Here is a 71005-nt window from a genome sequence, read left to right as displayed (position 1 = left end):
GCTTGGTGCAAAAATCCAGAATGGCCTCCAAAAATATGAAACCATTTTTGGCAGAGGTTTTAGCCAGGACCAAAGATGGTGAACATTTATGGAGGGCATTTCAGGTTCATTAAAAAGGATTTTAGTAAACCCTAGTTGTGTTCAGGGGGGGTGCTGGGGGTTTCTGGCATCCCCATTTCAAGTTTCTGTGAAAAGTAGACATGATACAACACTCTAATGCATGAACTAGCTAGGATGTGACAGACGTTGATTCTTAAATCCGGCGTTGGTGTTAGCCACAAAGTCTGACCCGTCGTCAAGGTATTTGCGCTTTCCACCGTTGACATGGTTATTCTGATTACCATTCTGAGCCGAGGCATGTTGCTGCTGGCCCTTGCCACTGTCGTTTTCTTGCCCTTACCAGATTTATCATCATCAGAACCCGGATCCTTTGTACCGCCAGAGTCAAAATACCTGGTTAGTACATCCATGAGCTTACCCATGTCCGTGCACTTGCGTTTGAGCCGCCCTAGTTTCTGCACCAAAGGCTGAAAGTGACAATTTTTCTCCAAAAGCAACACAGCTTGAGCCACCCCAATGATATATGAAGAATGAATGATAGCCGCAACCCGGCGGACCCAATGATGGGCCGACTCATCTTTGCGCTGCACACAGTGTTGTAGATCCACAATTGTCATCGGCTGCTTGCAAGTGCCTTGAAAATTCTGGATGAAGCGCTCCTTCAACTCTGTACAGGTATTTATGGAATTGGGGGCAGGCTCTTCAGCCATGTGCTAGCCGGCCCCTCCAACATCATAGTGAAATACTTAGCACATACTGCCTCACTGACATCCAACATCTCCATGGCTAGCTCGTAACTTTCAATCCAAGCCTCTAGAGGGAGATCTGCCATGTAATTGGGCACCTTGCGAGGGCCTTTAAAATCCTTTGGCAAGCGCTCGTTACGTAAAGCCGGCACTAGGCACGGTACTCCAATAGTTCTGGCACTCGACCCTGCTCCTACCGAGGCTGAAGGAATCACAGGGGGCGGCTGATAAGCCCCCTGGTTTACTGCCTCTGCCCCGCGACGGGCTCTTGTATCATCCACAATTGCTTGAGCATCAGTCCTCGGATTAAGGGGCGTGCTATCATGGGGCAGGTTATGACGTCGCTCATTGTTGGTGACCGTGGGCGACTCAACATGCCGGCTGTAACTACGTCTCGGGAGGGGAGTTGAGTACACACGATGACGACTGTATGAATACTTCTCTTGTTGTGCAATCGCCATTTGAATAAGTTCAATGGCATTCATCGCTTCCACCATGATGGGCGACTGACCAGTAAAAGGGAGCGCGTTGAGCCAGGTGGCCGCTGCTACTATGTTATTGAAGGAAATATGCCCTAGAGGCAATAATAAAGTATTATTTATTTCCTTATATCATGATAAATGTTTATTATTCATGCTAGAATTGTATTAACCGGAAACATAATACATGTGTGAATACATAGACAAACAGAGTGTCACTAGTATGCCTCTACTTGACTAGCTCGTTAATCAAAGATGGTTATGTTTCCTAGCCATAGACATGAGTTGTCATTTGATTAACGGGATCACCTCATTAGGAGAATGACGTGATTGACTTGACCCATTCCGTTAGCTTAGCACCCGATCGTTTAGTATGTTGCTATTGCTTTCTTCATGACTTATACATGTTCCTATGACTATGAGATTATGCAACTCCCGTTTACCGGAGGAACACTTTGTGTGCTACCAAACGTCACAACGTAAATGGGTGATTATAAAGGTGCTCTACAGGTGTCTCCAAAGGTACTTGTTGGGTTGGCGTATTTCGAGATTAGGATTTGTCACTCCGATTGTCGGAGAGGTATCTCTGGGCCCACTCAGTAATGCACATCACTATAAGCCTTGCAAGCATTGTGACTAATGAGTTAGTTGCGGGATCATGTATTACGGAACAAGTAAAGAGACTTGCCGGTAATGAGATTGAACTAGGTATCGAGATACCGACGATCGAATCTCGGGCAAGTAACATACCGATGACAAAAGGAACAACGTATGTTGTTATGCGGTCTGACCGATAAAGATCTTCGTAGAATATGTAGGAACCAATATGAGCATCCAGGTTCCGCTATTGGTTATTGACCGGAGAGGTCTCTCGGTCATGTCTACATAGATCTCGAACCCGTAGGGTCCGCACGCTTAAAGTTACGATGACAGTTATGGCCCACACCATCAGAAGACTACATGGATTACAAGCTCATTGACTTGTTCAACATGGGATTAGTCTGATAACCCCAGAATGAATGCGACAGTCTCTAATGCCACAGTCGATGGCGACCTCCCTCCTCTCCACCTCGGGCGACTACGATGGCGATTCTAGGGTTTAACCCTACGATCTCCTCCTGGCGATCCCAATGGATGGCCTCCTCCATTGGGACTTCTCCCCCGGCCTTAAGGTTGATGCACAGGTGCGTGCAAGGTTTGGATCTACGGTCCATTTCGTCCCCAACTCCGGCTCCAAGGAATTCTTCCTTGAAGTTTCCTTCTCCTCAGCCTCTTTTCCCCTCTCGGTGGATTCGGTTGGTTTGGCTCTTCAGTCTTGTATTGGAGGGCTTGGTGCGGGTTTCAATGTCATTCGCTTGGGTGATCGTCATTTCCGGTTCTCTGTGGCATCTAATCGAGTGGGACATTTTATATTTGGGCTACGGGACCGTATTTGGCTGGACTTTATTTGTCACTTTCATTTGCATCGTGGTATGAACACGCGCCCAAGGATTCAATCATGGCATACGGATACTGAGTTGACTGGTTTGGCTTCTTCACCTGGTCCGGCGATCAAATCTAAATGGTTATCATCTCAACAAAATATGAATATGGATCCTGCATCTATTCCAGTGTTTCAGAAATTGGGTTTGATCCCGCCGCCGACGGATTTGCATTCCGGCGAGCCCCCGACCGTGCTCTCTTTTGGTAGTTTTCGGGCTCCGGTTTCTCAGGATAATTTTCGGTTTGGATCCATATCCGTACCTATTTCCTCCGATATTCCGGCCAAGTTACCTTCTTTTCGAGGTGAGTTGTTTGTTCGGGGTTTATGGGATTCCATTCCGGATGATATTCTTTATTCCATATTGGATGGATGGCAGGCTGGTTATGATAATGACAGTGTTCAGCAAATGGTACAAATATCTTTAGTTCCCACCAAAGATTATATATATAAGCGACTTAAGCTTTGTTCTTTATGATCGGCTTGGTCATGTTGCTGATTGTTGCACTGAGATCTCTTATCAACCTTGTGGGGATGTTTCTGTGCATGGATCCTGTGTTTCTCCACGTAATAAGCTCAACTGTCATATGCCATGCAAAGTGGGCCCGGACCCTTTAGGCCATCCATGCAATGCGTGTTCTGCACTGGATCACATGACTAGCCTTTGTCCTGGGCTTCGTCGCTGCCCGTTTTGCCACCGCCTGGGTCATGTGGCCCGTAAGCCCAGCTATTGCCATGCTTTACCTCATTTGGTTTGGGCACAAAAATCTTTACCAGTAACAAAATCTGAGAGGATCCTGCCTCGGGGTGAGCTGGAGGCGTCTGTGTTTGGTAATTCTATGGTTGTTGGTATGGCCCGTGTGGCGCGGGATACGCGGGCCCGTTGGATTTGGAAACAGAAACAGAAAATCTCACGCTCCTCAGAAGTGGCCACCGCTCAACGCTTGACGATACGTCTCCCTGGTCAAGGTGTTGTCACTTCAGCCTGCCAAAAACCCCAATCGCGATAGCCGGCGTCCTCGAGCTCATCACCCCAACCTTCATTGCCCCCGCTCCCACCGATTTCTTGCTGTCCGTCATCGGCGATTCCTCTCTCGGCGGATTCCACATCTCCGACAGCTCCAGCTATGGCGAACTTTCCAGTGCGCCCGTTCGCCTTCGCCCCGGTCGGATCGACCTTCGACCGTGGCCCTGCTCATCGCGTTCAGCGCCATGTCATGGTGGTCGATGATCCGCCCCTCAACCATGACAGCTATGCCATTGTTACAGTCCATCCTCCAGTCCCTAATCATCAAAAGGAGCTCTGGTTAGCCGAGGTCTGTCGCACCATTACTGGGGATCTAGAGTATGATTTGGTGGATGATTTTATTTACCCATTAGGAATTGGCTGTGTGGTTTTTGCGGATATGGAGAGTCGGGATGCTGCAATTAGGGAGGGACCTCACGCTCTGTCTGAGGATTCTACTTTTTCTCTGGTACCTCATGATGAAGGTCTCAATATGCGCATGCCTGCTTTTGAATATGAGGTTTGGGTTATGTTACTAGCTTTCCCTATGGATTACCAGACTGAGCATTATATTCACAAGGCTGTTTCTAACTTTGGAAAGCTCCTGGTGTGGCCACGTCCGGGATTCAACAAAGCTTATGTTCTGGTTAAATGCCATATCAAAGATGTGGCTGAAGTGCCACATAGTTTGTTAGTTACCAGGGTTGGTTTGCTGCCAGGGCTTGCTCGATCCTGGTCTGTACCAGTGTATGTTCTGAATGGCAGGAATACTATTCCTAATTTGGTTGGCAATGAAGATGCTCCTCCGCTTCTGAATGCATCACCCCACCCTTATGAGCTTCCCTACTACACCCTCATGCAGCAAGCACGAATCGATGAGATGGCTGCACAAGAGGCTCTGAATGAAGCGGCATGGCACGCCCCAGAACCGGCCCAGGTGCAACTCCAGGATAATGGTTGGCCTTTGTGGCCTGTGGTTCCTCCGCCATACACAGGGTTCAGCTTCATAACGTTCTTCCAGTACGATGGACCGTCTCTGATGGATGGGGTGGATCCTGAAACCAATATCCAGGATAATCTGTCGGATGTTTGGTCTTCTGACTTAGAGTTTCAAGCGGTGGAAGCTCTGGCGGATGGTTTTGTGCTTGGGAATCCTACTGCACGCCTTGCGTTCGTCAGAGCTGGAGGAAACTCAGCTAGTTTCTTTGTGACTGTCGACCATGATTTGTTGCTCTGGATGGGAGAGATGCTTAAACGCATATACACGCCAGCCCTAGCCTTTCAGACTTCTGAGGCTGTTATGTTTCCCCTCAATCCTTTCAAGTTTCTTCAGAACCAGTTGAATGTTGTTGTGTCTACCTGGCTGGAAGGCATAGTCCCAGAGCGTGATGTTCTGACAGAGGTGTTCAGTTCAATCTTTCAGATGGGGGCTGCCATCATCCCATCGTCTTGGCTGCAGGAGGCCACTGAATGCAGATCTTCAGCGTTTGGCTCTGAGTGGGGGAGGGCGGCTTGTTCTCCTGGTCTTAAGGAGATTCCAAGACTTGCCCCTCACGAGGCAGCGTTACATCCAGTGACCTTGTCTGTTCAAGAGTCGGCTCTTCAGGTGATTGCTTCTACTTCTCTTTATAATGCACCTCAGTCCCGCAATGTGCTTGTGCCCCTTGACACTACTACTGTCAGAAGAAGTACTCGTTCTACTAAGTATGATGGTTTCAAGATCAACCACGTCTCTGACATCAAACGCTCTAAGTCATGGGTGAAACCACGTGAAACTTCTTTTATCACAGCTGTTTCTTTGGCTGCTGCCCCCGTGCAGGTTCGGTCTGATGATTGCCCCCCTCCTATGACGATAGAAGATCTACAACAGATGGGCAAACGCTGCGGGATTGCGCAGGAGGCTCTTTCCCCCGAGAAGCTGCTGGATGATCAGCGCTCGTCCACGGGAGCCGGAGACTGAACTTCTGCTGGCTCATGAATAAATCGTGGAATGTTTTGTCGTGGAACATCCGGGGCATCAACTCTGATGCTAAAACTTTGGCTCTCCGAAATACTATCGACACTAGTGGTTGCTTTGTGATATGTATCCAGGAAACTAAGCGTGAATCTTTTGATCTGGCGTTTATTAAAACTTTCTGCCCTAAGCGGTTTGATAAATTTGTGTTTGCTCCATCTGTGGGTGCCTCGGGTGGTCTTATTATTATCTGGAATAGCTCCGTGTTTGTGGGCACCCCTTGGTACGTTGATTCGTTTGCTATGGGTGTCTCCTTTGTTGCTACACAATCCAATGACTCGTGGAAATTGATCAATGTCTACGGTCCATGTTCTGGTCAGCGTCGGGTGGATTTTACTACTTGGTTATTCGACCTACATATACCTGATGATGAGAACTGGTTAATCCTCTGTGACTTCAACTTTATTCGTTCCACGACTAACAGAAACAAACCTGGGGGTGACGCTGCAGACATGTTGCTTTTTAATGAAATCATTAGAGTGCAATCTCTGATGGAGTTACCTGTGAAGGGTCGATCATATACCTGGAGTAATATGCAAGACGACCCCTTACTTGAACAGTTTGACTGGTTCTTCTCGTCCTCTTGCTGGACCACTTCGTTTCCAAATACAATGGTCTTGCCATTAGGAAAACCAGTGTCCGATCATACTCCCTGTGTGGTTACTATTGAGTCCTCTATCCCCAAGTCCAAACTCTTCCGTTTTGAGAACTTTTGGATTAACCATTCTGGGTTTATGGAGGTGGTGGCCGCCTCTTGGTCCAAGGCATGCCATGCACCGAACGCTGCCGCCCGCATTTGTAAAAAGCTGAAAACTCTGAGGTATGATCTCAAGAGATGGAGCAGGGATATCTCAAAGCTGAAAATCATCATTCAAAACTGTAATGAAGTTTTAGCTACGATGGATAATCTCGAGGACAAAAGACCTCTATTTATCCAGGAATCAAACTTCCGGAAAATTTTGAAATCTCACTTGCAGACATTGTTACAGTTTCAGAATGAATACTGGAGGAAAAGATGCACAATCAGATTCTTCAGATTTGCGGATGAAAATACCAAACTCTTTCAATCTCTGGCCACGGAGAGATACAGACATAACTCTATCGCCATGCTTCGTGATGGCGATGTGGAAATGCATGACCATGCTGGCAAGGAAGGGGTGTTGTTCAGAACCTATAAGGAACGGTTGGGTTCCTCTAAACCCACTCACATGCGCTTTGATCTTTCCAGAATCATCCGTCGGTTTGAGGGACTGGAGCACTTGTCGGCACCTTTTTCCAAAGAAGAGATTGACACTGTCATTAAGGAAATGCCAAGTGATCGGGCTCCAGGTCCTGATGGTTTTAATGGTTGCTTCCTTAAGAGCTGCTGGCCGATCATCAAGTCGGACTTATATGAGTTGTGTCATGCATTTCATGCCGGAGGGCTAGATATAACCAGTATTAGCGAGGGGTATATCACATTGATCCCAAAGAACTCCTCTCCAGAAACTGCAAATGATTATAGACCAATTACTTTATTGAATTGTTGTCTGAAAATCATCACTAAGTTATTGTCAAATCGGCTACAGAAAGTCATCCTCAAGATCATACACAGAAATCAGTACGGTTTTCTCAAAGGGAGGACTATTCAGGATTGCCTAGCGTGGTCGTTTGAATACATACATCAATGCCATACCTCAGCGAGGGAAAACATCCTCCTTAAGCTAGACTTTGCCAAGGCGTTTGACACTATTGAGCACGCCCCCATGATGGAAATTATGAAACACATGGGTTTTGATGACAAATGGCTTGGATGGATGAACACGATTTTTGGTTCGGGGGTTTCTTCTGTACTTCTTAATGGAGTCCCTGGTCGAAAATTCAACTGTAAATGTGGAGTGCGCCAGGGGGACCCTCTCTCACCATTGATCTTTGTCATTGCGGCTGATCTTCTCCAAGCAGCAGTTAACGATGCTTTTGCTCGTGGGCTGCTTGATCTTCCTCTCCCTCGTGACAGGGCGGGTGATTTCCCGGTTGTCCAATACGCTGACGACACGATTTTAGTTATGCAGGCATGTCCCGTGCAGGCTGCCCCTATGAAAGCTATCCTAGAAGATTATTCCACTTCCATTGGACTGAAGATCAATTTTCAGAAATCAACTCTCATACCCATTAACATTGATCACCGACGTGCTTGTGAACTGGCTGGGGTTTTTGGTTGCTCTGTTGGTTCCATGCCCTTCACATACCTCGGCCTGCCAATGGGCACAACGAGGCCCAGTGTCCTTGATCTTATGCCACTAGTTCATGCAGTTGAACGGAAGCCATCCACTGCTCTGTCACTAATGTCATCCGGAGCTAAACTAACCTTGGTCAATTCAGTTGTGACTTCGATGCTGATATACGCAATGTGCACGATCAAGATACACCCAAAGGTGATTGAACATCTGGATAAGCTGCGTAGACATTGCCTCTGGGCTAAAAACTCTGACGACGGGGTCAAAAATAACTCTCTTGCGGCTTGGGAGCTGGTCTGCCGCCCAAAACGCTGCGGAGGCCTTGGTGTGATTGACCTTAAAACACAGAATGCAGCCCTCCTCCTAAAGCATCTTTTCAAATTCTATAATCATGAAGATGTTCCCTGGGTGGAGCTTGTTTGGGATGCCTACTACAGAAACAAGATACCGCATGCATCTGAGGCAGTGGGTTCTTTCTGGTGGAGAGATGTGATGCAACTCAGTGGGATATTCCGAGGGATCACTAAAGTCACCCCGGGGGATGGCTCTAGTGCTCTGTTCTGGAAAGATGCTTGGTTTGATAATACTCAAGACTCCCCATTAATGGATATATACCCACGAGCCTTTTCATTTTGTCTGAATAAGGATGATTCCATTGCTAAGGTTCTTACTGCAACTGACCCATCCACGATTTTTAGTCTCCCTCTCTCGACCCAGGCGAGAGAAGAAATCAAAGAGATCCAGGAGGGGTTGCCGCAAAATCGGCTGGCCGCCGATAACAGTGATGTCTGGGAATGCTTGCTTGGGCGTTTTTCGTCCAAGAAGTTCTATAATCACTGCTACAAACAGGTTGTGGCAGACGAGGCGTTTGGATGGCTCTGGAAAGCTAAAAGCCCGATCAAATTCAAGATGTTTGGATGGCTACTCCTAGTTGATCGCCTGAATACCAGGAATATGCTCAAACGCAGACACTTTGTTGTCGTGGGGGGCAACTATGCATGCATGTTCTGTCAAAACCCTCCAGAGGAAACGGTGGAACATCTGTTCTTCAATTGCCCCTTTAGCCAACACTGCTGGGATGTAGTTGGAGTGACATGGCCGGCAGCTGATAACAGATTGACTCTTCTGCATGGAGGTAGGGGTAATTGGAGACAACCTCTCTTCATGGATATCTTTCTCCTGGCTGCTTGGAGTCTTTGGATGGAGAGAAACAATCAACACTTTAGAGGGATTCAGCACTCCCATGGAGCATGGCTAGCTAGATTCAAGCATCTCTTGGAGCTGCTAACACATAATTGCCGGGAGGATCTTCATCCTTTCCTGTCTAATTACATTGTAAACTTGGGCCACTAAGACCGTGGATAACTAGCATGGCCGGGGGGCCACAAAACCCTTTGTAACACATATGTAATTGTTCCTTTGTGAGTAATACAAAGTCAGTGGGAGCCTCTCCCACTGTCGTTCTCCCTCAAAAAAAAAAGACAGTTATATTATGAGTTTATATGTTTTGATGTACCGAAGGTTGTTCGGAGTCCCGGATGTAATCACGGACATGACGAGGAGTCTCGAAATGGTCGAGACATAAAGATTGATATATTGGACGACTATATTCGGACACCGGAAGTGTTCCGGAGAAGTTTCGGATTAAACCGGAGTGCCAGAGGGTTACCGGGACCCCCCGAGGAAGTATTGGGCCTTAGTGGGCCTAGAGGGGAGAGAGAGGGCAGCAGCCAGGAGGTGGCGTGCCCCCTCCCAGGAGGAATCCTAGTTGGACTAGGAGAAGGGGGCGCAGCCCCCTTTCCCTCTCCCTCTCCCTCTCTTTCCTTCCCCCCCTCTTTTCCTAGTTGGACTAGGACAGGGGAGTCCTACTCCTACTAGGAGGAGGACTCCCCCCCTCTCCTTGGCGCGCCTAGGGCAGCCGGCCTCCCCCTTGCTCCTTTATATACGGGGGCAGGGGGCACCTCTAAACACACTTGATATACGATATTTTAGCCGTGTGCGGTGCCCCCTCCACCATATTACACCTCGATAATACCGTTGCAGAGCTTAGGCGAAGCCCTGCGTCGGTAGAACATCAACATCGTCACCACGCCGTCGTGCTGACGAAACTCTCCCTCAACACTCGGCTGGATCGGAGTTCGAGGGACGTCATCGAGCTGAACGTGTGCTGAACTCGGAGGTGCCGTGCGTTCGGTACTTGATCGGTCGGATCGTGAAGACGTACGACTACATCAACCGCGTTGTGATAAATGCTTCCGCTGTCGGTCTACGAGGGTACGTGGACAACACTCTCCCCTCTCGTTGCTATGCATCACCATGATCTTGCGTGTGCGTAGGAAATTTTTTGAAATTACTACGTTCCCCAACAGTTATCCACCAGGATAGAAAAGTGACCCGGTGGTGTTGCGAAACGCTGAGGTGGGCTCTGGCCCTGAGGCGGGTTTAGCACTAGTTCACCCCTGCGGGCCGACTCTGGCTGATGAGGCTGAGCCGCCGCCCTATTCCTGGGCACCTCTTCAGCCGATGGGGGTATAACCGGTGCTCCTGAAGTACTTGGTCCTGCCCCTGGTGTGTTGAACAAATTCATGGGCTCATAATTTAAGGGCAAATGGGGCTGGTGCCTCCTTTGGAAGACTGCATTAGAAGTGTTTTGATCCAGACTTAAACGCCAAGTGTAACACCCCGGATGTAACTTTCCATATTTGTAACTCCAACTCTTGCCATTTTTGGCTATGTGTTATGATATTCCCTCTGTGGTTGGGTTTTTGTCTTTCGTTTTGCATTTTTTTCATGTCATGCATCTCATATCATGTCATCATGTGCATCTCATTTGCATACGTGTTCGTCTCATGCATCCGAGCATTTTCCCCGTTGTCCGTTTTGCAATCCGACACTCCCACATGCACCGGCACACCCCCTCTTGTCTCTTTTCGTGAGCGGGTGTTAAACATTCTCGGAATGGACCGAGGTTTGCCAAGTGGCCTTGGTATACCATCGGTAGACCACCTGTCAAGTTTCGTTCCATTTGGAGGTCGTTTGATGCTCCAACGGTTAACCGGGTAACCGCAAAGGCCTTTTGTGTGTTGCAGCCAAACCCCCCTCCAAACAGCCCAATAACCCATCTAAGTCACTTCCATGCTCTCCGGCGTCGGATCACGATCGTGTGGGCGAAAACCGCACTCCATTTGGAGTCTCCTAGTTCCCTCTAGCTATAAATATGTCCTCCTCGTCCAAATCCGGGTCCAAACCCTAGTCTTCCACTTCCTCCGCGCGCCGGACACGTCCGCCCGGCGCCGGACGAATCGCCGCCGCCACCCCGAGCCTATCGCCATGCGCCACGTGGCCCCGCCCGCGTCCCCGCCGCCGAAGCCCGCCGGGCCCGAGGCCGGCCCCCGAGCCCGGGCGCTCCCCGCCGCCCGCGCCCTCCTGCGGCTCCCCGCCGCCCGTCGCGCGCTTCCCCGCTGCCGCGCCCGCGACCGCCCCGCCTCCGTCGCGCCTCACCGCCGCCAGAGCAGCTCGCCAGCGCGCCGCCCGAGTCCTCGACGCCCGTGCCCGCGACCGCCGCCTCCGGCGACCGCGCCCCTCCCTCCGGCCTCCTCCATCGAAGATCCGGCGACCCCGCGCCCGGATCCAGCGCTTCCCCTCCTCCGGCGAGCTCCCCACGCCTCTCCGGCAAGTCCTCCGGCGAGCTCGCGCCGTGCCTCGACGTCCGTGCCCCGAACCCTAGATCTGTTTCGGGAGGTGATATTTCTGCCAAGTCCCGTAATTATCACATTATGTTGCTATGTTCATCACATTGTATCTCATTGCATACTACTTTGTTTCATGCACATGATATATCGTAATGTTCGTCATGAGATGCTCTTCATTTTGTTCCATTGTGCCATGCTCGTTTAAGACCATCTTGATGCCCAAATCTCTGGTGCAAGAGTGCTATATGATGTTTACTGCTGTTACTTATCAGAACTTGATGTTTTGTTATTTTTGTTGCATTTGATGTGTGCATCTTATGTGCATGAGCTCTACAGATGTTTTGATCTATGCCATGCCATCTTTATAGAGGTGTATGCCATGTATTTTTGTGATCTATGTGGTGACTAGCACAAGCATATAAACTAGGCTTCGTGATGTTTCTGTTTTCAGAGACTAGGTTTTTGCAAAGTCTTTTACCTACTGTTATTTTGTTGCCATGTATCCATGTGTCTACGGTGAGATCCATGCTTCTTTTGAGTATGTTCAGTAAGGATGTTTTGTAGATATGGTTATGCTCTATCCATCCATGCCTCTTTTTACAATTATGGAGTACCCTAGCATGTCTCAATCTTTCTCTACTTTTGCTATAAATATTCCTGACAGATTGTTAACATGATATTCAATTTTGCCAAGGTTGTTGTAATTGATCCATACATGCTATGAACTTGTTCTTGCCATGGTTAGCTTCATGAACACGCCATCTTGCTGTAGGTATGCTTTTTTTGTCATGAATTTCTCTATGATGAGTGAATCGAGCTCACAAAGATGCCTTCATAATTCTGTTAATGCCATGCTCTGTTTTCTGGCAAGTCTGAAACCTGTTAACGAAACTTGCTATGTTTACATGGGTGCCATCATATCTTCTGTGCCTTTTTGGCTCATGATCATTAAGGGACTTTTGTTCTATGCATTTATTAGATTCATGACGTGCCTTTTTTTTCTATGTTAAGTTCCTGTAGCATGTGTTTGGCTTGCTCTGAACATTGCTACCTGATGCTGTTTCAGCCATGTTCAGTATTTTCACCAAGTCTGTGAAACTGATATCTTTTGCACTTTTGCCATGCTTGTTTGAACCTGTTATGGTGTGATCTAGCCGTAGCTCAGTGTTCATCTTTTGTCAAGCATCTCCTGTAGATCACTGCCATATGATTTGTTGCTATGTTGGGGTGCTGTAGCATAGTTACTTGATGTATTATAAGTGCTATCATGCTGTTAATCACAGAATCGTGTCATTCTTATTTTGCTTGCCATTTGCAAACCGTGCATCCGTTTCCGGTGATCTTTATATCGATTTCGACCAAAATAATCTCATCTTTCCAGTGGCATATTTGGTTTGCCAAGTTGCTACCTTGTTCATCCTTTTTCTTCCGGAGCACGCATACGCATCGCATATCATATCTCCCATATCATGCATGTAGTGCATCATGTTGCTTGTGCATTTCCCGTGATTGATTGTGGTTCCTTTGCTTGTGTTCCTGCTGTGGGTAGAGCCGGGAGACGAGTTCGTGAACGAGGAACCTGTTGAGTACGCTTACGAGGATCAAGCTTTCGACAACTCTGAGAACCTTGCAGGCAAGATGACCATACCCTCGAAATCACTTCTATCTTTGCTTTGCTAGTTGTTCGTTCTATTGCTATGCTGCGCTACCTACCACTTGCTATATTATACCTCCCATGTTGCCATGTCAAGCCTCTAACCATCCTTTCCTAGCAAACCGTTGTTTGGCTAAGTTACCGCTTTTGCTCAGCCCTTCTTATAGCGTTGCTAGTTGCAGGTGAAGTTGAAGTTGGTTCCATGTTGGAACATGGATTTTTTGGCATATCACAATATCTCTTATTCAATTAATGCATCTATATATTTGGTAAAGGGTGGAAGGCTCGGCCTTATGCCTGGTGTTTTGTTCCACTCTTGCCGCCCTAGTTTCCGTCATACCGGTGTTATGTTCCTTGATTTTGCGTTCCTTACGCGGTTGGGTGATTTATGGGACCCCCTTGACAGTTCGCCTTGAATAAAACTCCTCCGGCAAGGCCCAACCTTGGTTTTACATTTGCCTACCTAAGCCTTTTTCCCTTGGGTTTTCGCAAGCCCGAGGCTCATCTTTATTTTAAACCCCCGGACCAGTGCTCCTTCGAGTGCTGGCCCAAACCGAGCGATGTCCGGCGCCCCCTGGGCAACCAGGGTCTTTGCCAACCCGATGTCTGGCTCATCCGGTGTGCCCCTGAGAACGAGATATGTGCAGCTCCTATCGGGATTTGTCGGCACATTCGGGCGGCTTTGCTGGTCTTGTTTTTACCATTGTCGAAATGTCTTGTAAACCGGGATTCCGAGACTGATCGGGTCTTTCCGGGAGAAGGTTTATCCTTCGTTGACCGTGAGAGCTTATAATGGGCTAAGTTGGGACACCCCTGCAGAGTATTATCTTTCGAAAGCCGTGCCCGCGGTTATGAGGCAGATGGGAATTTGTTAATGTCCGGTTGTAGAGAACTTGACACTTGACTTAATTAAAATACATCAACCGTGTGTGTAGCCGTGATGGTCTCTTTTCGGCGGAGTCCGGGAAGTGAACACGGTTGGAGTTATGCATGAACGTAAGTAGTTTCAGGATCACTTCTTGATCATTTCTAGCTTCGCGACCGTTGCGTTGCTTCTCTTCTTGCTCTCTTTTGCGTATGTTAGCCACAATATATGCTTAGTGCTTGCTGCAGCTCCACCTCATTACACCATCCTTTCCTATAAGCTTAAATAGTCTTGATCTTGCGGGTGTGAGATTGCTGAGTCCTCGTGACTCACAGATTCTACCAAAACAGTTGCAGGTACTGACGATACCAGTGCAGATGACGCAACCGAGCTCAAGTGGGAGTTCGACGAGAAACGTGGTCGTTACTATGTTTCGTTTCCTGATGATCAGTAGTGGAGCCCAGTTGGGACGATCGGGGATCTAGCATTTGGGGTTATCTTATTTTTCATTTGGATTTGACCGTAGTCGGTCTATGTGTGGATTTTGGATGATGTATGAATTAATTTATGTATTGTGTGAAGTGGTGATTGTAAGCCAACTCTCGTTATCCCATTCTTGTTCATTACATGGGATTGTGTGAAGATGACCCTTCTTGCGACAATACCTACAATGCGGTTATGCCTCTAAGTCGTGCCTCGACACGTGGGAGATATAGCCGCATCGTGGGCATTACACCAAGCCTCTGCCTTCAGGCGCTCCGATTCAGCATTAACCTGAGCCTGCAACGTGGCCATCCGGGCACGTTCAACATTGATATCCTCCCGGGCCTTGGTCATCTACTCCCGAAGTTTCGCAATTTCCGCATTACGCTCCGCTTGGTTTTCCGCCGTGACCTCAGTCCCCATTAAGGTTGTCAAAGCATCCATCAACTCAAATAAGACTTGAGCCGGAGGCCTGACTAAGACGAACCCTGAGGGGCCAGTTGCTGCGGTTGCTCCGGCCGTCATGTTGTTGAGAGCCGGTGTCGTGCCTGCCATGAAGATGGCGGCTCGGCACAGCGGCTCGCAGGGGTCCGGAATACTGTCACCATTGGAACAGCCCCCAAGCCCGCCGTTTGAAGCTGGTAGATTGATTCCGTCTCTCCGGTCGAGGACTCATCACCTGAGTAGATGAGAGTCTCTCCTCCAGATGCGGAATTTTCCGTAAGTTCCACACCTTGCGTGAAGCCCACGAAGATGTGTTTCCGACCGGCTTGGATCCGGGGCGGTTGCATGCGCCGAGCCGGCTCGACGAGTTCGGTGCAGATGTCTGCCTCAGGCTCAGATCCGCCGATCTTGCCGATGAAGACGTGGATTCCGCCAAAGGGGACCCGGTACCCGTACTCGATTGAGTCGGCCTCGGGGCCCCAACCAGCGTCGTCGATGTAGAGCTTGCCGCGGCGACTCTTAGCCAACCTGCCAATGGTGTATCCCTCGATCCCTGGGAAAGAGCCCTTCAAGAACTCGAAACCATCATGCACTGGCCCCACGGTAGGCGCCAACTGTCGTGGTTTTGTCACGGCAGATGTCCTAATCCGAGGACTTGGACGTGAGGCCATCGCAAACGGCGATTAGCTTGTTGGGGTTGAGCTGGTCGAAGGAGAGGAGTTTACCCAGGTTTGCCCCCTCACGGTGGAGATAAAAGCCTACTCCTGCTTTTCTGCTTATTGCTCGAGTATCGATTACAAGGGAGCAGATTCGCTTGACCTAGCTATCGATTGATTGTCACCTGCCCTATTCTGTGCCGGGGAGTTGCCTTTATATACAGGTCGAGGCCTCTAGCTTACAAGAGTCCGGGTCGGGTCATGACCCGTGACCGAGCCTAACTCTAAGTCGCCTTGCCTTTTATGACAAGACACCGTATGGCGGCTTACACCACCGGGCCGCCTGCCGCCTTCTGGCTCCGGGCCCTAAGTCGGCCCATCTTGTGAGCCGCCCTTCTGATCCTGCGTCTGGGTCGTTCTGGCCCATCCAAAGTCTAGCTCCAAGAGTCGCCAGCAATTTAACCCGGCCTTCACAGGGCGGGTTATACCGTGGGGTTATATCCCCAACACACACCGTCCATCGAAGCACGCTAGTGACCCCGCACCACTGCCAAATCCACCAACAAAGAGACTGAGGGGCCTCCACCAACTCTCGACGTCACACCCCACCCCTGCACCAAATCTACCCGGATTTGGCCAAAACCGACGCAAACACCGCCGCTCCATCTCCAGCAGTCGCTAGCCACCGGGGCACAGGCGACAGCGAGCAGCACCGAGCATCCATGCCCGAGCCCCCAGCCACCAAGGCCACCCACGCCGTCCCGCTCACGTCAAATCTAAAGGGGATTGACACCTCGCCAAACATGCCATCCGCCTTGTCCCGCGCCACCCAACAACTCTCCACGCTGCCTCCACCAGCCCCATCGTCGTTGAAGCCGTTGCCGGCGCCACACCTTGCAAAGCGCCACACATCCACCCAAGTTCGCTACCCCGCGCTACCCAGTTCCGAGGAAAGGGAGAACATGGCCCCGCTGCCGCTTGCACCGACCGGGCTTGGCTCGACGACGATGAGGGGGGGTGAAGGCAAGGATGGAGAAGGTGGGGACGCAAGAGGGTACCCTGGGAGCGGGAGCGGACCGGGTGAGGTGTTTTTCTTTTCCATGTGTCTCCTGGCAGCCAGGGTGCTTCGTACTTATGGTAAACTTTTTATAATAAATCCCGGTCTTTCTTTGAAAAAGGAAAAAGAAAACAAAATAATTGGACAACGCTCACGCCCACACGTGTGGTGGGAACCAAACCCTCCCACACGCCCTATAGCACACAGACTACGCCATGTCACCACATGCATGCATGTGGAAATCTTTTTGGATTTTTTGTTTTTAAAATGTTTTATCTCTTGAATGAAAAATCCGATCGAAGATCCGTTTTCACCATGAAATCCCTCACGACGAGATCTTCGAAACTAGATCTCATATCAATATATTTCGACGAATTTTTTTGGGTTAAAAGTTGCCATGTCTATTGCACATGAATTGCCATGATGTTTACACTGAAGTTGCCATGATATGTTTCAGCTATTTTCTTCTACATTTAGAAGTAAATTTTGACATATTATAAAACAGGGAATTAAGAAACTAGACTTGCCATGCATCATAAATTAAAATTACCATGATACATTCACTTGAAATTGCCATTGTTCATACAAAAAAATATTTTCATAGTCAAAGTACTTGAATTGCCATCATCGAAAAACTAAAATTGTCATGATCTACAAACTAAAATTGCCACATGGCAACTTTAGTTTAAGCACTATAGCAACTACAGTGTAAACAACATGGCAACTTTTGGGTAAAAAAAATTTGTCGAAACATATCAACATAGGGTCTAGTTTTGAAGATCTCGTCGAGACGAATTTAATGGTGAAAAATATTTTTAAGCCAAAAATTAAAAATATTTCTGCTGATGTTATCTGTCCATACGTAGCAAAATGAGCGGTGATGGAGACGTGTGGGCGATGTGCAAACTGATGAAAAAAAAGGGGCTCACGATCTCTCGGCCGCCACATTTTCGAATTGCCGCTCGGCAAGCCCCAATTTTCGAAATTCCAAGCCCCAAGCCCAGACCCCGCTCCTCACCCCGCATCTACGCACCACCACCGGATCCCCTCCTCGCGCTGCCGCGCCCATAGCGCCCCAGCCGATGGCGGCCACCTCCGTCGGCGGCGAGTGGGAGATCGAATACGATGAAGGCTTCGTCTTCAAGCGCCCCCGCGTCCTCTACCCGGATGGCGCCGAAGATACCGGCACGGCGGCGCCCTCTACGCCGGCCCCGGACCTCGAGTCCGCCCGCCTCCAGCGCCGCCGCCGCGCGCTCCTCCACCTCCGCGCCAAATACCAACCGGAGCTCTCCCGCTGGGAGTCCCTCTCCTCCGACATCCTCGCTCCGCCCACCGCCCCCACCGCAGCTACCTCTGGAGCTTCGTCCGCTTCCCCTCTTCCCCTCACCCCCTCGGCCGCCACAATCTCCTCGGACCACACTATCCTCGATGACTATCTTGCGGAGGTAAGATCCTAAACCACCTGCTTCGCTCCATCGGCTCACATAGTCCTCTCCCCGCTGCCTAGCTGCTAATGCGTTCTTTTGGGGGTGGTTGTGCAGGTGGAGGCGCAGGAGGAAATGCTCAAAAGAGCATCGCAGATGTGTGATGAGATTGTCGAGTTCTGCAATGAGTACGAGGCAGCCGTCGTGGATGCCGTTGCCGCGCTGCCGGTATGGGGGGATCCACGCGACCTTGTGAACTCCCTGTGCAGTGGAGATGAGCAGGCTGCCGGGCAGCCTGTCCCTGGTATTAATTAGGCACTGTGCAATTTAATTGGGGCCATTTGTATTTAACTAGATAGTTTGCTTTGTTGTGTTTGGTGAATTGCAGTTCGATTGGAGGCAGAAACTAGGCTCAATAGTTGTAGGATTGGCAGAGATTTCCTCCTGATGTACCTGAGGGGGTTGTGGACATTGCAACTGTGTAACTAATTTAGGGTATGTTGGGCTAAAATATTTTAGATTTATTTTTTATCAGGTGCTGTCTTAAGTATTGGAGTTGTACTTGTGTATGGAAGTCTTTTTGTGCCTGATTTGCACACGACTTAATATGTTTCTTGCCTTCCAAACCGGATGAATTGTGTTGGAGTTAAGCACATTTTGGCATAATTTTCGTTATTACTTTCTTATTTTGTACTTCTGAAGTACGACTTCGCTTTTTATGCCAAAATGTGTCTACTTGTAACAAACTGAACTTGTATTAAGAGGGTATTGAGCATTGACATAGGCACTGAGTGATGTCTCAGTTTGATGTATCTATGGTCTCTTTGCTTATGTACTGTATTAATGGCAGACCTGTATAGCAGCTTAAAACAGAGCTCATGCGCTCCAGATTACTGGTTGCCCAGAAGACCCTTTACACTGCAACTGCCTCAACTTAGTATTTGTTCCATCAAATCTTCTACTGGTCCTTGGAGAATGTGAAGATCTCAAACTGACCCTTTAACAACATAACACCATTGTATGCTTGGTTATCTTCAATACCAAGGTACGTGTCCTTTTTTAGTATAGTATCGGCCTTCTTTGTAAATGGCGCTCAGTTACTTGTGTTGTAACCAATGATTTTCTTGACTTATAGATAATTTCAACTTGATGACAACATATATTCCAAGCAACCATTTAATGTATGGTTAGCCTGTAATAACTCACGCCTCATGCAAATTTCATGATATCTTTTACTGCAATTTACAGTGACATTTGTGATATAGTTGTGGAATATACACTATCGGCTTAGTTATGTGATATGCCGAACTATGTTTTCTGCGTTATTTAAGAATGTTTGGTAGTGAAAGAGCATGAATTGTTTAGGTTGTCATATTGACAATTTTGAGAATGTTCTTTTTTGTGTAGTTGGAGCTTATAGGTGACAGCAATTTTGTTCATCTTAAATCACATAATTACATTACTGCGAAAAAGTTTTTATCGGTTGTAGTTGAAAAAGCATCCTTCCACCTTTTATTTCCCTAGACGATTCCTTGCCCAGAAAGGAAAAGTAGAAGGCAAAAATTGGATGCAAAAGAGGGCACGATAGTCAAAAATGAAAACTAATGACAGTTCAAAGGAAAAAAATGCTGGCAGAAAAATGGCGCAAAAAGTCAAAGGGAAACAGTGACAAAAGTGAGAAGTGACGAATTGGATTGAGTGCTCCTCGCTGTCCAATTTCTGGTGATGAAAATGATAGCCGCAGAGTCATTGCTTTTGGTGGTTGCGACTTGCTACATGCAAAGAAGGTGGAACTTTATTTGTCACACAACTATGATTTGCAATACTGGATTTCAACCAGATCAGAGCTACACTTACATAATGACATACCATGCTTTAATATGTGCAGTTGTGGTGTTTATTACGTACTAGATAATATATTTCACTGTCTTGCATCTCAAATTGTTAACTGATTTGTCATCATAGTCCCTTACAGTGATGGATCTCAAAGAGAGCAACGACACCATATTTAAGTTTGTGTTGAATAGGGCAATCAATATAAGTACATGAATTATGGCAAGCTATGACATTTGCCATACCTTAATCTAGCCACACATCATAGATGGAGTTTAGTCTGATAATCCTGATTCACCGGACATTGCTGTAACTGGATGCTTGTTAGTAAACAACGGAGTGTATTCCTTGTTACTACTTTTTTGGTCTATGGTGCTGACTTTGGCATACCAAAATTTCAATCCGTAGGCTGCCACTGCATGAATCATATTCGGCATTTGCTAGATGTTGGCCTGTGTATCAGGAAAGGTTTTAAGACTTGTGGTGTGCCAGAGTATTCATGTTCCCAAAGAAAGTCTATTCCCCATCTGTTTATGGACTGTACTATACCTTAACATTGCTCGTACTATTTTGTTGCATGTGCACTGCTGCTGATGAATTTGTTATCTCATGATTTTATCTTCATTTTTGTTGACATGTTTTTCCATGGTCAGTTTATTTGTTTATACTCTGTTTCATCAGTGAACTACATAGATGTTGTTTGGTCTCGATAGTACAAATTACTCATAAACTATTATTGTTGCTAAGCTAAGCACATCCCAATGATACCGGTTCTTGTAAATCAATTTCTGTAATAAATCTGCCATGCTAAGTGTATCTTCATATGTATGCCCAAATTGAGAGCCGTTATACACAGTGGCGCGTAATTCCCCTGCTGCTTTCATTATATTTCTTCTCTGTTTCCCAATGAAGAATCATAGTGTACCAATTTCTAAGTTGATACTTATTTCACTTCCTTTGCACCGAACATGCCTTTAATTCACCGTAGTCAGATGTTTCAGTTGCTATAAGCAAATATATGGTGCCAGCAGTTAAATGTTGAACTTGCTCTAGTCATATTTTTGCTCACTACAGTTAGATGTTTGGTTCTACCGACGGTCCCAACACAATCCAGTTTGCTCATGGATCAGTTCACCGCAAGTCCGAACCATGCTTCGCCAAGAGTGCACTCCGGAATAGATCAGGGGTGGTGGGTTTCTGCTACCAAACTCACACGGATGATAGTATTAACATAATGCCCGTGAAATGTAATTGAGGAAACATAGAATAGATTCCGCAATTCTAGCCCCGTCGATACATCATTTCTGGTACACAAGCAAGTACTTACAGAGGGAGCAGCAAACAACACACAGGCTGCTATGCTTGTTTGGAAACCACTGACATTCATTCAGGCATCCTCTGAAACGTACATGCCAAGTTAGATAGTCACTCGCTGATACCCCAGGGTCCGATTTGACCGTCCCCATCCTGGTCACGCTCTTGTAAAACACCACAATTGCCGCATGGTAACAGTAGAACTATTTTCCATTCTTCTTTCTAAGGAAATATTTTCCATTCTTATTGTCCTGGTCACGCTGTTGCCGCATGGTACGGTACACCAATATCAGCTCTCCGTCATTGTCCACCAGGTGCGCAGTGGACGACATCCGGCGGAAGAACGGTGGCTCCTTCTCAGTTCTCACTAGTCTCCGCCACCATGAGACCCCTTTTTTTTTTGCGGAGAGAGACCCTTGTTGTTAGTGCAATAGAAGCGGCCGACATAGACATATATATAGCTGGCCAGAGTGAATAAGTACCAACTCTGTCCGAAAATACTTGTCATCAAAATGAATAAAAAGAGATGTATCTAAAACTAAAATGTGTCTAGATACATCTCTTTTATCCATTTTGATGACAAAAATTTCCGGACGGAGAGAGTATTCATTATCGACCAGCGTCCTAACCCTTGTCGAGGTGTATTTCATCTATAGTGTGTTAAAAACAAACACTCGTCGGCAGGCTGCCCCAGAATATGGAACCCGTAGAAAAAGAAAAGGACGGCAAATGTGGAGTCACCCGGAGCATAATTCATTTGCGTGCGTGGAAGCTGCGGTCCATTTTTCCTTTGTGATTTTGCTTCCCGGCGCCGGCTCTTGTCTCGTGCCCATCAACTGCAAAGGAGGCCCCACGTATGAAAAATATCGAATGTGGTGGGCTGGGCATCCAGTCCAGCTCAATTTCCTCAGCAGCCCGCTCCGGCGCGAGGCCCCCCCCCCCCCCCCCCCCCCCCGCCCTCCTCCTCCGATTTACGTGGTTGCCGCCCCTCTCCAGACCCGCTCGCCGTCGCTGACATCCAACCCATGCCTGCCTGGCGAGGGCACGCTACCACAGCACGTCCGACGCCTTCAAGCTGTTCGACAAAATGCCGCAACCGTACGACAATCTGCCAAGTGCTTGTTGTCCGCTACTACCGGTGAGCTGTTGTACCGAGCGAGCCCATGGATCACGGTGCTTGCTCGAGAAAAGGGGCGCGTCTGCAAGGCGAGCTGGTGATCCACGGTACAGTACACATGTCTCACGCCTCGTGCTACTTCGGCATTGATAATTGCTGAATTGACATGACATGCTGTTTCCGTTTCTAGCCATTCCACAAGCATTGTTTATACGGTCCAACTGTATTGCCAAGTTTAGTAACAAAATATCATGTTAACTCCCAAATAATCACGTTTTACAATCACAACACACAACTAGACGATCAATAGGTGTAGGTGAGTCGATCATCAACGCTCAAGAACCTGCAGCCAAGTTTGGTAAAGGAATAGCCTTTGGTACTTCGTTCGTGGTCTTGTAGCAACTTCTATGGAAAGCGAATAATTTCTAGGCAGAGATATTATAAATCGCTCCCCCTGTAACTCTACTCTCTGTAATAACTTTGATTTTGGCAATATAAGTTCAGGCCGGCGTAAGCCCCCCGTTGACGCGTCAAAATAAATAAATACTATAAATTGCTTATTAGCAGTACAAATTATGGGGCCTAAGGAGCAAGTTCTTTGCTTGGCACAACTCGTTATTGTTTATGGGCCTGTCCTTTCTGTCCATTCAAATATGTATTAACTGACCAATATTGTAAGTCTTTTTGTTTGTGCACAATAGATACAAGCTCTACGATTTCATTCTATCAGTGTTAGCCTTATTCACCGTTATTAAAAATATTGCTTTGAATGCCATTTTTTGCCATCTAAGTTTTCTCTCTAATTAGTCGCCATGCAGCTGATGCATAGGAATGTTCCTTTTTGCATATCTAGCTGAGGGTCCACGACTGTTGACATGGGAAAATGAAAACTGTTCCCCCAAATTTCCAAATTAAGTTCTTGTTACTTGCATTTTTGTATGGCAAACTTCTGTGCAATTCTAGAGAGTACTAATTCTCTTAGAAGACTATATGGGGTAATGGCATTCATTTTGGCCTCGCTTACATGTCTAAAAAATCCGAGGAGTCAAGAATGTTTAAGTATTTTTTAAACTTTAACTGAAAGGAAATGCTTGATTTTTTGCAACAATATAAGAAGAATGGTATACATTAGTATGTAAAATAATATTCCATTATTATTATCTTTCGATATGGATTTCATGCATAGTTACACAAGCTTTATGCTTGTATGGAAAGTTAGGACATGCCCTATCAGAGTTACATAGATTCCTAGATGAGGGTTTATATCCAAAATATCGCATAATTCTATTCAAATGGTCCTGACGAGAACACAATATATTCCTTTGGCTTTGAAGGCAGGGATTAGAATTGATTTACGCAATTTCTAAATTAGGAAGCAAACACACTAGGATTTTACTCTATTATAATTTTTCTCAAGTCGAATCTGTTCACCAAATTTCTAAATTAGAAAGCAAACTTACTATGCTTGTACTCCTTTATGAAAATTTTAAAGTCTATCATCTTTACCTACTTATCACTTGAATTCCGGTTCCAACCCAAGATCAAGGAAACCGGTTGCGCAAATTTTGAATAGAACAATAAAGCCATCAGACGGCCAAACATCTAAACCTTGCCACTTGTTCCCCGGTCTTCCTTCCTCCAATTCCCACACCTCAGGTCAGATCCCTTAGATCCAGTTTGAAATCAAGCGAAGAAACTGCAAGAACTTGGCAAAAACAAAAAACTCCCTGAGATTCACTCATGCAACCTTGGCACTTGTCTGGTGACAGATCCCTCAAGCCCAGTTCCAGGTGCCTCATTGCTGTCTGGTGAAATCCCTCAGTCTTTCCGCCTTTAGCATTGTCCGCTTTGCCATGGCGTCATCAGGTACTTTTTTCTTCCTTCGCATATTCTTGTTGACACTAAATGCAAAAATTCTCGTCGTACGAAAAAAAAATGGTGCATCCATAGTTGTGCTTGGAGCAACTTTATCGTTTTATTCATATTGTCCTTGTATGGAAAATCAGGCATGTTCTTTGGAAAGAATAGTGTGTCTGTGTGAACTCTGCCCTTGATTAGGTGCTAGCCTGCTAGTCATATCAATATTTTGAATCTATTTCTTTGAGCTGATATGGGGAATTCTATCTGGAAAACATGTTTTCTTCAGAGAGAGTTGGAATTTTTTTGTGCTGGGGTGGATACCTATTGTGTTTATGCAGTCTTTGTTTTTGATAGAAACATGGTGTGGTAGCTGCTCTTAATCACCATTCATGTGTATCAGCAGCTTTTAAAAAAAGGCAGAGACCTGAAGCCAGCCTTGAAGCTGCATTTGATATGCAAAAGAGCGAGCTAATGGTCCGAGAAATGGAGGTTGAAAGGCTTGCTGATAATACAGTGAAGAAGGAACTGCTGCAAGTGTGTCAGCGTCCAACATGCAGAGGGCGAGAGGCAGTGAAACAGCTGCCATGGCAGCGAAAGGCAAAGGCACTGCCATGGCAGCCGATCGGGCCATGCTGGCAGACAAGTGGATGAATCAAGGCGAAGGACGCGTCATCGCCAGGCCAACAAGGATTCGCCACACCAACCGCAGGTTCGTGGGCCCGGAGGAGGGGCATCCGGGCTTGGATCACGGTAATGGCAACGGCAACGGCACGACACTTACTTTCTTCTTCCTTTTTCTTTTGGCAAGTTGTATCCAGAGAGTGAATCACTGCCCTCCTGTGGCTGTAATCGAATTGCGGGAGAAACTAGAATGGGTACCTAACATCGTGGTATCAGCTAGCCACCTACCACCCTTCCCCGCTGCCACCGCCCAGATCGCCGTCCTAGAAACCCGCCGCTAGAAGCAAGCGCGTGATCACCTCATCGCCACCATGGATCCCGCGCTCAAAGCTTACCTCGACAAGATGAGCGACGAGGCCACCGCCCGCGCCAACAAGCAAGACGGCGACAACAATGCCATCCTCCAGGCCTTGGCGACGCAAACGGCACGGATCGACTCTCTTGTCACCTGGAAGCCGGAGTTGGAGGCGCGGTTCGCGCAATTGGAGCTCTCGGTTGCGGCTCTCCAAGCCGCATCGTCTTCAACTGCACCATCCATCGGATCGCCGCCGCTTGCGACCCCTACCATGGTCGCGCGCGAGATCCAAGGGCAATCAGGCCACGGCGTGCCACTGCATCCTGGGGGATCCTTGTCGGTGACCCCCGAGTCACCGTCGACTTCCCCGGTCACGGGTATGACCCTGATTCCTTCCCCGATCTCGTCGCCACTGTCATCTCAAGTTCTTTCTGCTCTGGGCCAAACTCCGCCGCCGATGACGTTTCCCGTCTTCGCCGGCGAGAACCCACAGCTCTGGAAAACGCTCTCAGAACAATACTTCCAGATGTTCACGGTGCACGAATCCTACCGGGCTCCAATGGCGATCCTGAATTTCTCAGGACCAGCCGTGATTTGGTTGCAGTCAGTGCAGCGTAAAATTGCGGGGCTCAACTGGGAGTCATTCACAGCCTTGTTGTGCACCAGATTTGGTCGAGATAAACATCAGCTATTAATTCGCCAGTTCTATGCTATCCGTCAGACCAATTCTGTCGCAGATTTTATTGAGCGATTTGAAACTCTGATGAACCATATGATCTCATACTCTGAACTGACCCATCCTTATTTTTTCCTGACGCGGTTCATCGAGGGACTGCATGCTGACATTCGAGCATTGGTTCTCATCTAGCGACCGCCTGACTTAGACACAGCCTGCTCCTTGGCCCTGTTGCAAGAAGAAGTGGCAGATGGCGAGGCCGTCCTACGTGCCACCGTTCCTCGACCACCAGCGTCGCGCTTCGCATCGACCAGTACAACGCCAGCGCCAGTGGCATTCCCTCGACCCACTGCTCCTACTCTGACAGCTGAAGATAGGAGAGGCACTGACTCAACCAGAGCAGCGCCTGATAACAGCAAAATTGCAGCTCTCAGAACATTCCGCAGAGCTCGAGGTCTCTGTTTTAAGTGCGGTGAGCAATGGGGTAAAGAACATACTTGTCCCCCTAGAGTTCAGATGCATGTGGTTGAGGAACTGCTTGCCCTGTTCAGTACAGATGCAGATGTACTTGGTGATCGACAGGTCAGTTAACTGAACCTGAAGACGACAACCTCTGTTTTATATCCGTGCACGCAGTGGCAGGTTCAGAAGGTCCTGGTGTTATGCAGTTGCATGCCTGGGTTCAAGGCCGAGAGGTTCTTTTGCTGGTAGATTCTGGGAGTACATCATCCTTTGTGGACCAACGTCTAGCTGAGCAACTGAAGGGTGTCTCACCATTAACCAGTCCCTTCTAGGTCAAAGTAGCTGATGGTGCTCTGTTGTTGTGTAATAGTTACATTCCACAGTGCCAATGGATGTGTCAGGGTCAAGAATTCATCACCGATTTCAAAGTCATATCTCTGGGAGTGTATGATGCAATACTAGGTATGGACTGGCTCAAGAAACATAGCCTCATGTACATTGATTGGGAAGCACGTCACCTATCAGTCACAATAGGTACTGGTGTTGTTGAATTACAGGCCGTCACTCAAGATCTGCAACAATGTGCCACTATATCACCCCAGGAACTTCTGCATTCCTGCAAGCAACGGCCGTGGCTTATGTTGTCACCTCAATACTGTAGCAGATCAAGGGATTGTCGACAACACCATACCCACTTAAATTCTCAGAGTTCTCGAGCAGTACACAGATGTATTTGAGGAACCACACACCCTACCACCTCGGCGTGCTTGTGACCACCGTATACCACTGATGGAAGATGTTCAACCAGTCAATTTGCGTCCATATCTCCACAAACTTGAACTGAAGACTGAAATTGAAAGACAAGTGAAGTAACTATTGGATGCTGGCATTATTCAGAAGAGCACCAGCCCCTTTTCCTCTCTTGCCCTGCTAGTGAAGAAGAAAAACGGTACCTGGCGCATCTGCGTGGACTACAGGCACCTGAATGCTATGACTATCGTCAGCAAATACCTAGTGCCGATCATCGATGATCTTTTAGATGAATTGGTGGGTGCCCGTTGGTTTTCCAAGCTGGATTTGCGTGCAGGGTACCATCAGATCTGTATGGTTGAAGGTGAAAAAAATAAGACAACATTCACCACACATTCAGGCCATTGGGTATTCCTAGTTATGTCCTTTGGACTAGCAGGCGGATCGGCCACTTTTAATGGAGCCATGACAACCACATTGCATCCATTGCTGCGTGTTTGTGTGCTGGTCCTTTTCGATGACATTTTGGTCTTCAGCAAGACACTGTTGGATCATGTATCTCACCTCAAGCAAGTGTTACAGCTCCTACGCAAAGATGGCTGGCAAGTGAAACAGTCCAAATGCTCTTTTGGTCAACAGCAAATTGCTTATTTAGGGCATGTGATCAATGCTGATGGGGTGTCGACTGATCGAAGTAAAATTGATTCCATTAGAAACTGGTCGGTGCCAACATCTGCCAAAGAAGTGCGCAGCTTCTTGGGTCTTGCGGGATATTACCGGAAATTTGTCAAGCACTTCGGCGAGGCCACTGTTCAATCTGCTGAAGAAACACCAACCTTTTGTTTGGACGGAGGACACGCCGGAAGCTTTCACTCTATTACAGCAAGGTCTCATTTCAGCACCTGTCTTGCAACTGCCGGATTTCTTCAAACAATTTGTGATTGACACCGATGCTTGTGACTATGGAGTGGGCGCTGTGCTACAACAAGGGGGGCATCCCATTTGGGGCCAAAGCATAGGGGTCTCTCCACTTACGAGAAAGAGTGTCTGGCTATACTGATGACCGTAGAGCAATGGCGCCCCTATCTCCATCATGACGAGTTCCTGATTCTCACGGATCAACGCAGTCTCATCCATCTCGATGATTAACGGCTGTCCACAGTGTGGCAACAGAAAGCTTTCACTAAGTTGCTGGGTCTGCGATACAAAATCAGTTATCGCCAAGACACTGCCAACAGCACCGCTGACGCGCTCTTCGGCCGCTTACACACTTCAAACCAAGCCATGGCCATGTCAGTGTGCCAACCTACTTGGGTGGAGGACATCCGTGCCAGCTATGCAGAGAATGACCAAGCTAAGAAACAACTCACCGAATTTCCCAAGCGACCCGATGCAAAATAGAGGTTTTCTGTCTCAGACGGCTTGCTGTACTAACGCCACAGATTATGGCTCGGTGGGTCGCCAGCACTACAGCAGCGTATTCTGCGCGCCTTCCATGATAGCACCATGGGTGGGCACTCCGGATTTCCGGTCACCTATCATCGCATCCGCCGCCTTTTTGCCTGGCCCAAAATGAAGGACACTATTCGCCAGTATGTGCGCACTTGTGCTGTCTGTCAGCAAGTCAAGCGGGAGCGAGTCAAATACCCTGGTCTGTTAGAACCAATTCCATTTCCGGAAGGAGTTTGGGAGGTTGTTACTATGGACTTCATTGATGGCCTCCCGCAATCCAACAGGGCCAACCGTATCCTTGTCGTTGTGGACAAGTTCACACGGTATGCTCATTTTCTGCCACTGATTCATCCTTTCACAGCAGCTAAGGTCGCTCGAGCTTATTTGGACAATGTTTACAAGCTGCACGGTCTCCCTAGGGCAATTATCTCGGATCGAGACCCGACGTTTATCAGCAGATTCTGGCAGGAATTGTTCAAAATCATTGGGACAGAGTTGAACATGAGCACATCGTATCATCAGCAGACGGACGGCCAGACAGAATGTGTCAATAAATGCTTGGAGATCTATCTTCGCTGCTTCATCCATGCCTGTCCAAATTACTGGAGTCAGTTTCTGCCGCTGGCTGAGTTCTGGTATAATTCGAGTTACCACTCTGCCCTAGACATGTCACCATTCCATGCTCTGTGTAGCCATGAGCCGAGGCACTTGGGCATTGAGGTTGCATCTGCTTGTAAGATCCTGCTCTTGGAATGGCTGGTGGAAAGAACCATGCAGCAAGTCCTTAAGCAGCACCTACATCGAGCTCGCCACTGTTAGAGTTATAATATAGGTCATGTACCCCTTTGTATTTATCCCGTTGTATAAGGGGTTTCCTGCATATGTTCCACACCTGTACATGTATATATATCGGCCTATGGCCTCATGGGAATACAAGTTGCTTATTCCTAACATGGTATTAGAGCTTTAGGTCTCTTTTTTCGCACGCGCAACTCGTGCTACGATCCCATCCCGCCGCCGCCGTGTTTTCTCTTCGCCTCGGCGTCGCTGCTGCGTCTCTTCCTCCCCTCCCGCCAGGCGCCCCTCCAGCCAGGCGCCGCTCCCGCCGTCCGCCAGGCGCCGCTCCCGCCGTCCGCCCCTCCCGCCAGGCTCGCGGTCGCGCAGCCGCGCCTCCTGCTCTCAGGCGCCGTTGCTGCTACCCGTGAGCCCCAGCTCCACTTCCCGCGGCCGCCGTTCGTGGAACCGCCGTGCGACTCCTTCTCGTCTCCGCTTTCCCTCGCGTAAAAAAAAATGTCTGCTGCATCGGGCTATGTTGCTGTCCCTCGCTGTCCGGTGATCTTCGATGGTACTAACTACACCGAGTTCGCTGGCTTCATGCGCATTCACATGCGTGGCATCCGTCTCTGGGGTGTTCTTTCTGGCGAGGTCTGCTGTCCGCCACGTCCGGTTCCTCCGGTGGCCCCTACTCCGCCGACTCCACTGGTTCTTCCTGCGGATGCTAATCAGGCCGCCAAGGATGCGGCTAAGATTGCTGATGAGGCTGCTGATCGTGCCTGTGATGAGAGGGTTTTGGCTTATGAGGAGGCTCTTCAGACGTATCATGGTGCTTTGTCTGTTTACACCCAGTGGCTTGATGATGATGCTCGTGCTGCAGCTGTTCTCACTGCTAGTGTTCTGCCTCAGTTTGCTTCTGAGTTTCTGGGTCTTCCTACTGTCTTCCAGATGTGGACCTGTCTTCGTCAGTGCTATGAGCCCTCTGGTGATGCCTTATACCTTTCTGTGGTTCGTCAGGAGCATGCTCTTCAGCAGGGTGACTCTACTGTTGATGACTTTTATGCACAGAGTTCTGCTATCTGGCGCCAGCTTGATTCTCTCCGCAGTGCTGGTTGTCATACTTGCCCCTGCTGCCAGGCTGTCCAGGCCAATTTGGAGTTTCATCGCGTCTACGAGTTCCTGTCTCGGCTCCGTAAGGAGTTTGAGCCCCGGCGTGCTCAGTTGTTTGCTCGTGGCCGTATTTCTCTCATGGAGGCGCTTTCAGAGATTCGTGCTGAGGAGACTCGCCTACGTGGTGCTGGTTTGCTGGAGGTTCCCTCTGTGCTCGCTACTCGGGCTTCTTCCACTCCACCTGCTGCACCGCCCCATTCTCGCTCGAGTGCTCCGCCGCTCTTGCCCACTCCTTCTGGAGGCTCAGGTCGCCCCCGTTCACATTGTGACTACTGCAACAATGATGGTCATATTGAGTCCCAATGCTACACAAAGCGGAAACACCTGCGCAAGGCGCGATCATCCTCCTCAGGGACTTCGTCATCTCCCTCGCCAGCTTCAGCCATTGCTTTGACTGAGCAGGATATTCTGAGACTTAAGCGTCTGCTCGCGGCTTCAGGTTCTTCCTCGACGGGTACTGCTGGTTCTGTGACTGATGCTTCCCGCACTGAGCACCCGCCCTCTACACAGTCAGGTACATCCCCATGGGTTCTGGACTCTGGAGCTTCTTTTCATATGTCTTCTCATTCTTCCGCTTTGTCCTCTCTTCGATCGCTGGATTCTCCTGTTCATGTCTTCACTGCTGATGGTACTCCACTTTCTGTTGCTAGTAGAGGCCATCTTTCCACTCCTTCTTATTCTGTTCCTGATGTTGCTCATGTTCCTCGACTTACCATGAATCTGTTTTCTGCCGGTCAACTTACTGATTCTGGTTGTCGTGTCATCCTTGACGTTGACTCTTGTTCTGTTCAGGATCGTCGCACGCACACTCTGGTTGGGGCTGGCCCTCGCCGCCGTGATTCTCAGGGTCTTTGGGAGTTGGACTGGCTTCATGTTCCTTCCGCTGCCACCACCATCGCCAGTCCCTCCGCTGCTGTCGCCTCTGTTACTGGTTCCTTCAAGCAGTGGCATCATCGACTTGGTCATCTGTGTGGTTCTCGGTTATCGTCTTTAGTTCGTCGAGGTCTTCTGGGGTCTGTCTCAGGAGATGTCTCTTTAGAGTGTCAGGGTTGTCGTCTTGGCAAGCAGATTCAGTTACCATATTCACATAGTGAGTCAGTGTCTAAGCGTCCTTTTGATTTAGTCCATTCTGATGTATGGGGTCCGGCTCCTTTCGCTTCGAAAGGTGGTCATAAATACTATATTATTTTCATCGATGATTTTTCTCGTTACACATGGCTTTATTTCATGACTTCACGTAGTGAGGTGTTGTCTATTTATAAGCGTTTTGCTGCCATGGTTCATACTCAGTTCTCTTCACCCATTCGTGTTTTTCGTGCTGACTCCGCTGGTGAGTATATCTCTAAGATGTTGCGTGGTGCCCTTGCTGAGCAGGGTACTCTTGCCCAGTTCTCTTGTCTTGGTGCTCATGCTCAGAATGGCGTGTCTGAGCGCAAGCATCGTCACCTTCTTGAGACGGCTCGTGCTATGATGATCGCCGCCTCTCTTCCGCCTCATTTTTGGGCCGAGGCTATCTCCACTTCCGCCTATCTCATCAACCTTCAGCCGTCCGCTGCTTTGCAGGGTGGTGTTCCTTTTGAGCGTCTTTTTGATCGTTCTCCCGATTATTCGATGCTTCGCTTGTTTGGTTGTGTTTGCTATGTTCTTCTTGCCCCTCGCGAACGCACCAAACTGACCGCTCAGTCTGTTGAGTGTGTCTTCTTAGGCTACAGTGATGAGCATAAGGGCTATCGTTGTTGGGATCCTATCGGTCGTCGGATGCGTATCTCTCGAGACGTGACTTTTGATGAGTCTCGTCCTTTCTACCCACGCCCATCTTCCTCGTTTTTTTCAGTGGAGGATATCTCTTTCCTCACTTTTCCTGACTCACCTATCACCCCGTCGCGCCTGTGCCTATTCGTTCCACTCCCTCTGCTTCTCCACCCCTCGTCGATTCGCCGCCACCATCTTCCCCGGTCTCCTCACCTAGCATGTCACCGGATTCTACACCTTCATCTCCGGTGACTTCTTCGTCGCCACCCCCCGATTCTACCTTGGCGATTCCTCCTTCTCTTGTTCCATCTTTTCCTCAGCATTACACTCGTCGTACACGACCTGTGGATGCTTCCTTGGATGAGTCGTCCTCTTCCTCTCAGCCTACTTATGGCTTGCGTTCTCGTCCTCGTCCGCCTATTGATCGCTTTGGATTTCCCACCGCTGGTGCTGCTGTTCTTGAGCCGACTTCTTACCGTCAGGCTGTTGTTCATCCTGAATGGCAGTTTGCGATGGCAGAGGAGATTGCTGCTCTTGAACGCACTGGTACCTGGGATCTTGTTTCTCTTCCTCCCGGAGTCCGTCCCATCACTTGTAAGTGGGTCTACAAGGTTAAGACTCGCTCCGATGGTTCTCTTGAGCGTCACAAAGCTCGTCTCGTGGCTCGTGGTTTTCAGCAGGAGCATGGTCGTGATTATAACGAGACTTTTGCTCCTGTGGCCCATATGACCACTATTCGTACACTTCTTGCTGTTGCCTCTGCACGCCACTGGTCTATATCTCAGCTTGATGTTAAGAATGCCTTTCTTAATGGTGAGCTGCGTGAGGAGGTGTACATGCAGCCACCACCTGGGTATTCTGTTCCTGATGGCATGGTGTGTCGTCTTCGTCGCTCTCTCTATGGCCTTAAGCAAGCCCCTCGCGCCTGGTTTGAGCGTTTTGCTTCTGTGGTCACTACTGCTGGTTTTTCAGCAAGTGCTCATGATCCAGCATTGTTTATTCACCTTTCTCCTCGTGGCCGGACTCTTCTTCTTCTCTATGTTGATGATATGGTCATCACTGGGGATGACCCCGAGTATATTGCCTTTGTAAAGGCCCGTCTTAGTGAGCAGTTTCTTATGTCTGATCTTGGACCTCTTCGCTACTTTCTTGGGATTGAAGTCTCTTCTACCTCTGATGGCTTTTTTATATCCCAGGAAAAGTATATCCAGGATCTTCTTGCTCGTGCTGCTCTTTCTGACGAGCGCATTGTTGAGACTCCTATGGAGCTCAATGTTCACCTCCGTGCTACTGATGGTGATCCTCTCCCTGACCCGACGCGTTATCGTCATCTCGTTGGCAGTCTCGTCTATCTAGCTGTCACTCGTCCGGACATCTCTTATCCGGTTCATATTCTGAGTCAGTTTGTCTCTGCTCCCACATCGGTTCACTACAGTCATCTCCTTCGTGTTCTCCGATATCTTCGGGGCACGATCTCTCACCGTCTATTCTTTCCTAGCTCCAGTTCTTTACAGCTTCAGGCCTATGCGGATGCTACGTGGGCTAGTGATCCTTCTGATCGCCGTTCACTTTCTGCTTACTGTGTTTTTCTTGGCGGTTCTCTCATTGCCTGGAAGACGAAGAAACAGATTGCAGTTTCCCGTTCGAGTGCTGAGGCTGAGTTGCGAGCCATGGCTCTTTTGACGGCAGAGGTGACTTGGTTACGGTGGTTACTTCAGGATTTTGGTGTTTCTGTCACTACACCGACTCTGCTCTTATCTGACAGTACAGGTGCTATTAGCATTGCGCGCGATCCTGTGAAGCATGAGCTCACCAAGCATATTGGTGTTGATGCTTTCTATGTGCGCGCTGCTGTGCAGGATTAGGTTATTGCTCTTCAGTATGTGCCTTCCGAGTTACAGTTGGCGGATTTCCTGACGAAGGCCCAGACTAGAGCACAACATGGCTTTTATCTCTCCAAACTCAGTGTTGTTCCTCCACCATGAGTTTGAGGGGGGGTGTTAGAGTTATAATATAGGTCATGTACCCCTTTGTATTTATCCCGTTGTATAAGGGGTTTCCTGCATATGTTCCACACCTGTACATGTATATATATCGGCCTATGGCCTCATGGGAATACAAGTTGCTTATTCCTAACAGCCACATCATGAAGATGCAAGTAGATAAGAAACACACTGACCAATCATTTCAACCTGGTGACGAGGTTTACATCAAGCTCCAGCCGTATGTACAGTCTTCAGTCCACCACAAAGCCAACCACAAGCTGTCCTTTAAATACTTTGGACCATTCCAAGTATTGCGAGCCATCAACCCGGTCGCTTATGAGCTCGCACTACCACCAGGCTCGCAAGTTCACCCCGTTTTTCATGTCTCTCAGCTACAACAAGCTCTGTCTCCAGGTACAACAGCTTCTTCGACTCTGCCGGTACCGCCTAAGGCTGATCTCATTCCGGTAGAGATCTTGCAAACAAGATGGCGCCAAACACCTTCAGGGTGCCGAGAGCAGGTCCTGGTACGTTGGTCAAACTCCGAGGAGGTGGACGCTACTTGGGAGGATGCCATTGCCTTACAGTCTCGTTTCCTCATCTGCCGGCTTGGGGGCAAGCCGCAAGTCAAGGAGGAGGGGATGTCACCATCCAACATGCAGAGGGTGAGACGGGCAGCGAAACAGCTGCCATAGCAGCGAAAGGCAAAGGCACTGCCACGGCAGCTGATCGGGCCACGCTGGCAGACAAGTGGACGAATCAAGGCGAAGGACGCGTCATCGCCAGGCCAACAAGGATTCGCCACACCAACCGCTGGTTCGTGGGCCCGGACTGGGACAGCACTACTTAAGCGCAGAATATCGGAGGAGGGGCATCCGGGCTTGGATCACGGCAGCGGCAACGGCACGACACTTACTTTCTTCTTCCTTTTTCTTTCGGCAAGTTGTATCCAGAGAGTGAATCACTGCCCTCCTGTGGCTGTACTCGAATTGTGAGAGAAACTAGATCGGGTACCTAACAAAGTGCATCTTGAGGTTGAGAAACTCCGTGCTGAAAACCAGGAATTAACTATTAAATTACAGAAGCTGACTGAACAAGTTAAAGCAGACAAAAGGTCTGAAGTCAACCAAAGCTTTCCTGAACTGCGTGCTGAGCTAGAGGAGTTGCAGAAAGAGTATCGGTACATACGGTTTGTGATCTCACACTCCCTCACTTCGTTGCTTCCCATACCAACTTTATTTGTAGCATATGGGGTTGTTGCTAACTTGATATCTGTTTTATTTCTGCAAAAGATCTGAATTTGAGCATAATCGGGACATAAATACCAAGCAAGCTGAGCAGATGAAAACAATGGAAATGAGCCTCATAGCCATGACCGAACAGGTTGAGAAGTTACGTGCGGAGATGCAAAATGCTGACATGAGAGCACAAGGTATTTTTCCCTGCTCAGTTTAAGGTTTGGATTGTTAGAGAAATAGCAGCCTGTATCTCCATGAGGTCATAGGCCATTATATATACATGTACATACATGGTACAATATGCTGAAAACCCCTCATACAACACCCCTCCCCCTCCCCTCTCAAACTCATGGTGAATCAACAACACTGAGTTTGGAGAGGTAAAAGCCCTGATGTGCTCTAGTCTGGGCCTTTGTGAAGAAATCCAGCAACTATAACTCGGAAGGCACATACTGAAGAGCAATCATCCGATCCTGCACATGGGAGTGCACAAAGGAAGCATCTGCACCGATATGTTTGGTGAGCTCATGCTTTATAGGGTCACGTGCATTACAGATAGCGCATGTGCTGTGTGACAAGAAAGGAGTAGATGTAGTCACATAACAGGAATCAATGCAATGATTCCTTGATTAAGCCTTTCAACATCCAACTCTACTTTGTGAAATTTGTCAAAAAGCTTTTTCAAGTCTTGTTTCATAACCTCCCACAAATCTTGATAAAAACTCAACAGGGAAACCATTGGGCCTTGCTAAATTAATAAACGACAAGTCCTGGTACATACTTCTCTTCTTTGGACATGGTCAGCATACTTTTACTTTTACAACCCCCCTAATATTCTGGAGGTAGATGCCGATGAATGCACCATGTCAGTCCCTTTTTTGACACATGTCACACATAGTGCTGTGCCATTGTTATTGTGCCCTAATGGGATGTTTAGGTACTGCTATTGCTCATGTAGTCATGGCATTCCATAGACCAACTTTTAGCAAGAAATGCAGTTCCTTGGGGAAATTCTGAGGAAGTATGTATGATGAGTAAAAATGAATTAGTAGAAATGCCTATTGTTAATATTGGCAATTGATTCAGTGAGCGCCTCTTGTGAGCAGTTCCCCTTTTCATCTGTTATTCTCAGCAGCATGATTCTTGTTATTATGAGTGTGTACCTAATTCTTGAAACAAACTGCTGCAGGACTGGTGCAAGTAGCAGCAGGTCAATCTGGGACGGCACAAGCTCAAGTTGCATATGGAAGTGCATTTAACAATCTCCCTGCTCAAACAACTCAAGCTTATGGCATGCCTTACGCATACACTAATCCCATGGCGGGCTATCAAGATGTGCAAGCTAGTGGACATGCTGGCTACCCAGTTGCCAGTTATGATCAGAATGCCATCCCCTACTATACAATCTATCCTGGCTACCCTGCAGGTTATGATCAGAATGGCCTCCCCTACTATACTGGCTACCCAGCAGGTGATGATCAGAATGCCATGCACTTCTATCTTGTCGCCTATGCTGCAACTGCGGTGGGCGTCCCAGCAACTGATGCTGCCAACATGGACGGCAATGCTGGATCTCCTGCCGGCGCCGGGCAGGCCGAATCGACGGGCCACATCACACTTGCATCAGATGCTCCTCCCGTCGCTGCAATCGGCTCTCCGCTACTGGAGAAGTGAGAACCTGAGGTTTGCAATGCAAATGAGGTGTCGGCACCTCGTACCAAATTTCCTTTCATTTACCGGCAAGACATTTGTTATGCCATTGCTGTGGTGTTATTAGGACGTAGGGTGCGATCACCCAAGTTACCTGGATTCTGGACTTCATTTTCTTTTGTTTGTCGTTGTTCCTGACTGGATTGATGGACCGCAGACACATCACTCACTGTTATCGTCCTTGAACTCTGATTGGCGATGTGATTCTGGATTATATGCTTTGTTCGCTATATATGTATTTCTATCTGACTGTGTTTTCTCTACCTAAATGCATGGAAGTACAGTAGCTGTGGTTGACAATACAGATAGCTCTGTACTAAGTTGCATAGACGCTGCCAAGTTTTTCAGGCAAGGAAGGACTAGAGAGAGAAACAGGAAGGTAGAGAGGAGAACACTAGCTAGCTAGCTAGCTGCTTGAATCCTCGAACCTCCTGGACGAGGACCGGCGGAACAGGCTCCTGAGGCTACGCCTGCTCTCCCTCGCCCGCTTCCCTCCTCCGCCGCGCGTGGCGTCTTCGTTGGTGAAGGCACGCCTTGGTGGCCTGGCCGTGGCCTCGTCCACGATGGCGAGGCTGGACTCGATCTTCTGCGCCACGGTCACCAGCTCGTAGGTGTCCCACAGCGACTGCGTGAAGTCCCACGGCCTGCTGTTCGGCGGCTTGGCCGCCGCCGCCGCCGCCGCCGCGGCCTCCAGCTTGAACCGCGACGGCCTGTAGCGCGGGGCGCCCACGCGGCGCGCGCCCAGACCGGCGCCATCGTCGTCGTCCGCCGGCGCGCGGGACGGCCGCGGGTTGCCCGAGTGCGCGTACCACGCCTGCGCCACCGCCTTGACCAGCTCGATGTCCACGTTGTCCGCCGAGCTCTTCATGCGGATGCCGACGCCGACGCCGGCGCGGTGCGTGCGTGGGGTGGGTGGGGTTTTGTGTTCGGCATTCGGCGGCGCACGGGTGGACGTGAGCGGCTGAGTTTGAGCCCGTCGGTTTGGCGGCTACGGCGTGTCCGGGTATCAGCCTCACGTTCACAAGTGGCGCAAGAGAGAATCCAACGGTAGCCGCATTCGATTTGAAACATGCACTCGAAAGTTTTGCAAGTGAAATAGGATTATGCGTGTGGGCGGCGGGCCATGTAATTTTTGTGGTGTATGCAGCACTTGGAGTTGGGTTGACGAGATGAAAGCTACTCCAGACCAGTGGCGGAGCTTCAACGAATGGGCGGGCAAGATAAGACAAAAGCATAAATTGTTAGGCATTACTGACTACACCATACCTTTTGTTTTCATTGGTTAATAAACAATTTTTTTTGCAGGAGGTTAATAAACAAGTTACTACCTCCATTTCAAAATACAAGACGTTTTAGTAGGCTAGTTTATATTGTACTCCCTCTGCAAACTATTATAAGAGCGCTAAACGCTCTTATATTAGTTTACAGAGGGAGTATTTAGAATGGAGGTAGTACATGCAAGATGATCTTCATACACAGAATGACTTTTGATTCCTCGATAAATATATATTTAGACATCTCCTATTTCTAACAAAATGCATTAATTTACACTCAGTTCAACCAATGGGTTAAGAAAAAAACAACGCTCCTCCGAAGATAATCATAACTTACCCGGTGAATCGGGAGGTGAACATCGAGCTTGAAGAGACATGGGGACGGCGCCACGACGATCTCTGGAGACGGGTGGGAGCCATGGAGCAGGCAACCATAAGCAAGCGAGTCCGGGAGGGCGCCCGAGCCATTGTTTAATAGGCCGCTGTAGTCCTCGCATTCGCTACAATCCTCTTTCGATTCCTCTCTTGCCCGCCTCGCCCAATCAACCAGACAACTGCGGGCAAGCCATGGCGCAGCAGGATGAGCCGCCCCTAGTCTTCCACTTTGCTGAGGAAGACAACGAGCCAGAGGAGCTGCATGAACATAAGGAGCTCTGGGAGAATTTTGGCAGGCCCAAGTCGCCGCGGCTGTCCTTGCCCCGTGCCAGCTCCCAGCCCTGTAGCTTTGATGGGTTGGGCGCTGCACATCATCGCCTAACTTAAAGCCGTGGGAATCCACGAGGTCCTTGCTGGCGTGCACATGTCAGTGCCAACACCCGCACTAGTGCTCGCGCCCGTGCACGTGACAACGCATGCACTCGTGCAACACGCGGCAGCGGCCGCCGCAATTAATTAGTTTTTTTGTTTACATACTGTAGTTTGATCGTATGAATGTAAAGTCAAAGTGTGACCGAATGAAATCTATGCATGGTTTGATCAATTGAGTATTCTGCTAGAATGAAGAAGAGGAGTGGTGTTGCCACAAGAGTGAAACTAAGGGCTATAGTCATCACAGACAATTGTCTCTCTGAAACCATGGGTCCTATGTTGCCATGTCGCATACAGTTTTCTTTCCTCGGTCATGTGTGATGGCCCTCTGATTGCACGCATTTATTTTTTGGACAAACGGTTTTATATTTGTACCGTCTGCAATGTTGACATTGCACACAGTGATTCCCATCGTGTGCAATTATGGGGGCTTAATAGTCCGCTCGTGTACTAGTATCATGTTTCAGCCAACTATCCAAAAGTCTGAACTGATGAAGAGAGGTGGCAATATATTCCAAGACTCCCCTCACGTCTATACTTATTTAGTTCTTAGACATGGAATTGATGTAGGCTGCAATTTTTTTCTTTTTTAATACTGCGTTGAGAGGGTCTTAAATTCAAGACCTCTTGGTTCTGATACCATATTGAATACATTCGCAAGCCAATTACTCTAAATATTCAAACTAATGAAGAAAGGTGAGCAATATATTTTTAACAGTAACAACTATTACACATATACCCTAATTTAGCATATATGTAGGATTGTACATTCCCGTATAACAAATTCACGGGACAATAGAGCATTGATGCCTCTTTATGTGTGAAAGTGTTTCTCAGCTCGAGCTCATATGAGTTCAGATGAACAATAAAATCCAAAAATAATTAAAATTTTGCAAAATTCTGAATTATTTTTGTGATAAATTTTGACAAATTCAATTCTTGCAAAGTTTCATCATGAAGAAATTCGTGGAAGTCATGGCAAAAAAACTGATGCTCCAAAATGCTTCTGGAAACATTTTTTTAGCATCAATTTTGTTTTTTTGCCACAACTACCATGAATGTATTCTATGACGAAACTTGGCAAACATTGAAAACATTTGTCAAAGTTTGACACAAAGAAAATTCAGAATTTTTTGATTTATTTTCAATCGTTTCAGTTTTACTGTTCACACGAGCTCAGTTAATCTGCGGCCCTTTATGTGCTTCTGTCGATGGTATTTCCATTGTGTTTGCAGAGTAGCATTCTGAACATGAACAGAAACGCAATCTTTTGTATTGGGCCTGGAAGGTACACTTTAGGACAGTTTGACAGAAACCACCCTATCATGCTGTGTGCCTGTGTTAGGTTTCGCCAAGTGGTGAATTACATAACTGAACTTCTACTCGGAAGTTGCCGTTTCATGCTCTTTGTACTGTGCATATACAACTAAGTACGTAGGAAACCTAGAGGGAATATCACAGTTCGAAGTGCAATACTCCTTTTGCGTAGCTTTGGCATATTAAGCATCTTCTACAGTTCATGTGAAAAGTGTGCTCTTGCATATTCCACACTATTGTTCTTCTTTGTTTGGACAAAATGTGAACTACACATCTATCACTTTTGCATACTGCACTGTATTTGACGAATTTATCTCCTTCCTTGACCTAGTAGCCTGCGAAAGTATAACAGTAGTATTTTTAGAAACAATGGACAGTGAGTTCAGAAAATACTCCCTCGGATCAAAATACATGACATTATTACTTTACATGACCTTCAGTATGCAACTTTGAGCGTTTTTTTATGAATATGCAAGTAAAATATTATAACAGATCATATTGAAGAACTACTTTTAGTGACAAATATAGTTGCAACATTTTTATCTAACCAACCTAAATATTTTTTATTGAAATTTGGTCAAAGGTGAGAAATTTGGTTGCGCTAACAAAGGTAGCATAATGTAGTGTGTGTGATGCAAGAATGGTGTCAATGATTCAAACCTTTGTGTTTGTATTTCTCCATGCTTTGTCCATCTCCTCGTACACATCTTTTATTGTTGGACGCCCTACGCTAGAGTGTGCCACACAGAGGACTCCAATCTTTAATATCAATACAAAATCTTCGATATTAACTTCATCTCGAACGCGCGAGTCTATGAATTCGTCCAGTGGTTTTTTCCCAGTTACAACATCTTTGGCCTTGAGACAAGAACGGAGATCAAATTAGGTGCATCAAAAACTTCAGTTCCTTGACTGTAAGTCAAGATAATAAGAACAACCAATGGTGAGAATAACTTCTGAAATTGACTTGCCGAGTTCCTTCTCAGTGTAACAGGGATATGATGCTGAAAAGATATGCCTGAACTTACCTTCTTGGTGAGCGAATCGCGCGCAACAATGTCAAGCTCTATGACCTTTCTTCCTGACAGAAGCTGCAGCACAACCACACCAAAGCTGTAGATATCACTTGCGCAAGTAAGCTTGGAGTGCGTTATGTACTCAGGGTCCATGTAACCGATGGTTCCCCTCACATCTGTAAAAACCTTGGTCTCCTCCATTTGCAGCATTTTTGCCAGCCCAAAATCAGACAACTTAGGCTCCATGTCCTCTGTCAGCAAGATGTTGGTAAGCTGTAAAAATGAATTCAGCACACAAAAGATAAGATGGCTTTGCAAATTTTGCGCGCCCTTTCCCCTCCGGAAAGGAGCGGATGCTTATGTCGAGGGATCAAAAATGCAAGGATATGCTCACCTTAATGTCTCTATGTACAATGCATCCATCCGAGTGTGTGTGAAGAAACCTGAGGACAGATGCACAGTCCCTGAGGATCTTCACCCTTGTTGGCCATGAGAGCACAGAGTCACTTCCTACCAATCAAGAGCAAATCTTATAATAATTCAACACTCTAGCTAGCTACAGAGCTTAAGTAAACATGATGGATCCTTCTTACTAAGCAGATTCTGGGCAAGGTTGCCATTGGCGCAGTACTCGTAGACGAGGTACTGGTCGCTGCCGTCGTCGCAGTAGCCGAAGAGGCAGACGAGGTTGGGGTGCCTGACCTTGGACAGCCCGTCCGCCTCCCTGGTGAAGGAGCCGGACATGGCCGTCCGGTGGATGTGCTTGATGGCCACGAGCTGGCCGCTGGGCAGCACCCCCTGGTACACCTGCCCCGCGCTGCCGGAGCCCAGGTAGATCCGGCTGTTGGCGTAGTCCAGCGCCCGCTCGATCTCGGCCTTGGTGAACCTGTACAGCCCCGACCACCGGTTGATCACCTCCCCGCCGTGCACCTTCATCTCGTCATCGGACGAGCCAATGGTATCATCGTCTGATCTTCCCCTGGGCGTCAGGTACTTGACGATGGCGAGGGCGAGGGCCAGCATCATGACGGGGAACACTATCAGGATCGCCAGCAAGCTACCTGGAAATGTGTTAGGCTGGATTAATTCATTGACTATTATTAATCCTTTATTAGTTAGGGAGCTCTGTCCAAGTATATATGCATGTATACAAGCTAGAAGGCGTACGTTTGATCCTGACGTAGTCACCTTCTGCAATTTCAAAAATGAAGGATAGTGTTAATTAGTACTTGAGAGAGAGAGAAAACCTCTCGTGATTGACGCTTCTGAGAGATCAAACCTGTGACAATATCTGGATCACCCTTGCAGCCAAGTGAGGCCACCAAGATCAAGAGTAGGCAGAGCACCGCTTTCTCCATCTTCAGTTAGTAGTTCCCTGCAATCATACGGGGACGAACTTTGCGAGTACTCACATGGAGCCCCATTTATAGGCAGTCTGACCCTAGTTACCATCGTTGGTAACAGCTAGGTGTATGTGGCGGAGCTGGATATTCTTCTTGCAGGGTCCGGTACTCGACTAGTTTAAGGACCTCTCGCCTTCTCGTATGCATTGGTCTTGGCGCACCTAGCTACGTATGCACCGTTGTTCGCTGTTTACCCTTTGTTTGGGCGGGGAATCTTGGGCGAATCAGTGTCTTGTACTAGGTTGCTTTCAGTTTCAGGGCATAGTTCGGACTTTGGACCAATCGTTCGTGGGTCTCTGCTTGTATTGCGCACTCAAGAGAAATGCAGTGCACTAGTGCAGGAGCGAGGTCCAGTCTTGGCTGAGTTGGACTTGTAGATTGTAAACCCCAATGAACACACCAATAACAACACTGTTCATCCATATACAATTAAAAACATGCAGTACGATTGTAAGTTAATGCATCAAGAGAGATATGAGCTATTGCAACAAATCACATACAGGCTAAAACAGTAGCAAGGAAAATTAGCCAACTTATTCAGCATTTTCTGAGTTTCCTTTAGGCAGGATTAAGCTACGGATTTCCATATGCTTCCTCGCTCAACCTTTTCAAGAAGAGGCATCCTGACCTGACCATAGAGAAAACTAGCACTCATCACTTGGAGGACAAGGAAAGAGAAAAAGCAAGAGTTGTAATCTATTAGAACATAGAGAACACAAGCAAGAGTAGGGTATTACTCCCTCCGTTCCTAAATATAAGTCTTTGTAGAGATTCCACTAGGTGGACTACATACGGAGCAAAATGAATGAATCTACACTTAAAATGCATCTATATACATCCGTATGTAGTTCATAGTGGAAGCTCTACAAAGACTTATATTTAGGAACGGAGGGAGTACATCACAACAGTAATCTGAACCTGGGTAAAATAAAAAACCACATCTTTGTGCATCTAATCTAGGAAGAAACATGCAGTGGTTTGGCCTCTGATCCATTGAAACTAAATCCCATGTTAATAGATTTTGGTGAACATTTTTTCACAAAAATTGAATACCGAAAAAACCAAAAACCTTCAAAAACAAAATCCGGTCAAAAAATGAAAATTGGAAAAAACAGGCAACCAAAAAAAGAAATAATGAAAAAAGCGGAAGAAAAAACCGGAGCCTAAAAGCACGGTTGCGATTTTTCAATTTTCCTTTACCTTTTTGAGAAGCATGAGTTTTTTTCCCGAGAAGCATAGTATGGGACATTTTTTTTACCTTTTTTGGGAAAACCAATCAAAAAACCCAAAAGCCAACAAAACCCATCTAATATTTGGAAACGCGTACAGAAAAATAAAAATAAAGCAAAATCCAGAGGTAGCATCCAGCACGCGACACTTGACGACGGTTGGGCCCACCACTTGACGTGCTCACATGCCAAGAGGGGGAGCCCCACAAGGGATAATCCTTAGATAGTTGCTCGAAATAACTAATTAAGAAGCACTCTTTGCAAAGATCACTCCCAGTTTCTCAGATTGCAACAACATGTGAGTTTTCCTTTTTTTCGCAGATCCGTTTATTCAAAACAATTTATCTCTTAACCCGTGTGTCCATTTGAAGCATTTTCACCGTTGGATTCCTTGCGTCGACTTGAAAATTAGGTCCCATGTTGACAGGTTTTGACGAACTATTTTTTCAGGAAAAAAATCGTACGAAATAACTAAACCCTGAGCATGTCTTTTTTTCCTTTTCGAAAGAGGCTCGACTGTGCCTCTCGTGGAAGCAAATCTGTGCCTTCACAAGAAGTAAACCCGTGCCTCTCACGGACGGGAAAAAACGTGTTTTTCCCGTTTTTGAGAGGCACGACCGTGCCTCTCGTGGAAGCAAAACCATACCTCTCACGGAATGAAAAAAAGGAAACACGTTTTTTTTCGTTTTCGAGAGGCACGTCCATGCTCTCGCCGAAGCAAAACCGTGCCTCTTGTGAAAAAAAGAAAATGTGTTTTCTTTTCATTTTTGAGAAGCACGACCATGACTCTCGCGGAAGCAAATTTGGGCCTCCTATGGACGGAGAAAAAGATTTTTTTCGTTTCCGAGAGGCACGAACGAAACAAAACCGTGCCTCTTGCTGAAGGAAAAAAGAAAATGCATTTTTTCGTTTTCAAGAGGCCGCGCCTTTCACGGAAGGAAAAAAAATACATTTTTCTGTAGAAAAAATTCAAATTATTTTTTCAGAAATTAAGAAAGACCGGTGAAAAACTGAAAAGCAAAAAAAACCATTTAAAAAGCGGAAAACATGTGCAGAAAAATAAAATAAAAAACAAAATTTGAAGGGAGCGTCCAAAGCGTAACACGTAGCCTAAGTGACCCTTGTGAAGGCTCCCGAACGAGCGCTCCTTCGTTAGTTGCTCGCATAGTTGCTCCCAAAATTGAGTGATATATAATGATGCACAAAAGCAGCACCGAGCCCATCACGTGGCCCAAGCCCGGGTTACAGATCAAATTGTGAGAGCCCGCAGCCGGGGTGTCACAGTTTAATCTTGTGGTATAACTCAAGAGAGCAACTAGTTAACAAGCGCTTTTTCGGGAGCCTCACAACGATCAACGTCACTTGCCGCGCTCTCAGCCATTCGTCACGTGTCGCGCTTTGGGTGTTCTCTCCGGATTTTTTTCCGCACGCGTTTTCGGCTTTCTAAACAGGTTTTTTCGACGTTCTGGTTTTCCACCGGTCTGCCTTAGCTTTTCGACAAAAAAATTGCGCGAAAAAACGCGTTGTCTTTTTTTCCTTTCGCAAGAGTGACGGCCGTGCCTCCTGGAAACAAAAAAAAACGCATTTTTTTGTTTTTTTTCTTTTCGCGAGATTCACGGTTTTGCTTTCGCGAGAGGCACGGTGTGCTTTCGCGAGAGTCAAGGCCGTGCCTCTCGGAAACGAAAAAAAAAACGTATTTTTTTCTTTTCGCGAGATTCACGGTTTTGCTTTCATGAGAATCACGGTTTTGCTTTCGCGAGAGGCACGGTTGTGCTTTAGCGAGAGTCACGGCCGTGCCTCTCGGAAACGAAAAAAAGAGTCAATTACACCGATGGTGCTAGAACTTGACGCAGACGGTCAATTTAGTGCTAGAACTTGTGACATACATTAAAGTGGTGCAAAAACTTGATTTGGACGTGCAAATACGGTTCAAATCTTTGTATACGCCGGCGAAGATGATGAGGCATGACAGCGTGGCATAGGGCCCGCTGTCATTGACCATATGGTGAAGACTGGGCGTGGGGTGTTCTCTTTTCACAAAAAAAAAACAAAACCTCACATTTTATTTTCTTTTTTTTCTCACGTAAAGGCCCCTGTCAGGGGTACACAGTAACTGCATCTGTGGGATTGGGTGGTCCCACCTGTCAGCCAAACATCAGAAGTTTTATTAGTATTAGAAAGAAAAATAGGAGTCTGGCAAGGATTCAAACCATTGACCTATTGTCAGCAGAGAGCACGGCTAGCCAACACACCAAATAACAGTTGATATCATATAAGGATACCCAGCCTTTATATCTTTGTTAAATAACGTAAACTACAACCGCAAAAAAAAAACATAAACTAAGAATTCTAATTTTAAGAAAAGATACAGCCGTGGGTTTTCGTACCAGCGACCTTTACCATGAGGAGGACCTAGGAAATACCTGCCTTAATTTTCTATTTTTTAGGAAAAATACTTGCCTTAATAGGATTGTTAACCTTTGTACAACAGTTATTGCGGCCCATTTTAAACATGTTAGTTTTTTCCTTTACTTCTTTTTAGCCCCAAAAAATGTAAACTATAAGTGTACATATAATGGTAAATACGTTTTCATTTGAGAATCGGAAGTCCGAGACACACTAGGCTAATCTTTTGCACATATATTTATATTAATTTAAAAATACATATCTATTTTTTAGAAAATACACAAATTTTATTAAAACCACATGAAAACATTAAAGCTTGCACAATTTTAAACTGATATGATATTTTTTAAATACACATATTTTCTATAATTACTTTCATATTTTATTTAATATGAAAAAACTTTTTAATTATACAATTAGTTCATAATTTAGTTTCATGGATTTTTAAAAATTAATAGATGAGCATTTTTTAGTCTAATATATTTTATTTATATGATATTATTTGTAATTACAATTTACATTTCTTTACAAGTTTCAAAAAGTGAAACAATAACATAAATTGTAGCCCAGGAGCATGTTCTGTTATAGACATAAACTGTAAAGATTATATTTACACATGAGAGTACATAGTTGGTGTGGCCGTGTGGCACGCCCTCCTAATTGTTTTAGGAGGGTAGCTGACTTGAAAACCCATGGGCGTAACCCTTTTAACGATTAAAATTCTTTAATTATGTTACTTCTCAAATATATAAAACGTGTTTATGCTTCTACGTTGTTATGTGAGCTCTTGGCTGATGGTTAGCTGCGCACGCTGTTTAGACCCGAGGTCACTGATAAGAATCCCACGGCTGCATATTTTTCATTCTAATATAAATTTTGTGAGGTTTCACTAACAAGTGGGACCCACCGGATGCCACACACCTGGCAGCGGCCTTTTCGTGAGAAAAATAAATAAAAAAGTGAGGTTTTTATTTGCACTCACTGACGAGGGCCCTATGCCACGCTGTCATGCCTTGTTAGCGTCGCAGCCGTATGCAAACGAGATTTAACCGTATTTGCACGTCCAAGTCAAGTTTTTGCACACTTTAATGTATGCCACAAGATCTAGCACTAAAGTGACCGTTTGCGTCAAGTTCTAACATCATGGGTGTAATTGACTAAAAAAACACATTTTCTTTTTTTTTTCTTTCGCGAGAGTCACGGTTGTGCTTTCGCGACAGTCATGTCCATGCCTTTCGGAAACGAAAAAAATACGTTTTCTGTTTTTCTTTCTTTCGCGAGAGTCACGTTTTGCTTTCGCGAGAGTCACGGCCGTGCCTCCTCGAAAACGAAAAAAACGCGTTTTATATTTTTTTTCTTCCGCGAGAGGCACGGTTGTGATTTCGTGAGAGGCACGAGCGTGCCTCTTTCGGAAAAGGAAAATACCCGTGTTCCCGGTTCGGTTTTTTCGTCCGTATTTTTTCGTGAAAAAAAGTTCGTCAAAACCTATCAACATGGGATCTACTCCCTCCGTTCCTAAATATTTGTCGTTCTAGGCATTTCAAATGGGCACAACATACGGATGTATGTAGACATATTTTAGAGTGTAGATTCACTCATTTTGCTCCGTATGTAGTCACTTGTTGAAATCTCTAGAAAGACAAATATTTAGGAACGGAGGGAGTAGTTTTGAATATCTCGATGCGAGGAATCCAACGGTGAAAGCAGTTTGAGATTTGGACGCACGGTTTGAGAGATAAAACGTTTTAAATAAACGGATCTATGAAAAAAAGAAAAAACACCCAGGTTACGACATGCGCGTCACTTGTCGCAATCAGGGAAGTTGGATTGATCTTTGCAACAAGTACTCCTTAACTAGTGATTTCGATAGGTCAAATCTGATCAAGGTCACACCTCATTGATAGTGGCTGTGCAAAAAAGTTTCGGTGCAATTCACCAACTAGCTAGCACCCAGGTTGGTTGGTTTGATGATTGATGCCCGGCGGGTACATGCATATGCAGCAATATGGCGTAGCGACCAGGTAGTGACCGGGTCGAACAGCCAAATGCGTGATTCATCGGACGACCAAGTTCTGTATCGCCCTTTTGGCACCACGTAGCGTACCGTACCGGGCGTGCCGTGCCGCGTCAGGAACTGGACGCCCTTAATTACTGCGATGCAGTTGTGAATCAAGTCTCTGCGCTATCACGGCCCTTGCTATTTAAGGCGATTGACTCACTGCATCAAGTCTCTGCCCTATCACGGCCCTTGCTATTTAAGGCGATGGACTCGACAGTCAGTTAAATATCAGATCGGAACGTAGCTAAGCGCTCGCTCACTGTACGCCCATGTGGTTAGGTTTAGGTAGGAGGACTTAGCCGAGAACTGGAATTTGAAAAATGCATGCATGCATATACAGGGACTTTGGGGTATATAAAAAAGTGCTGGCTCCATGTGACCGGCCAGTCCGGGGGTACATGTCCATGTGCGGAGAACGGCTCCTTGAAATTTGGTCCTTGATCACTGCAGGCGACAGCACCGAACTCGTCCCAATCACCACACGGAAAAAGAAAGTGATCGTGCATGCATGTACCCTTGCGTGCCATACGGCGTGCATGCGAGCGCTTGTCCTTCCACCGATTTACGGTAGTCACGTACAGTACGTACCAGTCAAACATGGGAGTTGTAGATAATCGGCAACGCGGCGCGGGCGCGGCCGGCGGGAATTGATCGTGCGCGTGGACGTACGGTATGGTGGCTTCACTCCGATGCATATCCCCGGCCTAGCCTTGGCGCCATGCCATGGTGTGTGTTTTGTTGACCTGACAAGGATGTAAAAGAAGACGAAGAATGCTTCCACAGGACACAGGTGTCCAAACGTCTGACTACATGCGGACTCTCTCGGCCCACAAGTGATATGCTTTCAAGGTTCAGTCAACCAATTCTGCCGATATTTCCTTTGTAAATGCTAGAGTCTGACGACGTTTCCTTTTTTATTTCTGAGTGGTCTGACGACGTTTCCGGTTGGTCGGCGATCGCGTATCCCTGCCTTACAAGTTACCGCGTGTTTAGCCGGAGAAACTCGGGTTTTCCCCCACCTTTTTGTGACGCCATGTTTCAACATGTTATTTAGTATGTCGCCAATTTCAGAAAAAGAAAACTTCAATTTTATGCGCTAGGTAGGGTGGATTAATGAGCTGCTCGGCTCGTTAAGCTCGTGCTCGTTAAACCCGTGCTTGTTAAGGCTTGGCTTGTTAAGCTTGTTAAGATAAACGAGCAGAAAACCCTGCTCTGTTCAGTTCGTTTGCTCGCTAGCAGATTTTGATGTGTTATGGTCTACATGATAAATGTGTAGATGTGGTTTTTAAGAAGGAAAGATGGTGACTACGAAAGAAAATGTACTTGTTTGTTGCCTCCTATATAGATTAGATTGATTAATGTGTTGAGGTGCTACGAAAGTTTTGTCACGTAATATGAAAATATGTGTTGTGTTGTTACTAACGAACTACTCGTAAAACTCGTTAGCTCGTTTGTAAAGTTTGTTAAGCTTAACAAGCTGAAATCAACGATTGGCTCTGTTCATTAAAAAGCAAACCACGAGTTAACGAGCTACTCGTAAAACTTATTAACTCGAGCTGAAATTAACAATTGATACGGTTCACTAAAAAGCAAGCCATGAGCTTAACAAATCGAATTATTGAATGCTCATTAAAGTCGCAACCTACGAGTTTTTGGTCCAGCCGAACCAGGTTTGGACGCTGCCGGGGTGAGCTTTTGGGTGTCAGGCTCGTATTACTCATGCAACCTGAACACTTTTGCCGGAGTGCGCTTTTAGCTCCGGTCGTGGCTCATCGTAATGGTACTACCTCTTTTGCGGAAACCTGTTGTGAGTTTACACCCCTAGATGGAATAACTCAGCTTTTGTTGTCTCCCCTGTTTCAACATACCCGGTGGGTGTACTAACTAAGAGCATCTTTAGTTTTGCCAACCCGCATAAGTGTTTTGCAGTTCGCGGAAAAGTGTATATGCAGGCCGGCGCGGGCGAGGTCAGACTTAGACCCCGCAAAATGGACCCTAAAAAAGATATTCGGTGAATATGCTCTTTTACGGGTCGGCTACGCGGGGTCTGCTCGGGCACCGCTGCGTCGACCCGCAAACCGAAGACACCCAATTATCGAATTTGGCATCGGTTCCGACAAGTAAGTTCAAATTCAAACAATAGAACACAGTTCACGCGCAAATATCAACTTAAGTTTTGTAGGACAAACGCAAAAGAGAGTCTTGCAAAAGTGACGACCACGTCCGGCATCATCTTGGTCGATCTTCACTCTGCGCCATCGAGTCCATGGAGTTCATCGGAACCACCGAATCCACCTTTAGCGCTTGTCCAACTCCCGCACCGAAATCATCGACATTGGTTCCAAACCCCGCTGAGAAAACATCTCCGGCACTGTAACACGCACTGGCCGACGCAACCATTCTCCTCTTTAAAATTTATCTTCTTGCCGTATCATGCCATTCTTTGGTGAGGTCGTCCATGTAATTGTGGTTCATTGTTATGATCTTGTTCTCTTCGGCGAGCAACTTGGACATGGCTTTGTTTTCAGCGGCACGTGCTCTTCTCTCCTCAATGGCCGCTTTGCGCAGCCCCTCTTCCTTGAGCAATTGCCAGTTTTCTTGCTTCTCCCTTGCCTTCTTCTTGGCCAACTCTTTCTTGATCTCCAACGACTTCAATAACATCAACTCATTTGATTGCACCATGACATCAATCTTCACCTTAGTCTTCTTGTCGCCATCGGTTTTGTTCAAGTTTCTTGGGCCATCATCATCCTCATCTTCATCCATGTTTGTAAGTGAACCTCTCTTCGGTGGGGATTCTTTGTCAATCAACTTCCACTTCTCGCACTCTTTGAGCAAGTCCCAACAATGCTCTAGTTTGAAGAATTTGCCTTCCGAAGCTTCCATGTCTTTGTATCTATGTTGGGCAATTTTGTCCTACACAATTTGAACAAAGTCAAATGATGCAACCATTTCATATGAAGCAATATGATGTGCACAACTTGAACAAAGTCAAAACAAACTCACATAGTCGGATTCCACGGTTCCACTTGGAGGTGCATTGCGTACTTGCTCCAAGCAAGCTTCCCAATGGCTGCAAATAGGCTTGATCACATCCCAATGCCCTTGAAGCGACCGAAAGGTGCGTGGAGTCCTATTGTGATACTTTGCCATCATGCGGAAGTATTGATTTTCGATCCTTTGCCAATACCTCTTGGTGGTTTGAGAAGTACTCGTGCATGCATCAAGAGACACCACCCTCCATGCCCTGATAAAGGTTTGATCTTCCAAGATCGTGTAGTTCTTCGATCTCTGGAATTTTCCACTTTTTGTTTGCGATTGCTCATACGCTCCCTCATCGATCTCCTCCACTTCTTCCTCACCACCATGATCATCCACGCCGCCCTCCGTTTCATCGTAATCGAATGCGACAAACGGGGCTTGATCAATGTCAACGGTGTTGGTGTCCAACAAGCTCACGAACTTGGCAGTTGCATTGTTCGAACCACCGCTATAGTGAACGACAACAAGTCAAGATCTATCGCAAATGGCGAAAAGCAAAGGAAATTGCCATGACCGAAGACGCATACCTTCCAGCCATTTCGTCAAACACCTCGCCTGCGGTGGGAGCAGCACCGTTGAGCGGCATCGCCGGGGAACCTCTTTCCGGGGCGGAGGGAGTGGATGAAGGAGCCGGAATCCTCTTCCACATTACGCCGGAGGCCTTGGCGACCTTCTCCGCCGCCGGCCGGGATCGCGCAGCGGTGTTGGCGCCCGGAGCGCGGGCCTTCGCGGCGGGGGCAGTCGGATTCCCGCCCTGCACGACCACGTTGCCCTGCCGGGCAGACGCAGTGGTGCCTTAGGCGACGGCAGGGCCAACATGGTCGGCGACGAGATCCGCCCGAGGGGATTGAGCATGCGCGACCTCGACGGTGACGTGGGACAACAGGGAGTCATCCATGGCAGCGAAGGACTGCCAGGGAAGATGCACCGGAGCGGGAGGTGGCGGGGCAATGGTGGCGGAGGGTGTAAGGAGCGGGAACGGCCGTGCGGAAATGTCCCTCCCGCCAAATCTCGCTGCGGATAGGGGCCGAGCTCGGGTCGTCCTCCCACCCCATGAATCTAGAGGTCGGGGGAGATCTTTTGCCGCGCCCCGCAAAAATTTTTACGGGTCGGCCGCGAATGCGGTGTCTGATCGGGCAGGTTTTCCCGCGCTGGCCCGTATTTTGGTGGTTATTTTGCGGATCGGGGCGGGATGCGGGGTCTGCTAGAGATGCTCTAAGAGCATCTACATAGGAGGCAAAATGTGTGGCAAACTTCCATGGGATTCGTGCCATAACAACAAACTATGTTAATGCCCACTCCCATAGGGCATCTAGTAAAACATGTGGATGAATCAGACCTCTTATGGGATTTGTTAAATTGAATGTCGATGCTTCCTTTAATCACAATCTGCTTAAAGGCATGGCTGGAGCTGTTCTCAGAGATGACAAAAGAAAATTTATTGTTGGTGGAAACTGAAAAATTGATTGGTGTACGGATGTTTTGATAGCAGAAGTGTTGGCCTTGGATTACTCCTTGCACAAAGGGTGGGATGCAATCGTCTTATTATTAACTCTGATAATATGGAAGTAATCAACACAATGAAGAATGGAGGATAATCGGCGGGAGCGACGGCGACAGTCTTTGATGATTGCTATTTTTTGGCTTGTGATTTTCCTCTTACTAAGTTTGAACATTGTAATAGGGAAGCAAATAAGGTGGCTCATGAACTTGCTAGGTTAGCGAAATTTTCTACGACTAGGGACAGTTTTGAGGAGCCCTTGGATGGAATTGTAACTTTTCTTATTGACGATGTAACTGTTATTTCTAATTAATAAAGTTAACAGTTTATTTAAAAAACTAAGAGCATGTACGGTCGGACTTGGCAAATCCGGTCCCTCAAATACCCACGGACGCGCCCGTGCACGCCCGTGGGCACATCCGGACGGACCCTCATATTTCGTTTCGGGTATCCACACATCTCAAATCTGGACTCTTAAATTCATGCAAATACATGCACGTCGATCATGCAACACAATGTCACACGTAAATAGTTGTTGTCGGTATCAAGCATACATAGCGCTTACATAAAATTTATTTGAAGTGTCAAACTCAAGCATTGCCTCCTTGGTTGCCATTGTGGATCCACATGTGCTCCACAAGATCATTGAGTAGCTACGTGTGCACCTACTGATCTCGAAGATTCTGATGCATCTGCAGAAAGTTCATAAGCTGAGCCGCATCTTAATCTTCTGGGATTTCAACTTGTTCTCCGAGTGCTTCGAAATCATGGGTTTGGGCTACACCATCACCCTCATCCTCGACAATCATATTATGCAGAATAACACAACATGTCATCAGCTGCCACAAAGTTTCTGATTCCCACATCATTGCAGCGCTCCGCACAATTCCCCAACGGGCCTGAAGCACACCAAATGCCCTCTCCACGTCCTTCCTAGCTACTTCCTGCATTGTTGCAAAGTGGCTCTGTTTGTTGCCACGCGGCTCAGATATGGTCTTCACAAACGCCGTCTACTAAGGATAGATACCATCGGCAAGATAGTACCCCATGTTGTAGTCCCGGACGTTGATGGTGTAGTTGCATGGCGGTGATTCCCCATTGCAAAGCCTCCTAAACACCGGAGATCGTTGAATCACGTTGATGTCGTTATGAGAACCGGGCATTCCAAAGAAAGCATGCCAAATCCATAAGTCATGTGATGCCACTGCTTCTAGTATGATGGTGGCCTCTCTGGTGTGACCTTGATACATTCCCGCAGACCTTTGGGGTAGTTTTTCCATTGACAATGCATGCAATCAATTGATCCGAGCATTCCTGGAAACCCCCTTGCCTCTCCAATAGCCAACAACTTCTCCGTGTCCTGGGCATTTTGTTCTCTGAGATACTCCGATCCAAACACCTCAACCACGACGCGGGCAAATTTGACAGTAGTCTTCAGGCACGTGCTCTCCCCCATCCTGGCCATCTCACCAACGGCATCTGCAGCAGTACCAAGTGCAAGCATCCTCATAGCAGCCGTGCACTTCTGCTTGGCCGAGAAAGAGAGTTGGCCGCAGCAATCCCTTCTCAGCTTGAAGTAGTCGTTGTGTGCCTCCACTCCCTCCACAATGCACAAAAACAATGGTTTCCGCATGCGAAAACGGCGACGAAACCATGGATCATCCAGGAAAAGCAGGTTTGGGAGCAAAGTAGTCATTGTGCAGTAGCTTTACTCCGGACACCCTGTCTCGGTTGATCACTCATCTCCCTTTGATTGAGCCCTTGAAGTTGAGAATATGCTCCACTTGCCGGTCCATTTCCTCTTGCATGCTCATGAGCATGATCATGTCCACTTCTTCGTCCGAATTCGATGAATCGAAGAACTCATCTTGAATCATTTGGTCAAGCTCCGTTGGTCCATACTCCTCGTCCGGCGAAGCATCAAAATCCATCATTTACCTCACAAAAATCACAATAATTCCGGCCGGTCAATGTGTCGAACACATCAAGCGCAAGGCGGAGCCGGAGAGTTGTCGCACGTACCACGGTGGCGTCCGAGCCAACAACGACGTCCCCCGTGGCGAGGACGGGAGTGCTCTTCAGGAGCTAGCGCCAGAGAGCCTTGGAACGGCCGCGGAGCGGCGGAGCTACGAGCCGAACGGCGCGGAGGAGGAAGAAGAGAGGAGAGAGCAAATGGATCCGGTAGCTCGGGTGGATTTGGTGCAATTTGGGGTGGGGTTTGAAGGAAATATGCCCTAGAGGCAATAATAAAGTTATTATTTATTTCCTTATTTCATGATAAATGTTTATTATTCATGCTAGAATTGTATTAACCGGAAACTTAGTACATGTTTGAATACATAGACAAAACATAAGTGTCCCTAGTATGCCTCTACTTGACTAGCTCGTTTATCAAAGATAGTTGTGTTTCCTAACCATAGACATGTGTTGTCATTTGATGAATGGGATCACATCATTAGGAGAATGATGTGATGGACAAGACCCATTCGTTAGCTTAACATTATGATCGTTTAGTTTTATTGATATTGCTTTCATCATGACTTATACATGTTCCTCTGACTATGAGATTATGCAACTCCCGAATACCGGAGGAACACTTAGTGTGCTATAAAATGTCACAACGTAACTGGGTGATTATAAACATGCTTTACAGGTGTCTCCAATGGTGTTTGTTGAGTTGGCATATATCGAGATTAGGATTTGTCACTCCGATTGTCGGAGAGGTATCTCTGGGCCCTCTCGGTAATGCACATCACAATAAGCCTTGCAAGCAATGTGACTAATGAGTTAGTTGCGGGATGATGCATTACGGAATGAGTAAAGAGACTTTCCGGTAATGAGATTGAACTAGGTATAGTGATACCGACGATCGAATCTCGGGCAAGTAACATACCGATGACAAAGGAAACAACGCATGTTGTTATGCGGTTTGACCGATAAAGATCTTCGTAGAATATGTGGGAGCCAATATGAGCATCCAGGTTCCGCTATTGGTTATTGATCGGAGATGAGTCTCGGTCATGTCTACATAGTTCTCAAACCCATAGGGTCCGCACGCTTAACGTTCGATGACGATCAGTATTATGAGTTTATGTGTTTTGATGTACCGAAGGTAGTTTGGAGTCCCGGATGAGATCACGGACATGACGAGGAGTCTCAAAATGGCCGAGACATGAAGATTGATAAATTGGAAGACTATATTCGGACACCGGAATTGTTCCGAGGTGTATCGGGTATTTTTCGGAGTACCGGGGGGTTACCGGAACCCCCCGGGGGATTATTGGGCCTCATGGGCCTATTGGTGGAAGAGAGGAGGCAGACCAAGGTGGGGCGCCCCCCTAGTCCAAACCGAATTGGACTAGGGGGGCCGGGCCCCCTTTCCTTCTCTCCTCCCTCTCCTTCCCCCTTCTCCTTGTTGGAATAGGAAAGGGGGGGGGGCGAATCCTACTTGGAGTAGGATTGCCCCTCCCATGGCGCGCCTCCTCCTCTTGGCTGGCCTCCTCCTCCCTCCCCCTTTATATACGTGGGAGGGGGGCACCCCAAAGGCACACCAAAGTTTCTCTTAGCCGTGTGCGGTGCCCCCTCCACAGAAACACACCTCGGTCATATCGTTGAAGTGCTTAGGCGAAGCCTTGCACCGGTAACTTCATCATCACCGTCACCACGCCATCGTGCTAATGGAACTCTCCCTCGGCCTCAACTGGATCTAGAGTTCGAGGGACGTCATCGAGTTGAACGTGTGCAGATCGCGGAGGTGCCATACGTTCGGTACTTGATCGGTTGGATCGCGAAGACGTTCGACTACATCAACCGCGTTACTTAACGCTTCCGCTTTTGGTCTACGAGGGTACGTGGACACACTCTCGCCGCTCGTTGCTATGCTTCTTCTAGATAGATCTTGCGTGATCGTAGGAAATTTTTGAAATATTACGTTCCACAACAGTGGTATTAGAGCCAGGTCTATGCGCAGATGTGATATGCACGAGTAGAACACAAAGAGTTGTGGGCGATAATAGTCATACTGCTTACCAGCATGTCATAATTTGATTCGGCAGTATTGTTGGATGAAGCGGCCCAGACTGACATTACATGACCGCGCTCATGAGACTGGTTCTACCGCCGTGCTTCGCACACAGGTGGCTAGTGGGTGTCTGTTTCTCCAGCTTTAGTTGAATCGAGTATGACTACGCCCGGTCCTTGTTGAAGGTTAAAACAACACACTTGACGAAAAATCGTTGTGGTTTTGATGCGTAGGTAAGAACGGTTCTTGCTAAGCCGGTAGCAGCCACGTAAACTTGAAAACAACAAAGTAGAGGACGTCTAACTTGTTTTTGCAGGGCTTGCTGTGATGTGATATGGTCAAGACGTGATGAGATATAAATTGTTATATGAGATGATCATGTTTTGTAAAGTTATCGGCAACTGGCAGGAGCCTTATGGTTGTCTCTTTATTGCATAAGATGCAAGAGCCATGTAATTGCTTTACTTTATCGCTATGCGATAGCAATAGTTGCAAAAGGAAATAGTTGGCGAGACGACCACGTGACGACACGTTGATAGAGATCAAGATGATGGAGATCATGGTGTCATGCCGGTGACGATGAAGATCATGACGGTACTTTGTAGATGGAGATCAAAGGCACAAGATGATGATGGCCATATCATGTCACATATTTTGATTGCATGTGACGTTTATCTTTTATACATCTTATTTTGCTTAGTTTGGCGGTAGCTTTATAAGATGATCCCTTACTAAAATTTCAAGGTATAAGTGTTCTCCCTGAGTATGCACCGTTGCGACAGTTCATTGTGCTGAGACACCACGTGATGATCGGGTGTGATAAGCTCTACGTTCACATACAACGGGTGCAAGCCAGTTTTGCACATGCAGAATACTCGGGTTAAACTTGACGAGCCTAGCATATGCAGATATGGCCTCGGAACACTGAGATCGAAAGATCAAACGTGAATCATATAGTAGATATGATCAACATAGTGATGTTCACCATTGAAAACTACTCCATCTCAGGTGATGATCGGACATGGTTTAGTTGATATGGATCACGTGATCATTTAGATGACTCAAGGGATGTCTATCTAAGTGGGAGTTCTTAAGTAATATGATTAATTGAACTTAAATTTATCATGAACTTAGTCCTACTAGTATTTGCATATCTATATTGTAGATCAATAGCTCGCGTATAGCTTCCCTGTTTTATTTTTGATATGTTCCTAGAGAAAAATAAGTTGAAAGATGATAGTAGCAATGATGCGGACTTGGTCCGTGATCTGAGGATTATCCTCATTACTGCACAGAAGAAATATGTCCTTGATGCACCGCTTGTTGGACATATGCCCTAGAGGCAATAATAAATGGTTATTATTATATTTCTTTGTTCATGATAATTGTCTATTGTTCATGCTATAATTGTGTTATCCGGAAATCGTAATACATGTGTGAATACATAGACCACAACGTGTCCCTAGTAAGCCTCTAGTTGACTAGCTCGTTGATCAACAGATAGTCATGGTTTCCTAACTATGGACATTGGATGTCATTGATAACGGGATCACATCATTAGGAGAATGATGTGATGGACAAGACCCAATCCTAAGCATAGCATAAAAGATCGTGTAGTTTCGTTTGCTAGAGCTTTTCCAATGTCAAGTATCTATTCCTTAGACCATGAGATCGTGCAACTCCCGGATACCGTAGGAGTGCTTTGGGTGTGCCAAACGTCACAACGTAACTGGGTGACCATAAAGGTACACTACGGTATCTCCGAAAGTGTCTGTTGGGTTGGCACGGATCGAGACTGGGATTTGTCACTCCGTATGACGGAGAGGTATCTCTGGGCCCACTCGGTAATGCATCATCATAATGAGCTCAATGTGACTAAGGAGTTAGCCACGGGATCATGCATTACGGTACGAGTAAAGAGACTTGCCGGTAACGAGATTGAACAAGGTATTGGGATACCGACGATCGAATCTCGGGCAAGTAACATACCGATTGACAAAGGGAATTGTATACGGGATTGATTGAATCCTCGACATCGTGGTTCATCTGATGAGATCATCGTGGAACATGTGGGAGCCAACATGGGTATCCAGATCCCGCTGTTGGTTATTGACCGGAGAGGCGTCTCGGTCATGTCTGCATGTCTCCCGAACCCGTAGGGTCTACACACTTAAGGTTCGGTGACGCTAGGGTTGTAGAGATATGAGTATGCGGAAACCCGAAAGTTGTTCGGAGTCCCGGATGAGATCCCGGACGTCACGAGGAGTTCCGGAATGGTCCGGAGGTGAAGAATTATATATAGGAAGTCCAGTTTCGGCCACCGGGAAAGTTTCGGGGGTTATCGGTATTGTACCGGGACCACCGGAAGGGTCCCGGGGGTCCACCGGGTGGGGCCACCTATCCCGGAGGGCCCCGTGGGCTGAAGTGGGAAGGGAACCAGCCCTTAGTGGGCTGGGGCGCCCCCCATGGGCCTCCCCCCTATGCCTACGGTTGGAAACCCTAGGGTGGGGGGCGCCCCACTTGGCTTGGGGGGGAAGCCACCCCCTTCCCCCTTGGCCGCCGCCCCCCATGTAGATGGGTCTTGGCCGGCGCCCCCCCTTCCCAGGGGGCCTATATAAAGGGGGGAGGGAGGGCAGCAATATCACAGCCTTGGGCACCTCCCTCCTCCCCTGCTACACCTCTCCCTCTCGCAGAAGCTCGGCGAAGCCCTGCCGAGATCCCGCTACATCCACCACCACGCCGTCGTGCTGCTGGATCTCCATCAACCTCTCCTTCCCCCTTGCTGGATCAAGAAGGAGGAGACGTCGCTGCACTGTACGTGTGTTGAACGCGGAGGTGCCGTCCGTTCGGCACTCAGTCATCGGTGATTTGGATCACGGCGAGTACGAATCCATCAACCACGTTGATTGGAACGCTTCCGCTTGCGATCTACAAGGGTATGTAGATGCACTCCTTTCCCCTCGTTGCTAGTATACTCCATAGATGGATCTTGGTGAGCGTAGGAAAATTTTAAAATTCTGCTACGATCCCCAACAGTGGCATCATGAGCCAGGCCTATGCGTAGTTACTATGCACGAGTAGAACACAAAGCAGTTGTGGGCGTTGATGTTGCCAATTCTTCTTGCCGCTACTAGTCTTATCTTGTTTCGGCGGTATTGTGGGATGAAGTGGCCCGGACCGACCTTACACGTACGCTTACGTGAGACAGGTTCCACCGACTGACATGCACTAGTTGCATAAGGTGGCTAGCGGGTGTCTGTCTCTCCTACTTTAGTCGGAACGGATTCGATGAAAAGGGTCCTTATGAAGGGTAAATAGAAATTGGCAAATCACGTTGTGGTTTTACGTAGGTAAGAAACGTTCTTGCTAGAAACCTATACAAGCCACGTAAAAACTTGCAACAACAATTAGAGGACGTCTAACTTGTTTTTGCAGCATGTGCTATGTGATGTGATATGGCCAGAAGATGTGATGAATGATATATGTGATGTATGAGATTGATCATATTCTTGTAATAGGAATCACGACTTGCATGTCGATGAGTATGACAACCGGCAGGAGCCATAGGAGTTGTCTTTATTTTTTGTATGACCTGCGTGTCATTGAATAACGCCATGTAAATTACTTTACTTTATTGCTAAACGCGTTAGCCATAGAAGTAGAAGTAATCATTGGCGTGACAACTTCATGAAGACACAATGATGGAGATCATGGTGTCATGCCGGTGACGAAGATGATCATGGTGCCCCGAAGATGGAGATCAAAGGAGCAAAATGATATTGGCCATATCATGTCACTATTTGATTGCATGTGATGTTTATCATGTTTTGCATCTTATTTGCTTAGAACGACGGTAGTAAGTAAGATGATCCCTTATAATAATTTCAAGAAAGTGTTCCCCCTAACTGTGCACCGTTGCGAAGGTTCGTTGTTTCGAAGCACCACGTGATGATCGGGTGTGATAGATTCTAACGTTCGCATACAACGGGTGTTGACGAGCCTAGCATGTACAGACATGGCCTCGGAACACACGCAATACACTTAGGTTGACTTGACGAGCCTAGCATGTACAGACATGGCCTCGGAACACGGAGGACCGAAAGGTCGAGCATGAGTCGTATAGAAGATACGATCAACATGGAGATGTTCACCGATCTTGACTAGTCCGTCTCACGTGATGATCGGACACGGCCTAGTTAACTCGGATCATGTTTCACTTAGATGACTAGAGGGATGTCTATCTGAGTGGGAGTTCATTGAATAATTTGATTAGATGAACTTAATTATCATGAACTTAGTCTAAAATCTTTACAATATGTCTTGTAGATCAAATGGCCCATGTTGTCCTCAACTTCAACGCGTTCCTAGAGAAAACCAAGCTGAAAGATGATGGCAGTAACTATACGGACTGGGTCCGGAACCTGAGGATCATCCTCATAGCTGCCAAGAAAGATTATGTCCTAGAAGCACCGCTAGGTGAAGCACCAATCCCAGAGAACCAAGACGTTATGAACGCTTGGCAGCAGCGTGCTGATGATTACTCCCTCGTTCAGTGTGGCATGCTTTATAGCTTAGAACCAGGTCTCCAAAAGCATTTTGAGAAACATGGAGCATATGAGATGTTCGAAGAGCTGAAAATGGTTTTCCAAGCTCATGCCCGGGTCGAGAGATATGAAGTCTCCGACAAGTTCTTCAGCTGTAAAATGGAGGAAAATGGTTCTGTCAGTGAGCACATACTCAGAATGTCTGGGTTACACAACCGCTTGTCTCAGCTGGGAGTCAATCTCCCGGATGACGCGGTCATTGACAGAATCCTCCAGTCGCTTCCACCAAGCTACAAGAGCTTTGTGATGAAGTTCAATATGCAGGGGATGGAAAAGACCATTCCTGAGGTATATTCGATGCTGAAATCAGCGGAGGTGGAAATCAGAAAGGAACATCAAGTGTTGATGGTAAATAAAACCACTAAGTTCAAGAAGGGCAAGGGTAAGAAGAACTTCAAGAAGTACGGCAAGGGAGTTGCCGCGCCCGGTAAGCCAGTTGCCGGGAAGAAGTCAAAGAATGGACCCAAGCCTGAGACTGAGTGCTTTTATTGCAAGGGAAGTGGTCACTGGAAGCGGAACTGCCCCAAATACTTAGCGGACAAGAAGGCCGGCAACACCAAAGGTATATGTGATATACATGTAATTGATGTGTACCTTACCAGTACTCGTAGTAGCTCCTGGGTATTTGATACCGGTGCGGTTGCTCATATTTGTAACTCAAAACAGGAACTGCGGAATAAACGGAGACTGGCAAAGGACGAGGTGACGATGCGCGTCGGGAATGGTTCCAAGGTCGATGTGATCGCCGTCGGCACGCTACCTCTGCATCTACCTACGGGATTAGTTTTAAACCTCAATAATTGTTATTTAGTGCCAGCTTTGAGCATGAACATTGTATCTGGATCTCGTTTAATTCGAGATGGCTACTCATTTAAATCCGAGAATAATGGTTGATCTATTTATTTGAGAGATATGTTTTATGGTCATGCCCCGCTGGTCAATGGTTTATTCTTGATGAATCTCGAACGTGATGTTACACATATTTATAGTGTGAATACCAAAAGATGTAAAGTTGATAACGATAGTCCCACATACTTGTGGCACTGCTGCCTTGGTCACATTGGTGTCAAGCGCATGAAGAAGCTCCATGTAGATGGACTTTTGGAGTCTCTTGATTACGAATCATTTGACACGTGTGAACCATGCCTCATGGGTAAGATGACCAAGACTCCGTTCTCCGGAACAATGGAGCGATCAACCAACTTATTGGAAATCATACATACCGATGTGTGCGGTCCAATGAGTGTTGAGGCTCGCGGAGGATATCGTTATGTTCTCACTCTCACTGATGACTTAAGTAGATATGGGTATGTCTACCTAATGAAACACAAGTTTGAAACCTTTGAAAAGTTCAAGGAATTTCAGAGTGAGGTTGAGAATCAACGTGACAGAAAAATAAAATTCTTACGATCAGATCGTGGTGGAGAATATTTAAGTCACGAATTTGGTGCGCACTTAAGGAAATGTGGAATCGTTTCACAACTCACGCCGCCTGGAACACCTCAGCGAAACGGTGTGTCCGAACGTCGTAATCGCACTCTATTGGATATGGTGCGATCTATGATGTCTCTTACCGATTTACCGCTCTCATTTTGGGGCTATGCTTTAGAGACTGCCGCATTCACTTTAAATAGGGCTCCGTCGAAATCCGTTGAGACGACACCGTATGAATTATGGTTTGGGAAGAAACCTAAGCTGTCGTTTCTAAAAGTTTGGGGATGCGATGCTTATGTCAAGAAACTTCAACCTGAAAAGCTCGAACCCAAATCGGAAAAATGCGTCTTCATAGGATACCCTAAGGAAACTATTGGGTATACCTTCTACCTCAGATCCGAAGGCAAGATCTTCGTTGCCAAGAACGGGTCCTTTCTGGAGAAAGAGTTTCTCTCGAAGGAATTGAGTGGGAGGAAAGTGGAACTTGATGAGGTGATAGTCACCCCTTCCGAACCGGAAAGTAGCGCAGCGCGGGAAGCTGTTCCTGTGGTGCCTACACCGACTGGGGAGGAAGTTAATGATGATGATCATGAAGCTTCCGATCAAGTTACTGCTGAACTTCGAAGGTCCACAAGGACACGTTCCGCACCAGAGTGGTACGGCAACCCTGTCCTGGAAATCATGTTGTTGGACAACGGTGAACCTTCGAACTATGAAGAAGCGATGGCGGGCCCGGATTCCGACAAATGGCTAGAAGCCATGAAATCCGAGATAGGATCCATGTATGAAAACGAAGTATGGACTTTGACTGACTTGCCCGATGATCGGCGAGCCATAGAAAACAAATGGATCTTTAAGAAGAAGACAGACGCGGATGGTAATGTGACCATCTATAAGGCTCGACTTGTCGCTAAGGGTTATCGACAAGTTCAAGGGGTTGACTACGATGAGACTTTCTCACCCGTAGCGAAGCTGAAGTCCGTCCGAATCATGTTAGCAATTGCCGCATACTATGATTATGAGATATGGCAGATGGACGTCAAAACGGCATTCCTTAACGGCTTCCTTAAGGAAGAATTGTATATGATGCAGCCGGAAGGTTTTGTCGATCCTAAGAATGCTAACAAAGTATGCAAGCTCCAGCGCTCAACCTATGGGCTGGTGCAAGCATCTCGGAGTTGGAACATTCGCTTTGATGAGATGATCAAAGCGTTTGGGTTTACACAGACTTATGGAGAAGCCTGTGTTTACAAGAAAGTGAGTGGGAGCTCTGTAGCATTTCTCATATTATATGTGGATGACATACTATTGATGGGAAATGATATAGAATTCTTGGAAAGTATAAAGGCCAATTTGAATAAGTGTTTTTCAATGAAGGACCTTGGAGAAGCTGCTTATATATTAGGCATCAAGATCTATAGAGATAGATCAAGACGCCTCATTGGTCTTTCACAGAGTACGTACCTTGACAAGATATTGAAGAAGTTCAATATGGATCAGTCCAAGAAGGGGTTCTTGCCTGTATTGCAAGGTGTGCAATTGAGCACGGCTCAATGCCCGACCACGGAAGAAGATATAGAAAAGATGAGTGTCATCCCCTATGCCTCGGCCATAGGGTCTATTATGTATGCCATGCTGTGTACCAGACCTGATGTAAACCTTGCCGTGAGTTTGGTAGGAAGGTACCAAAGTAATCCCGGCATGGAACACTGGACAGCGGTCAAGAATATCCTGAAGTACCTGAAGAGGACTAAGGATATGTTTCTCGTTTATGGAGGTGACGAAGAGCTCGTCGTAAAGGGTTACGTCGACGCTAGCTTCGACACAGATCTGGATGACTCGAAGTCACAAACCGGATACGTGTATATTTTGAATGGAGGAGCAGCAAGCTGGTGCAGTTGCAAGCAAAGCGTCATGGCGGGATCTACATGTGAAGAAGAGTACATGGCGGCCTCAGAGGCAGCACAGGAAGCAGTCTGGATAAAGGAGTTCATTACCGACCTAGGGGTGATTCCCAATGCGTCGGGCCCGATGACTCTCTTCTGTGACAACACTGGAGCTATTGCCCTTGCGAAGGAGCCCAGATTTCACAGGAAGACCAGGCATATCAAGCGTCGCTTCAACTCCATTTGTGAAAGTGTTCAAAATGGAGACATAGATATTTGTAAAGTACATACGGACCTGAATGTAGCAGATCCGTTGACTAAACCTCTCCCTAGAGCAAAACATGATCAACACCAGGACGCAATGGGTGTTCGATTCATCACAATGTAACTAGATTATTGACTCTAGTGCAAGTGGGAGACTGTTGGAAATATGCCCTAGAGGCAATAATAAATGGTTATTATTATATTTCTTTGTTCATGATAATTGTCTATTGTTCATGCTATAATTGTGTTATCCGGAAATCGTAATACATGTGTGAATACATAGACCACAATGTGTCCCTAGTAAGCCTCTAGTTGACTAGCTCGTTGATCAACAGATAGTCATGGTTTCCTGACTATGGACATTGGATGTCATTGATAACGGGATCACATCATTAGGAGAATGATGTGATGGACAAGACCCAATCCTAAGCATAGCATAAAAGATCGTGTAGTTTCGTTTGCTAGAGCTTTTCCAATGTCAAGTATCTATTCCTTAGACCATGAGATCGTGCAACTCCCGGATACCGTAGGAGTGCTTTGGGTGTGCCAAACGTCACAACGTAACTGGGTGACTATAAAGGTACACTACGGGTATCTCCGAAAGTGTCTGTTGGGTTGGCACGGATCGAGACTAGGATTTGTCACTCCGTATGACGGAGAGGTATCTCTGGGCCCACTCGGTAATGCATCATCATAATGAGCTCAATGTGACTAAGGAGTTAGCCACGGGATCATGCATTACGGTACGAGTAAAGAGACTTGCCGGTAACGAGATTGAACAAGGTATTGGGATACCGACGATCGAATCTCGGGCAAGTAACATACCGATTGACAAAGGGAATTGTATACGGGATTGATTGAATCCTCGACATCGTGGTTCATCCGATGAGATCATCGTGGAACATGTGGGAGCCAACATGGGTATCCAGATCCCGCTGTTGGTTATTGACCGGAGAGGCGTCTCGGTCATGTCTGCATGTCTCCCGAACCCGTAGGGTCTACACACTTAAGGTTCGGTGACGCTAGGGTTGTAGAGATATGAGTATGCGGAAACCCGAAAGTTGTTCGGAGTCCCGGATGAGATCCCGGACGTCACGAGGAGTTCCGGAATGGTCTGGAGGTGAAGAATTATATATAGGAAGTCCAGTTTCGGCCACCGGGAAAGTTTCGGGGGTTATCGGTATTGTACCGGGACCACCGGAAGGGTCCCGGGGGTCCACCGGGTGGGGCCACCTATCCCGGAGGGCCCCGTGGGCTGAAGTGGGAAGGGAACCAGCCCTTAGTGGGCTGGGGCGCCCCCCATGGGCCTCCCCCCTGCGCTTAGGGTTGGAAACCCTAGGGTGGGGGGCGCCCCACTTGGCTTGGGGGGGAAGCCACCCTCCCTTCCCCCTTGGCCGCCGCCCCCCCATGTAGATGGGTCTTGGCCGGCGCCCCCCCTTCCCAGGGGGCCTATATAAAGGGGGGGAGGGAGGGCAGCAATATCACAGCCTTGGGCGCCTCCGTCCTCCCCTGCTACACCTCTCCCTCTCGCAGAAGCTCGGCGAAGCCCTGCCGAGATCCCGCTACATCCACCACCACGCCGTCGTGCTGCTGGATCTCCATCAACCTCTCCTTCCCCCTTGCTGGATCAAGAAGGAGGAGACATCGCTGCACCGTACGTGTGTTGAACGCGGAGGTGCCGTCCGTTCGGCACTCGGTCATCGGTGATTTGGATCACGGCGAGTACGACTCCATCAACCACGTTCATTGGAACGCTTCCGCTTGCGATCTACAAGGGTATGTAGATGCACTCCTTTCCCCTCGTTGCTAGTATACTCCATAGATGGATCTTGGTGAGCGTAGGAAAATTTTAAAATTCTGCTACGATCCCCAACACCGCTAGGTGACGGACCTATTGCAGGAGCAGATGCAAACGTTATGAAAGTTTGACAAAGCTCGGTATGATGACTACTTGATAGTTTAGTGCACCATGCTTTACGGCTTAGAACCGGGACTTCAAAAATGTTTTGAACGCCACAGAGCATATGAGATGCTCCAAGAGTTGAAATTAGTATTTCAGACTCATGCCCGAGTCGAGAGGTATGAGACCTTTGACAAGTACTTTGCCTACAAGATGGAGGAGAATAGCTCAACTAGTGAGCATGTGCTCAGAATGTCTGAGTACTACAATCACTTGAATCAAGTGGGAGTTAATCCTCCTGATAAGATAGTGATTGACAAAGTTCTCTAGTCACTGTCACCAAGTTACTGGAACTTCGAGATGAACTATAATATGCAAGGGATGACGAAAATGATTCTCGAGCTCTTCGTGATGCTGAAATCAGCGAAGGTAGAAATCAAGAAAAGCATCAAGTGTTGATGGTTGACAAGACCACTAGTTTCAAGTAAAAGGGCAAGGGAAAGAAAGGGAACTTCAAGAAGAATGGCAAGTAAGTTGCCACTCCCATGAAGAAGCCCAAAGCTAGACCCAAGCCTAAAACTGAGTGCTTCTACTGCAAAGGAAATGGTCACTGGAAGTGGAACTGCCCTAGATACTTGGCGGATAAGAAGGATGGCAAAGTGAACAAAGGTATATTTGATATACATATTATTGATGTGTACTTTACTAGTGTTTATAGCAACCCCTCGGTATTTGATACTGGTTCAGTTGCTAAGAGTAGTAACTCGAAACGGGAGTTGCAAAATAAACAGAGACTAGTTAAGGGCGAGGTGATGATGTGTGCTGGAAGTGATTCCAAGGTTGATAAGATCACCATCACACACTCCCTTTTCCTTCGGGATTAGTATTGGAACTAAATAAATGTTATTTGGTGTTTGCGTTGAGCATAAATATGATTGGATCATGTTTATTGCGATACAGTTATTCATTTAAGTCAGAGAATAATTGTTGTTCTATTTACATGAATAAAACCTTCTATGGTCTTACATCCAATGTAAATGGTTTACTGAATCTCAATCACAGTGATACACATAATATTGATGCCAAAAGATGCAAAGTTAATAATGATAGTGCAACTTATTTGTGGCACTGCCGTTTAGGTCATATTGGTGTAAAGCGCATGAAGAAACTCCATGCTAATGGGCTTTTGGAATCACTTGATTATGAATCACTTGATGCTTGCGAACCATGCCTCATGGGCAAGATGACTAAGACTCCGTTCTCCGGAACAATGGAGCGAGCAACAGACTTGTTGGAAATAATACATACTGATGTGTGCGGTCCAATGAGTGTTGAGGCTGGCGGCGGGTATCGTTATTTTCTGACCTTCACAGATGATTTGAGCAGATATGGGTATATCTACTTGATGAAACATAAGTCTGAAACATTTGAAAAGTTCAAAGAACTTCAGAGTGAAGTGGAAAATCATCGTAACAATAAAATAAAGTTTCTACGATCTGATCGTGGAGACGAATATTTGAGTTACGAGTTTGGTATTCATTTGAAACAATGTGGAATAGTTTCGCAACTCACGCCACCTGGAACACCATAGCGTAATGGTGTGTCCGAACATGATAACCGTACTTTTAGATATGGTGCAATCTATGATGTCTCTTACTGAATTACCACGATTGTTTTGGGGTTATGCATTAGAGACAACTGCATTCACATTAAATAGGGCACCATCTAAATCCGTTGAGACGACACCAAATGAACTGTGGTTTGGCAAGAAACCTAAGCTGTCGTTTCTGAAAGTTTGGGGTTGCGATGCTTATGTGAAAAAGTTTCAGCCTGATAAGCTCAAACCCAAATCGGAGAAATGCGTCTTCATAGGATACCCAAAGGAGACTATTGGGTACACCTTCTATCACAGATCCGAAGGCAAGATATTCGTTGCTAAGAATGGATCCTTTCTAGAGAAGGAGTTTCTCTCGAAAGAAGTGAGTGGGAGGAAAGTAGAACTTGATGAGGTAATTGTACCTTCTCTCGAGTTGGAAAGTAGTTCATCACAGAAATCAGTTCCGGTGATGCCTACACCAATTAGTGAGGAAGCTAATGATGATGATCACGAAACTTCAGATCAAGTTACTACCGAACCTCGTAGGTCAACTAGAGTACGATCCGCACCAGAGTGGTACGGTAGTCCTGTTCTGGAGGTCATGTTACTTGACCATGACGAACCTACGAACTATGAGGAAGCGATGATGAGCCCACTAGATTCCGCAAAATGGCTTGAGGCCATGAAATCTGAGATGGGATCCATGTATGAGAACAATGTGTGGACTTTGGTTGACTGGTGCAAGATCCAGCGATCCATCTATGGACTGGTGCAAGCATCTCGGAGTTGGAATATAAGCTTTGATGAGTTGATCAAAGCATATAGTTTTATACAGACTTGCGGTGAAGCCTGTATTTACAAGAAAGTGAGTGGGAGCACTACAGCCTTTCTGATAAGTATATGTGGAAGACATATTGTTGATCGGAAATGATGTAGAATTTTCTAGAAAGCATAACGGAGTGTTTGAAAGGAGTTTTTCAAAGAAAGACCTCGGTGAAGCTGCTTGCATATTGAGCATCAATATCTATAGAGATAGATCAAGACGCTTGATAAGATTTTTCAATGAATACATACCTTGACAAGATTTTGAAGTAGTTCAAAATAGAACAGTCAAAGAAGGAGTTCTTGCCTGTGTTGCAAGGTGTGAAGTTGACTAAGACTCAAAACCCGACCACGACAGAAAATAGAAAGAGACTGAAAGTCATTCCCTATGCCTCGGTCATAGGTTCTACAAAGTATGCTATACTGTGTACCGGACCTATTGTGTACCTCGCCATGAGTTTGGCAAGAGGGTGCAATAGTGATCCAGGAGTGGATCACTGGTCAACGGTCAAAATTATCCTTAGAAGACTAAGGAGATATTTCTCGGTTATGGCGGTAATAAAGAGTTCGTCGTAAAGAGTTACGCCGATGCAAGCTTTTACACCGATCCGGATGACTCCGAGTCTCAATCTAGATACATATTGAAAGTGGGAGCAATTAGCTAGAGTAGCGCCATGCTGAGCATTGTAGACATAGAAAATTTGCAAAATACATACAGCTCTGAATGTGACAGACCCATTGACTAAGCTTCTCTCACAAGCAAAACATGATCACACCTTAGTACTCTTTGGGTGTTAATCACATAGAGATGTGAACTAGATTATTGACTCTAGTAAAACCCTTTCGGTATTAGTATTAGTCACATGGCGATGTGAACTATCACATGGTGATGTGAACTATTGGTGTTAAATCACATGGCGATGTGAACTAGATTATTGACTCTAGTGCAAGTGGGAGACTGAAGGAAATATGCCCTAGAGGCAATAATAAAGTTATTATTTATTTCCTTATTTCATGATAAATGTTTATTATTCATGCTAGAATTGTATTAACCGGAAACTTAGTACGTGTGTGAATA

At 46.9% G+C, this 71005-nt stretch overlaps 4 protein-coding genes across 10 annotated transcripts; 2 read left to right on the top strand and 2 right to left on the bottom strand.

Annotated features, from left to right (window-relative positions):
• Window positions 1-17772: 17772 nt before the first annotated feature.
• On the top strand, window positions 17773-18926 carry LOC109745351 (uncharacterized). The gene is made up of 2 exons (XM_020304468.4): window positions 17773-18297; window positions 18394-18926. The coding sequence occupies exons 1-2, from the start codon at window positions 17935-17937 to the stop codon at window positions 18589-18591; spliced, it is 561 nt and encodes a 186-aa protein (XP_020160057.1). The 5' UTR covers window positions 17773-17934; the 3' UTR covers window positions 18592-18926.
• A 3374-nt stretch (window positions 18927-22300) lies between these two features.
• LOC109745349 (uncharacterized) lies at window positions 22301-37591 on the top strand. 7 transcript variants are annotated; one of them, XR_012187791.1, is made up of 4 exons: window positions 25760-31174; window positions 31453-35586; window positions 35690-35829; window positions 36825-37591. XR_012187791.1 is itself a non-coding variant. In XM_020304466.4 (4 exons), the coding sequence occupies exons 3-4, from the start codon at window positions 25393-25395 to the stop codon at window positions 37307-37309; spliced, it is 846 nt and encodes a 281-aa protein (XP_020160055.1). In that variant the 5' UTR covers window positions 22301-22647; window positions 24310-24406; window positions 24804-25392; the 3' UTR covers window positions 37310-37591. The 7 variants fall into 6 exon arrangements, 5 of the variants coding, with proteins under 5 accessions (XP_020160055.1, XP_040248445.1, XP_040248443.1 ...); XM_020304466.4 differs by lacking the exons at window positions 25760-31174; window positions 31453-35586; window positions 35690-35829 and adding exons at window positions 22301-22647; window positions 24310-24406; window positions 24804-25753; XM_040392511.3 differs by lacking the exons at window positions 25760-31174; window positions 31453-35586; window positions 35690-35829 and adding exons at window positions 22449-22647; window positions 24310-24406; window positions 24801-25753.
• Window positions 37592-37651: 60 nt separating this feature from the next.
• Window positions 37652-39646, bottom strand: LOC109745350 (uncharacterized). Its single transcript, XM_020304467.4, has one exon. It carries the CDS (start codon window positions 38211-38213, stop codon window positions 37752-37754), a length of 462 nt encoding a protein of 153 aa, XP_020160056.1. The 5' UTR covers window positions 38214-39646; the 3' UTR covers window positions 37652-37751.
• Window positions 39647-40114: 468 nt separating this feature from the next.
• Window positions 40115-45603, bottom strand: LOC109745347 (probable serine/threonine-protein kinase PBL28). The gene is made up of 7 exons (XM_073501477.1): window positions 43039-45603; window positions 42927-42950; window positions 42353-42820; window positions 42154-42269; window positions 41772-42032; window positions 41404-41601; window positions 40115-41078 (listed from the first exon to the last, which is right to left on the bottom strand). The coding sequence occupies exons 1-7, from the start codon at window positions 43115-43117 to the stop codon at window positions 41010-41012; spliced, it is 1215 nt and encodes a 404-aa protein (XP_073357578.1). The 5' UTR covers window positions 43118-45603; the 3' UTR covers window positions 40115-41009.
• Window positions 45604-71005: the final 25402 nt, after the last annotated feature.

This window comes from Aegilops tauschii, chromosome 6 (assembly GCF_002575655.3).
Source record: "Aegilops tauschii subsp. strangulata cultivar AL8/78 chromosome 6, Aet v6.0, whole genome shotgun sequence".
NCBI classification, from domain to species: Eukaryota; Viridiplantae; Streptophyta; class Magnoliopsida; order Poales; family Poaceae; genus Aegilops; species Aegilops tauschii.
This window is presented reverse-complemented; position numbering and strand designations above follow the sequence as displayed.

What these genes read in the sequence shown, in the direction of transcription:
- LOC109745351 (XM_020304468.4), top strand. Translation starts at nt 17,935, where the DNA reads ATGGCGGCCACCTCCGTCGGCGGCGAGTGGGAGATCGAATACGATGAA. An exon ending in TCGATGACTATCTTGCGGAG is followed by an intron (nt 18,298 to 18,393) that starts GTAAGATCCTAA and finishes GTGGTTGTGCAG; the next exon opens with GTGGAGGCGCAGGAGGAAAT.
- LOC109745349 (XM_020304466.4), top strand. Translation starts at nt 25,393, where the DNA reads ATGGATCCCGCGCTCAAAGCTTACCTCGACAAGATGAGCGACGAGGCC. An exon ending in GTCGACTTCCCCGGTCACGG is followed by an intron (nt 25,754 to 36,824) that starts GTATGACCCTGA and finishes AAACTGCTGCAG; the next exon opens with GACTGGTGCAAGTAGCAGCA.
- LOC109745350 (XM_020304467.4), bottom strand. Translation starts at nt 38,213, where the DNA reads ATGAAGAGCTCGGCGGACAACGTGGACATCGAGCTGGTCAAGGCGGTG.
- LOC109745347 (XM_073501477.1), bottom strand. Translation starts at nt 43,117, where the DNA reads ATGGAGAAAGCGGTGCTCTGCCTACTCTTGATCTTGGTGGCCTCACTT. An exon ending in TGATCCAGATATTGTCACAG is followed by an intron (nt 42,951 to 43,038) that starts GTTTGATCTCTC and finishes TTGAAATTGCAG; the next exon opens with AAGGTGACTACGTCAGGATC. An exon ending in GCGATTCGCTCACCAAGAAG is followed by an intron (nt 41,602 to 41,771) that starts GTAAGTTCAGGC and finishes TCTTGTCTCAAG; the next exon opens with GCCAAAGATGTTGTAACTGG.